This window comes from Natator depressus, chromosome 22 (genome assembly GCF_965152275.1).
Source record: "Natator depressus isolate rNatDep1 chromosome 22, rNatDep2.hap1, whole genome shotgun sequence".
NCBI classification, from domain to species: domain Eukaryota; kingdom Metazoa; phylum Chordata; order Testudines; family Cheloniidae; genus Natator; species Natator depressus.
The window spans coordinates 3707182-3768129 of NC_134255.1; the positions used below are offsets into that span (position 1 = coordinate 3707182).

The 60948-nt window shown below is 51.0% G+C and overlaps 4 protein-coding genes across 5 annotated transcripts; 2 read left to right on the forward strand and 2 right to left on the reverse strand.

Moving 5' to 3' along the window:
* The first annotated feature begins 16160 nt into the window (after positions 1-16160).
* On the forward strand, positions 16161-17804 carry LOC141975857 (urinary protein 1-like). The gene is made up of 3 exons (XM_074936522.1): positions 16161-16212; positions 16589-16708; positions 17656-17804. Exons 1-3 carry the CDS (start codon positions 16161-16163, stop codon positions 17802-17804), a joined length of 321 nt encoding a protein of 106 aa, XP_074792623.1.
* Positions 17805-26759: 8955 nt separating this feature from the next.
* On the forward strand, positions 26760-28918 carry ACRV1 (acrosomal vesicle protein 1). The gene is made up of 3 exons (XM_074936637.1): positions 26760-26811; positions 27184-27303; positions 28764-28918. Exons 1-3 carry the CDS (start codon positions 26760-26762, stop codon positions 28916-28918), a joined length of 327 nt encoding a protein of 108 aa, XP_074792738.1.
* Positions 28919-30609: 1691 nt separating this feature from the next.
* Positions 30610-32879, reverse strand: LOC141975895 (prostate and testis expressed protein 4-like). Its single transcript, XM_074936585.1, has 3 exons — positions 32685-32879; positions 31349-31465; positions 30610-30840 (listed from the first exon to the last, which is right to left on the reverse strand). Exons 1-3 carry the CDS (start codon positions 32734-32736, stop codon positions 30725-30727), a joined length of 285 nt encoding a protein of 94 aa, XP_074792686.1. The 5' UTR covers positions 32737-32879; the 3' UTR covers positions 30610-30724.
* An 8605-nt stretch (positions 32880-41484) lies between these two features.
* Positions 41485-59849, reverse strand: CHEK1 (checkpoint kinase 1). Of its 2 annotated transcripts, XM_074936950.1 has the most exons (13): positions 59836-59849; positions 59636-59715; positions 56833-57056; positions 53888-53952; positions 53726-53795; positions 52582-52770; positions 51135-51239; positions 49889-49984; positions 48721-48829; positions 44911-45088; positions 44563-44694; positions 44237-44338; positions 41485-42692 (listed from the first exon to the last, which is right to left on the reverse strand). In XM_074936950.1, exons 2-13 carry the CDS (start codon positions 59698-59700, stop codon positions 42597-42599), a joined length of 1431 nt encoding a protein of 476 aa, XP_074793051.1. In that variant the 5' UTR covers positions 59701-59715; positions 59836-59849; the 3' UTR covers positions 41485-42596. The 2 variants fall into 2 exon arrangements, with proteins under 2 accessions (XP_074793051.1, XP_074793052.1); XM_074936951.1 differs by lacking the exons at positions 59636-59715; positions 59836-59849 and adding an exon at positions 58489-58505.
* Positions 59850-60948: the final 1099 nt, after the last annotated feature.

A 60948-nucleotide genomic window follows, 5' to 3' on the forward strand; every position in this document is an offset into this window, starting at 1 on the left:
AAAATTAGATTTCTGATCACTCCAGCCTGTTACACCACGTTAACTCTGGTGTAATCCTTTTCACCCCAGGGGAGACATTAGCACAGAACTGGTGTAGCACAGCCAAGAATCAGCCCCGTGGTTGGAAATCTCCTGGGAAACCCTTTCTGGTGAGATCGCTGCTATTTCCTGCTTTGGCTGGGCCTGAGAACAGCCTCTTGCATGAAACCTCCAGCTCCATTCCCTTTCCGACAGCTCGATGGCAATTAGGCACCCTGCCTGAACTCTGATTTTAGTGCCTAATGAATAATAGCTACATTCAGCACAAGGGCACTCTGACCCTCCGCCTCGGGCTCCGAGAGACAGTGGAGAATCTCGCCTGCAGCTGCTCCAGCCTGGTACCCTGGGCGCTGGTGAAGAAAAGCAACAATTCCTGCATTCTTGTGATAACTCGCCTAGTCTCGCATACACTGGTGTCATTTGGAAGAGTCGGCGGAGATCCTGCCTTCTGGGCACTAAGGGGGAAGGCAAAGTCCCACACTGCCCCACGGGCAGCACTGGGAGGCAGGATTCCTCTCTGAACTCCCCACATGCTGCCACACCCATTTATAGGGCAGTGGGTGGGTTAAGGACCCCACTGCACCGGTCCTACTCTGCAGGCTGATGCAATGGGCCTATGGCCCTGCTGCCCCTTCACCGACGTGGGGCAGTGTGCCAGCCCGCAGGGGGTGGGTAGGGAGCCTGGCGTGTGGGGCTTGCTGTGAGCTGTGGGGGTTGCTGGGGGAAGGACCCCTGTGCCCCATTTCAGGGCTAGGCAGTACCAGGGCCACGGAAGCTAATGCAGTGACCCTTGGTTTACACCCATGCGGCGAGAGCAGAATCTATCCCTGGAGCTGCAGAATGCGGTAGGAGCACAAACTCCAGGCCTCCACCAACACCAGGGAAGGACTCAGTGCTGGTCTCATACAGAGGGGAACACTGAGGCACGGCGACCCTAAGGACCAGGCCCGCAGCCCTGCCCCAGGCCTGCAATCCTCGCTCCTGGGAGGATGCACATTGCAGTCCGCAGGGGCTGCTCGCCAAGGGCCCGATCCTGGCACTTTGACTCACAGCGGCTAATCCCACCGAGGTTAAGAGGGACGTGACCCGAGGAGCTGCGCCTCGGCCGGCGCGAGGCGTGCGGGATCGAGTACTGCCGTGACCAAGCCCAGATCACGTTGTGAATCGCGCCTGAGCCTGGCTTAGACATCGTAAATTCCTGGCTCCCAATCCCCTCCTCAGTCCACTAGGCCATTCTGCCTCTGCAAGGCACCCGACGCGGGACCTGGGCGGGTGCTCACTGCTGCGCCATGTGAGGCAGCAGAGTGGGCGCTGGGGCTTCACAAAGTGGGCCCGATTTAAGACCTGGGACGTGCGAGTCAAGGCAAGCACACGGGACGGTCTCTTGCTTTGAGGAACACTTCCCAGCCCAGCCTGGCTCTGCCCTAGGAGAGTCGCCATGTGCGAGGGACGGACCCCGTCGGGAGCTGCCGTGCCAGGCAGGGGTTGGCACAGACCCGACGGCTTTTGAAAGCCTTTCAGAGTTGGCCTTATGGCAGGCGGAAGTGCAGGCAGACAAATATAGGGGATTAGGAGCAGGATGGCTGCTCCATCAGCCCGGAGGAGTCATGAGCAGCATTCCCTCAGCGGCACTGCATGGCACATATCGGTACAGGCCTATGCAGTCAGACACCAGGGCATGGCTCGAGAGCCGGCTGGGGAAGGCCATTGGCAAGAGAGACATGGAGCTGGTAGGAAGCTGAGCATGGAGACAGTCTGGCCAGTGTCTGGTGCCCAGACCCTCTTCTGTCATCAGGATGATGGACACTGGCTACTTCCCCACCCTCTGGGCCCAACAGAGCCCTGCTGGAAAGAGGCCAGCGTTGGCTGGAAGAGAGTGGGAGGATGGAGGAGATAAAGGGGCCCAAGAAGAATACACTGACAGCTAGAGATAGAGCAGAGATCAGCCTGCCATCGCTCTCCCCCCTCACGGCTGCTCCCCGCCTGACCTCCGCGATTTAGATCAAAGTGGGGAATCCAACCCCTCACCGCGCGCGGGGGCCCCGCTGACGGACAAATGAGGCTCAATAACCCTGAGTGATGAAATGTGATGCAGGCCTTGGGGCTGGGGGAGGAATTCCCCCCCACCGCTGAGGCGAGCGGGGAGAGCCCCACTCAGAGGAGAGAGCTCCTGAGCCGCCCCGGTGGGGACAATTCACTCCCTTCCGCGGGCTTGCACCATTCCCATGCCTCATTCCCTCAGCTCGGCCCCGGAGCTGCCACCATGGCAGAGACGCTTCCTCCATGCCAGAGCGAGGCGTTTCCTAGGATTCCCAAAGCTTGGGCCTGTTATCTGCAAGGGCCAGGAGGGCACCAGCAACTTCCCCCACAGTAGTCCCACGCTGCAGGGCTAGCCCCCCCCCCCCCCCCCGCAGGGGTAGGGAAAGGAGAGGAGGCAGGGCCCCTTGAAGGGGTGCAGCAGTGGGCGTGTAGTGCCTTGGGGAGTGTGGCCCACTCTGCCTATCACCAGAGGATGCTATCCCAGCCCGGGAGCTTTAGCCCAAGCTATAGGAGCTCGTGCTACGAGCTGTGGAGGGCTGCAGTCCAACCCACAGTCTGGCAGCCGTCCCAGGCACGGCCCTACTGGGGTGGTGCAGCGCCCCACCATCCCCAGCCCGAGAGCCATCACACAGCCCCAGCGGGTCAATATGCTGCCCTGGGGCGAGTGGGGACCTTCCGTTCTTGTTAGGGGTGCAGCAGATTCCAAAGTTCAGGGCTGCTGCCATTTGAGGTTCTGGTTCAAACCCATCTCTGCTGATCAGGGGCCACCTCCTGAAGCCAGTAGCTAGCACCCTGCCTGGGTTCAAGCACACTTCAGCAGACTATCAGAGATTGCCTTGGGAGCCTTCCCTGGGAAAGCACTGAGCCAGGGGGCAGGATTCGCCCTGTGGGGCTACCTGCTTCTGAGCAGAGAGGCCCTGAGCTGACCTGACACCTGCGCGCACCCCACACAGAGAGCCCCCAAGAGAATTCCTGAGCGTCCACGCTCAATTCGCCACCTCCCCAAAGCCACCCCCCACGGCTGAAATATTCGCAAATTGGGGGAGTCGGAGGCGAGAATTTCTGAGCTGTCCAAGTCCCGGGTACCCTAAACGAAAACAGGTGGACTGAGACTACTTTCCCCTTTGATCCAAGCGTCTCCATGAATTAAACCCCCAGGCACAAGGTGGGGAACTTTTATTAGCCCCATTTTACAGATTGGGAAGCAGAGTCCCCGGGCCTTGCCTGAGGTCACACAGCCAGTCAGAGGCAGGACTAGAATCCAGGGCTCTAGGGCTCACGTTCTCCGCTCTCGCCCACAGGCCTTCGTGGAGCGACCACGCCCGCTTGCACAGGAGGGGAAACAAAGGTTCTCCTGCCTCCCTGGGTGTTTGGAGTGACACTGCTCTGCTGTTTACACAGCACCTTTCAGCCCAATGATTTAGTTGGGGATTGGTCCTGCTTTGAGCAGGGAGTTGGACTACATGACCTCCTGAGCTCCCTTCCAACCCTGTGATTCTATGATCCCGCCTCTGAATACGTGTCGCATCGTCCCCTTGGTGGGGCAGGTCAGGGAATGGCCCAGTCCCTGCAGCTCCCAGGCCAAGCCACGGCTGGGCCTCTCCACAGAGTCCAGTTTCTTCCAGCCCCGCCCCGGTGGACACCACTGACCCCGTGGCAGAAGAGCCCACATGTTGCCATCCACTGGGATTGTGCTTAGGGAGTCAGTGCTGCTCGTGGCAGCCGGATCCTTCAAACCCACTTGCTGCTTTTGGGCGGGGAACCGGGCTCCACCCAGAGCAGCTGGTCCCTGCCCTCAACCATCCCTGGGCCCTGCCAAGCAGCTCCAGTCTGTGCTGGGCTGTAGCCACATTTCTCTTCTGCAGGGCCTTTCAAAGTCCATTTCCCTGGGAGGGGAGCATGTCTAACTGAGCGGTCTCTCTGTCTGCCTCACTGAAGGGGGCTACTGTCACTAGACGAGGGCACATCCAGTGCAGAATGGGGCTGATGAGCGGAGCATCAAATCATGGTGCCCAGCAAGGAAGATTAAATATTGCAACCCAGCAGCAGGACAGGAAGCAAAGAGGAACTCGGTATCCAGCAGAGGGAATTCAGGGAGAGAGGACACAGTCCCCAAGTATCCCATTCCCCTGCAGGCAATCATACCACTGGATCTGCCAGATACATGAACAGGGGGCAGCCCTGTCTCTCACCCATTGCAAACGTGGCCTTGTTTAGAAATGTCTCTGCAGGACACCAGCCACGATGGGGAATCTCGCAAGGCGCTGAGGCACATTGACTCAGGTCCTTCGACAAGGGGAGTTTTGCCAGTTATTTCCATAGCGTAGGATCGGGCTTCAAGTCCACGAGAGGCTCAGCACCCCCGCAGGATCGGGCTACGCACAAAGGTTGCTTTCACATTCCCTGGCAGCGGCTGGGGTTTGGAGCAGCAGTAAACAAACTCAGTCTTCACTGGGCTCAGCGCTGATTTAATAGCAAACAGACCAGGGAGCACTGAACCATGGATCCACCTTGGATGCTGTCCGGCAAGCTGGCTGCCAGTTCACTCTTTGCAGTGCCAGGGAGCTGAGCTCGGCTCTAAGCATGCAAACCCAGATCCGGTTTCCCAGGTCACCAGCACACAAATATTTCCATTCCCTGCACCATGGAGTCGAAGCGACGGGCGAGTGAGTGGGGCGTGACCCCATGTCAAATGGCCAAGTCGGAGCATTTCCAGAGTAGGAGGAGGGGGTTAGTGGGAAGAGGGAATGGGGGCGGGGGGGGGGAGGATTCGAGTTTCCAAACATTGCCGTTCCCATGGCAAGTCTTCATGGCAACACCCTCATTCTTTGCAGAATTAAAGACCCTCTGGTGGGGAATCTTTATAGAAAAGCATCAAAACTGGGGGGCGGGGAGCGGTGCAAACCCCTAGGAGGGGTAGGTGCAAAGAGGGAAGCTCTAAAGTGTGCCGGCCTCCTGCATGGTTCAGCGTCTTCCAGCTGGTTCCACATTTCACTGGTGGTGAAGAGCACGAATAGACAGGAAAGTTTACCAGCAGAGAAACCCATCTCAGCACTTCTAATAGCAGGGATTAGGCAGGTACAGGTACAGGCTGTAGCCCTTCAAAAGCAGAGGGAGGGAGCGTGCCTACATCAGGGAACCACTGTAGCTGGGACTCCGGTCTCCTGAGCTAATTCCCAACTCGCTGCATGCCCTGGGGCCCAGCAGACTGTCACCATACATAGGCTCTACATCAGGGGTGGGCAAACTACGGCCTGGGGGCCACATCCGGCCCTCCAGATATTTCAATCCGGCCCTTGAGCTCTCGCCAGGGAGCAGGGTCCAGGGCTTGCCCTGCTCCGTGCAGCTCCCGAAGCAGCAGCATGTCCCCCCACCAGCTCCTACGTGTAGAGGCAGCCAGGGGGCTCTGCACGCTGCCCCCACCCCAAGCGCTGCCCCCGCAGCTCCCATTAGCCGGAGCCCACACCGCCAGCTGGAGCCCAAACCCCAATTTCGTGAGCATTCATGGCCCACCATACAATTTCCATACCCAGATGTGGCCCTCAGGCCAAAATGTTTGCCCACCCCTGCTCTGCATGCTGAACCTAGGCATGCAGTATTTTCGCCTAGTGGTCAGAGCATAGAACTGGCAGTCAGGACTCCTGGGTTCTATGCCAGGCTGCACTGTGGGTGACTCCACCTTGGAGAGATATTGCAAAGGATTGCGGTATCCTGAGTTCATTTTTCCCTTTTACAGGTTGTATTCCAACACACTCTTATTTTAAGAAAAAAGACACTTTGGATGTGGAGTTAGATCTGGGTCCCCTGGCACAGAGCTAAATAGGTGCTCGTTAAGAAGGTCTATTATTTGGGTTAAACCCAAGAGCTAAGGGGAAAGAAGAGCCGAGGTAGGATGCATGTGTAATAACCCTAAAGAGCACGAGCCCTTACAGCTTGAGCCAGACATGTGAGGATACCAGCCCTAGGGAGCAGCCAAATGCACTCTGATGGGAGGGTTACATAAGCAGGGTGGGACACTGGAAGGCGGATTTGCTGCAGTTAGGGTTGCCAACCCTCCCAGTTTCACCGGGAGTCTCCCAGAACTGGGCTCTATCTCCCGGAGGCTACTCAAGCCAATCCAGATTTTAGGCCGCTAAAAGTCCGGTGGCGCAGCAGGGCTAAGGCAGACTCCCTACCTGTCCTGCCCCCGTGCTGCTCCTGAAGCGGCTGGCCCGTTCCTGCAGCCCCTGGGTGGGGGGGAGCGCACAGGGGGTCTCCACGCGCTGCCCCCGCCCCAAGCGCCGACTCCGTAGCTCCCATTGGCCGGGAACTGTGGCCAAAGGAGCTGCAAGGGCGGTGCCTGCAGGCAGTGGCAATGCGTAGAGCCCTCTGCCCCCCAGGGGTGTGCTGGCCGCTTCTGGGAGTGGCGCAGGGCCAGGGCAGCCTGGGAGCCTGCCTTAGCCCCACTGTGCCACTGCCCGGGAGCCGCCCAAGGTAAGCGCCACCTGGCCAGAGCCCTCACCCCTCACACACCCCAACCCTCTGCCCCATCCCCGAGCCCCCTCTCGGACCCAAACTCCCTCCCAGAGCTCACACCCTACACCCACTCCTGCACCCCAACCCCCTGCCCCAGACTCAGCCCAGAGCCCCCTCCCACACTCTGGACCTCTCGGCCCCAGCCCAGAGCCTGTACTCCCCCCCTCCTGCACCCCAACCCCCTGCCCCAGCCCGGTGAAAGTGAGTGAGGGTGGGGGAGAGCGAGTGACGGGGGTGGGGAATGGAGTGAGTGGGGCAGGGCAAGGGTGTTTGGGTTTGTGTTGTGTGATTAGGCAGTTGGGAACCCTCGCTGCAGTTAGCCAGTGCAGATTTCTGAGAAGCTGGGAGGAGATGTGTGAGGTGTTCGGGGATCACCCAGCGTTTAGGGATCTCCACCTTGCTGGGTGTCTGGTCCCAATTAGCTGGGCTGTGCAGCGTAACAGCCAGAGCTTCACAGTGCCCCACCCAAATTCTCTGCCTGGGAAGCTCAGCCCTTAAAGGCAGATCCCCCAATACCACGATAAGGGGGGCCGATGGCTACAGCAGTCTGGAGGCGGTGGGGAGCAGGCGGCTCCTCTGCGGAGAGGCTGCCGTGTCCCGCTCCTACGCAGCTGCAGGCTCTCCCCACGACAAGGGCCCGGGGACCCTTTAACAACAGCACAATGAATCTTGCACTAAGCCAGTCCCGGCCCCTCCTGGGCTGGAGCCAGCCTCTCCCAGGGCCACTCGCTGGCCCGAGTGCGAGTTTACGAGCTGCTGGCTCAGCACAGCTGCCCCCACTAGCCCCCTGCGCTCTCCGGCCTGGCACGTTTGGGCTTGGAAACGGGGCCATTACCGGGCAGGTGGCTCAGCCACAGCGCTAAATTAAATACCTCGGTTAGCTTTATAGGGTGGATTTTCCTCCCTGGTTCTTAGGGCCTGCTTGGAGTTCATGAAAAGCATCCTTTAAAATAACCCCAAATGGGTAATTGGGGAGCTGCCAGGAACGTGCTCCCTCGGATCTCATGAGCTGGACGTTCAGAACAGCCCCTGGTTTTCCATTTGGTGCCGCGCTGCCTCTGTCTGGGTAGCACTCAGGGTCTGCCTAGGGCACGCGCTTCCCAGCCAAGGCCATGGGGAGGGGACGTGCCAGGGTGCTAGCAGTAGGGTGAGATGTCCCAATTTTATAGGGACAGTCCCAATATTTGGGGCTTTGTCTTATCTAGGTGCCTATTGCCCCCCATCCCGTCCTGATTTTTCACACTTGCTCTCTGGTCACCCCACTAGTGAGTTCTTAAGGCTGCTGAATATGGACAGATCCTGTGGTTCCTGCTGGCTTCCAGACTAACACAGCCTGTTCTAATGTCATCTCACACGACATCTTCCCCGGTCCTGGAACAGAGATCCCGTAGCGCCACGCAGTTCATCTCCAGTATTCACGGGTTCCAAGACCAGAAGGGACCCTTGTGATCATCTAGTCTGACCTCCTGGATAGTAAAGGCCCAAGAACTGCCCCCAAACAGCACCGAGAACAGAGCTTTTAGAAAAACATGGAACCTTGATTTAAAAATTGTTGGTGATGGAGAATTCACCACAACATTTGGTAAATTGTTCCAATGGTTAATTACTCTCACCATGAGAAATTTACACCTCATTTCCAGCCTGAATTTGTCTAGCTTCAGCTTCCACCCACTGGATTGTGCTATGCCTTTTGCTGCTAGATTGAAGAGCCCCTTGGGTACTTACAGACTGCAATCAAGTCACCCCTTAACCTTCTCTTTCTTAAGCTACACTGATTGAGTTCTTTGAGTCTATCACTACAAGGGAGGTGCTCGTCTTTTAATCATGCTCATGGCTCTTCTCTGAACCTCTCCAGTTTATCAACATCCTTCTTGAATTGTGGGCACAGGATTCCAGCAGGGGTTGCATCAGTGCTCCAGTCCTGCCCATCCTTTCTCTCTAGAGCCTGCTACTCCAGAAGTTTATCCTCCCAGAATGCCAAGCGAGGTGGGCTGGCACTCTCCATCCAGACTGCCATAGAAGAGGGAAAGGCCTCCACAGCATTATCTTTTAAACCTTTGTTTGAAAATTCTCTCACAATCGTGGGCCTCACTCCTGCAGTCAGACCTGTGCGGGTGCCAAACGCCACTAGCTCCAGATAGGGGCTGGGGGCTAGCCATGTGGGTTTGATTGCAAGAGTGGGGCCCTTAGTGACTTGAAGAAATATCCCCCAAAGAAACAGGAGGGTCTTGCCCCTGGTTCCCACCCCCCGATTTACCCTACTTGTGTAGTTTGCCTCAAAATGGCCATAGTCCATAGACAACAGGATTGAAGATGGGCCACATCTCCCCGTTAGTGGGAAATCCTCATCCCCATGTCTCTCTCAATGGGAGCTTTGATGGGACTCGGCACTAGATGACTGGGTGCTTCCAAGGTCAAGCTTGGATCAAGTCCGCCATCTGCTGGTGAGAAAGAGCCAGCTCCTTGCTGGAAAGGTTCCCTGCTAATAGACTCCTGTATCATTCCCGAGGCCTGAAACTGGGTAATGACTAAAACCCATATGAAAGCTCTAAAAATAATATTTAGGATTTATTTAGTGACCACAGTCCTGCCCCCGGGCCATAACATCGCATTCAGCTGGGTTCCCCTTTCGCAAGAGATAATGAAAACCTCACTGGTATTCTCTCCAGTAAGAAATCTTCCAAAAAGCTTCCAGCAGTGGATCGCCCGGCACTTTGAAGTCTAAAGCAGCAGAGAGAAGAAATAAACTTCAGTCTAGAACATTAAGGGACGTTGGGGTTGTGGAATGAAAACAGTTTGACTGGAGACAGCTGAGCACGGTGATGTGCTGCATAAGTCTTGGGAGATCGGCCCGTCATTCCACTCATCAAGAGAGGACTGTCCCTTGGAAAGGACTTGCTTTCCAATTTGATCCCAGGCCTGATCTTGTGTTATTGTGGCTTCCGTTTACCTGGGGAGCAATCTCGAGAACATGCAGAGTGGGGTGCAAGGCAGGCAGCTTCGTGAACAGAACCACGAGTCGCCTAAAACTGGAGCTTTCAAATGGATTTTTAAAAACACAGATGGCTTAAAACTCAGATCTCTCTTTATGCTCCCATTAGGGATTCTGGACAGAGATCCCTCCCCCTCCGTCACACATCAAATTCTCACCTCATTTGTGCAATCACTTTCCCATGGTCCCAGTGCAAAGTCTTCTCAGACCATCTCCCCGTAGCCAGTGCAAGATTGTCCCCTACAGTCTATGGCATGCTTTGGCCTGTCTAGATTTAAATAGTCCCAGTAGCACTGGTCAAACTATTCATTAGGAATAAGGCTCCATGTTTGTCACAGAGGTCATGGAAGTTACAGATTCCATGACTTTCCGTGACCTCCGTGACTTCTGCAGCGGCTGGTGCGCCTGGCCCAGGGGCCACCTGAGCAGCTCCCCTTCGCCCTCCAGAAGCAGGAGTTTGGGTGTGGGGGGGGCTCAGGGCTGGGGTGCGGAGTAGTGCTTACCTGGTGGGGGGGGCTCCCCAGAAGGGTGACAGGAACTCCCCTCCCTCAGCTCCTAGCTCCACGTGCTGCCTCAGCCCTCAGGCACCGCCCCCGCGGAGCTCATTGGCCATGGTAACTGCTGGCAGAGTTTGCCTGAAACACCCCTCTCTGTTAGCAGCTGCTGATGCTGCTGAATAGCAGAATCCACTTAACCCTGACTCCCTGTAGCAGGTATCCCACTTCAAAGGGAGGGACTCTCTGAGGAGAGAGGACCTAGGGTGTTGGCTGAGCAGGCCTAAGGGAGGAGCCCTAAGAGTAGCTCAACCTGGGGAGAAAGTTTGAGCTGCTCTTGATTGTTTTGGTTGCTAATAAAGCCGAAGCTCAGGAAGGGGGTTGGATTTTATATCCCATGCGGGTGTTTTTGTGGAACAGGTTGGGAGAGGCACCTGCTTACATAGCAATTAAGAATGTTGCCTTTTAACTCCATAAGCATTTGCATATTGATACTGATCTCTTTGAATGTGTTTGCTACTCCTAAGTATTTGCCGCTTATAGCTGAGCTGAATAATTTTCAGGCTGCAAGCTGCTCGGACACTGTTCACTTCTGGGACACTGTATGGAATAAGAGGAACACTTTGAAGTGTCACTGATACCAATACTATAAAATTGCAATGAATCTGACCAGATATGCTGTGTAAGGTACCTGCGGAAACATTATAAGTTGCCAAGTAGGATAATCTTGTTTATATGTTTGTATCACCTTTGTATTGTGATTTAGAGATATGTAGGGTTTATCTGTATTTCCAAACTTGTGCTGTGTTTCTGGGTGACACCCCCACACAGATTGGCATCAGCACCGCCTAGCCTGTTCGATGGCCCATCAATGGTCATCAGCAGTACAATGAACCCATGGGAGGGAGCCAGCGGATACACCTTATGAGTCAGCAAGGCATGGGGCATGCCTGTGGGCAGAGAACTCCAAGGCTTTTCCATGCCATGTGCTGTGAAGCTTGTGTTTGGGACACAGGAAGTACGAGCCACATGGCAGAAGACTATAAAAGGCAGCCGCAACTTCTCCATTTTGTATTCATTCCTGCTTCTTACCTCTGGAGCGACTTCTCTACAAACGAAGCTCTGAATAAAGGACTGAATGACCCATCCAAGCTGCGGATGTGTTCCAGAGGGACTTTCAAGCCAGCAGCTCACCAGTACTGCTTAGAACCTGATATATGGACTTTGAAGTCTCTGTATGTATCTGATTGCTTTACCACTTAATAACTCTTCTTGGTTTTTATTCTTTATAATAAACTTTAGTATTAGACACTAAAGGATTGACTGGCATTGTGGTATTTTGGGTAAGATCCAAGCCTATACTGATCTGGTAATGTGGCTGACCCTCTGGGGTCAGAAGAACATTTTGTACATGTAAACAGAGTTTTTAAATAACTTCTCACTGTACTGGACCTAGATGCTGATTGGGAGCCAGAGACCTGGAATGCAATAAAGTGAGCTGGGTGATTTCTTTTTTCAGCTTCTTGATAACCAGCGTGGGGGATCAGAAGCACAGCTTATGACTGGTTGGTAAATTTAACTTCAGTGTTAACCACCAGTTTTGGGAGTATCTGCTCTCCTTTTTGCAGACTGTCCTGACCTTGGCATTTTCAGTGAGGGCCCCCAGGTACCCCAGGCCACAACTTCCACTTCTCCCTAGTCATTGTTCTCACTGGGTGACTGGTCAACTAAGTCACATGGTCTTGTTTCTGATCTCTGATTGGATGAGCAAAATCTTTTCAACTGGAGAACAAATAGTTATAATGCTCTTTCTGCTATGAATTTTCAACGAAAGCATCAAGAGTGTCAAAATCTGCAACGTTTTCAGGATTCACCAACACTTTCACAGAGGCCCAGGAGTTGCCTGGGTACACGTCAGAACATGGTCTCACCGATCAGAGGCCCTGCTTTTACTTGTGAAGCTGGTTTTCTTTAGCTCTTTGAGCAACTCTCGACCCAAGCAATAGGCTTCGACCATTTCCCTTAGAAAACAACACCACTGCGTGGTAGATCCTCCAGGCAGGAAGACAGAATTTTCAGGGGATTGCACGGAGATCAGGTCTGTGGAATGATTATTAAATGCCACAAACTATCAGCCTCTTTTGAACGCTCCCTAGGGCTTGTATTTGCAAAAGCCAAGGCAGGAGAAGACTTGAAGCCGGTATGAACCATGTGGTCAATACATGGCCCATCTTCTGACGGGCTCCCTTTACTCCTACTGCTATGCTACGAGGCAGCCAGAGTGTAATATTGGGTTGCTCAGGGAGAGAGTACACCAAATCCCTAAGGTGCAGTAGCGTGCCCACTGTACCTGAAGGCACCTCAGCTGTACCTGGGGATGCATGCCCTCCTGGCCCCGGTAACCACTCAGACACTTGGCTAAGGGAAAGGTTTTCCCTGCAGCTGGCAGGAAAGGGGAAGGCGGGGTACAAATACGCTGGGTACAGAGGTGTAGACAGTCACAGTTCAACGTGAGCGATGGTGGTTCCTGTTAAGGCCCCTGGGGCAGTCCCATTGAGTGCCAGGGGTGCCCTCTCCAGTCCAGTCTCTATTCCAACAAATAGGAGCTTGTAGGTTCCCAGGCCAGGTTGAGTCAGTGTCTCTCGCTGGGGTTCCCCTGCACTGGTGCCCAGCCCAGCCATTACTGCTCCCCATAAGCCCAACACAGACCTGCACCCAGCTGTAATGACTGGCAGTCCCCGCCTGTTCCACATGAAGCTCTGTGCACAGTTCCTGACCTTCCACTCTGCATCCGTTTTCTCTGCAGCTCCTGGCTCGCCATGCTGCCACAACTTCCCAACAGAGCCCAGTGGGTCCCTGCCTGGTCCAGGACCTTTCCCCCTACCTGGCCGTGAGGAAGGGGATGCACCACGGGGAGGAGGCTGATGGGAGTTTTAGTCCCCTACTTAGCAAATCCATCACAAGAGTCAGAGCGTAGGCTCCCGAGCAGATCACAAGGCTCCAACGTGAACCTGCCAAATTGCCTCTAAGGGACAGACATCGTCTAAGCATTATGAACCCTGAAACCTGCCAATGGGACCGAGCCCTTCGCACACGGAGCAAAGAGCCACAACCCCCAACCTCTGCCCAGCCCACGCTCAGCTCGGCTCTCCTCCCTGCCCCAGGAGACAGAACACGGCGCTCTGGACCCACCCACCAGAGCCCGTCGCGCCCAGCTGGAAGCGACACAGCGGGGGGATGTGCTGGGAGCGTGGGTGACGGCTGGTAGAAGTAGGTTCAGCCCTGCGGCAGGGACAGCACCCGATCAGACGGAGCCGATTTCTTCGGAGCTAGAGACTGCAGCTTGGCACGTGCAAATCATGTCGAAGCATCAAAGCTCTGAAGCGCTGAGTGGAGCCAACAGCGGGAAATGAATCTGCCTGATCCTGTCTGTGTTGCCGAAGCGCCAGACCCACCCACACGAACCTTTGAAATCCCTTGGTGTGTGCACAGCACATCACCAGCTGGGCCTGGCCCCCATGCAGCGTCCCTCCCCCCGCCAGCACAGACAGCCTGCAGACCACGCTAACGCGAACTCTCAGTGCCAACCTCGGCAACGTTCCCAGGAGCACGTGCCCGGGTTAGGGGTGGGAATGGTGAAAGGTACACGGAGGAAGCTTAACACCAGCCTCCCAGACCAGGACAACGAGCACTGGAATCCACTCACCCACATCTGTCGTTACGCGCTGCAGAGGGAACGTGGGTGCCTGTTCCAGCCAGGCCAGCACCACGCTACATGGAGTCTGCAGCGCCACACAAGTGCGGGTGACAGCGTCAGTTCTCTGCATGCTGCTCATGCAGGCATCTCTGCCTAGAGACCCTTCCTGCTTATACCAGCTTAGCTTTCTAGGTTTAATGAGAGCCTGCTACGGACTCACTGTTCGAGGGCCCCCCGTGAGCTGGGGTTGTGTGTTCAGTACAGGAGTTCTGGATCCCCACTGATGACTTGGTAATCTATGGTACATGGCCTCTGTTTATTGCACCCACAAACCAGAGGTGCCTGGAGCCAGACTCTCAGAAACCAGAGCTGCCAACTTTTGTGTGGCTCTGTCACGGATCCACGGAGCTGTGCTATGCCCCAGCCTTTAACCAGTCCCTTCAGCATGCCAGACCCCCAAGGGGTCCACTCTTCCTCAACAGTCGGCCACATGGCTTCAACCCCTCCAAGACCGAGCCTCTGGGCTCGAGCCCGCCTGCTTCTCACTCTGAGCTCTGCCCAACAAGTCCAATGGAGGTAGACGCCTGGTCAGCCTCTGTAGGGATCAGTGCACCTCAGCAAGTATTTCAGTCTTTTCCAAACACAGTAGGTTTATTCGTCAACAGGAAATCCTTAGGCTAGCACAGACAGCCCATACTGGCCAACGCCAGGGCTCCACCCAGCCAAGGTGCCTGACAGCCAATGAGAACGCAGCTTTGGTCTGCTGCATTAGAAGCCTGGATTCATAGACTATCAGGGTTGGAAGGGACCTCAGGAGGTCATCTAGTCCCACCCCCTGCTCAAAGCAAGACCAGGACCAACACCAACTAATTGCGGGGAGGGATAGCTCAGTGGTTTGAGCATTGGCTTGTTAAACCCAGGGTTGAGAGTTCAATCCTTGCGGGGGCCATTTAGGGATCTGGGGCAAAAATTGGGGATTGCTCCTGCTTTGAGCAGGGGGTTGGACTAGATGACCTCCTGAGGTCCCTTCCAACCCTGAGATTCTATGATTAAATCATCCCAGCCAGGGCTTTGTCAAGCTGGGCCTTTCTAAGGATGGAATTCCTGTCCTAGCTTTGCATCGAATGACCTCGTGCAGCTTCTCCATTACATACGCTATCAAATGAGGGAAACCATAGTTTATTCTGCTAGTTCAGAAGGCTGAGCAGGGCACTACCCGAGGACGTGAAAGAGCTGGGTTTTATTCTCTGGTCTGCCACAGATGTCCTGTGTGCACCTGGGTGTTCATTTAGGCTCTCTGTGACTCAGTTCCCTACCCCACAAAATGGGGCTAAGAGCTCTGTGTTAGTTCACAGGGGGACACTCAGGATAAATACATTAAAACCTGTCAGGCACTCAGACACTACAGGAATGGAGCCAGGTAGGTGTGATTTCTAGATGAGGTCGGGGACGGGGCAGAGAAACATTAAGAGCACTCAGGGGACTTGCTGGGACTCGCACTCATGGCCCGGTAGTGTGAAGCACAGCGCACAAGCCTTAGCACTACAGAGCCCGGTGCAAAGACTGCGCAAATCCCTATTCTATTTCCCATGAGCCCCACGGCGCACCTGCCAAATGCCAGAGCGTCACATGAGAAACGGACTGTGGCTGGTCTGGGGGGCATGTGCGCCCAGAGGAGAGCTACCCAGGGAAGGAGCATCATGAAGGTCAGGATCTGCTCTTACAGCCATGTTTTGTGAATACCATCTGGGCAGGGTCATCCTGGCATCTTCCTTTCAGAAGGCCCATTGTGCCATCGAGTTCAGGGGTCCCCTCTCTGGTTCTTCTCTGTTTCCATCTGTAATGTTAGGGGCTGCAATTTCTTGCCTCCTAACTCCCATAGAAGTCCCTTTGGTACAGGGCATGGCTCTGTGCTTTTGGGTGAGCAATGGGGCTGGTGAAGCCAAACACTCATGGATGCAGACATGTGAGAGCCTGTGAGCATGCAGTTTTGGGAACACGTTTATTAGCTGCACAGAATCATACACACACAAAGCGAACCAACAGGCCAGCTGAGAGCTCCACAATGACACAGGAACAGGTCTCGTCCCTCTTTCCCAGCAGCCATGGCATTTTGCCACTTCCCTCCCACTTGTGCCTTTGGGGGAGGCAGGGCTGGGGAGTCACCTGCCAGAGCCACTCACCTGGGCAGGGAATGTTCTGCTCTGGGCTGCAGAGTGACCATTAGATTGTAATTAGTAATTCCCCCAGCCTCTGGCGGTATAAATCCATCTCTGTCCTCCCTGGGAGCCAGTGCACCAGGTTTGCAGCCCTGGCTCAGCTCCTCACTCACCTGACACGACCACACAGCTCCTCCCTTGGGTTGGCAGAGAGAAAACTAAAGATGAACAAGATCCTGGCTCTGGGTTTGCCAGCCCTGCTCTGCTTAGCTACGGGTAAGTCCCAAAACAAAACCCAAAGAGGGGAGATTTCCACCCGTGATGGGGCAGAGCCTCAGCTGGTGCCAGTCCAATCAGCTGAGGTCTGGCCTGTGTTCTTTAGCGAGGGCAATTCAATTACAACGAAGTATCTACCTAAAGGGCAGCCCGTGCTCTGGCGGAGGGACAGAGCCGCCCCTGAAAAGCCAGGCTGGCCCAGCGGTGACCTGCCCACAGAGGGATGAAATGAACCGGAGCAGGACAACAATGGGGGTTGGATGGTTCCAGGAGACTGGGAACGCACCTGTGCACTGAGTGTGGCCAGTCCATGGCTGTGTCCAGTCACTGCTCCGGCTGCTCGTTGCCTACTCTCCGTTTTCTCGCCTCTTCACAGCTGATCCTCTCCAGTGCAACGGCTGTTTCAAGCTGTTACAGGATGGCACCTGTAAGATAAGCCAATACACCTGCACGGCAGCTCCGGGCGAATCCTGCTTCACCCGCAAAATCACTTCTGGTGAGTGAGTGACTGAGGGTACATCGAGCCTGGGGCTGGAGGGGATAGGGGGACCAGACAGCAAGCATGAAAAATCGGGACAGGGGGTGGGGGGGTAATAGGAGCCTATATAAGAGAAAGCCCCGAATATCAGGACTGTCCCTATAAAATCAGGACATCTGGTCATCCTAGGAGGGGAAATGTCCAGCTCAAGGAGATACACCCATAGCTCTGCTCCAGCTAGCACACGGACAGCAGACGCGTAGCCGGAGCGAGCGGCGGGAGGGGCCAGCTGCCCCAGTCCGATCCTGCCCACGGCGCCAGACACGAGTGCAGACAGTCCCTGCGTTTCTGTGCAGCCCAGTGAGCAAAAGATGCCCCATCTCTGGGGCGGTTAGCCCCAGGAGGGGAGAAGTGATCGCCTTACCCTCGAGTGACCTCTTGTGGCCATGCCGGCTATGGCACTGGGGAACGGTGTTCATCCTTTAGGGTACGTCTGCCCTACGAGTGGGTCGGGGGCGGGAAGTCACGGGGCGGGGGAGAGGTCCCCACGCTAGCTCTGACTGAGCGCGCACAGTGAGACGTGAGGGGCTAGGCCCCACCAAGTCTACATGGCTAGCGTCTTGGATGGGCGCTTACTCAGGGGGGCTGGCCTCTCCCGCTGCTCGCCCCGCTGTGGCTACCCGGTATGCTCGCTGGTTCGGCGCTCGGGGAATGTTCCCCCAGGCTGGAAGTTCCACCCTTAGTCCATGAAGGTGACGGGACACTGGGGCAGAGGAGAGGGGTGGGGGAGTCCTCTAAGGACAGAGAAGGGTCCTGAGCCGCGGGAAGGGGGTGACAGAGGAGCCCCGGCTCCTGAGAGTCAACAGATGGGAGGGCAGCTCACTTGGTGGATTCCCCTGACCCTGGGAAGAGGGGTCTGTCCCTGGCACCCAGCCCTGGGGGCTCAGGTCTCTTTCCCTCTTTAGAGAGCCAGATCCTGCGGGTGGAGCGGGGCTGCACTGCAATCTGCGACGACCTAGTGTTCAACTACTACGACTACAAGGAGACCACCCAGTGCTGCACGGACAGACCCTTCTGCAATGTCCACAACCCCTGGCTCCAAAGCCCCAAGTAGGATTAAGGGGAGGGCGGGGTTCTGGGGCGGCAAGAAAGCTACATTCACCCTTCGCCCCAGGCCTGGCTCTGGGTTATTCCCCAACTCTCCTCTCCTCATTTAAAACCCGGCAGGACCCAAGACCGTCCCCTGGCATCACCCTCTATTACACACTCCTGCCATCAATTAACTATAATTAAATTAGGGAATGAGCTCTGCCCACTGGCCCTGCCCTGCTTCCCCCCGGCCCCTCCCCTGCCTGGCTGCCCTCCTCCCATCTTGCTGCCCCAGGCTCAGCACCCAAACTCTCTTGTGCTTTGCTGTTGTTCTGTAGTTAAAGGTGACACACTCCCCCGCAGCTGACATTTCAGAGCCTCCGCTGCTGACCCATGAGAGTATTGAGGGGCAGGGCTGGATTTAGGGGCGAGTGTCCCAGGGGACCGCCTGCGGTGCCAGGCTTTGGGGTCACCAGGCTCGGGGGGCTGTTTGTATGGTTGGCGACAAAAGGGAAAGTCGAATGTTTGAAGTGACATGTTTCAGGTATTCCTGAGGAGATTCACTTTGCATTAGCCTCCTAGAACAGTGGTTCTCAACCTATTGTGGGCCGTATCCTTGTTATGCGGGCTGCATCCAACACTACCTGTACGGCTCGGAGGATGTCACATGGGCCGCAGCTCTGTGCTGATCGGACCGCAAGCAGCCTGGGGGACGCAGGTTGATAACCACTGTCCTAGAATTTTCTGGACCTTTGTAGAATCTCATGGAACTTTGCAGACTTCCTGAAAACGACAGTCTCCTCGACCCTCCTAGAACGTGGTCAGCCACGCCCTCGCGGGTATATAAGGGGAGGGGCATTGCCAGTCAGTGAGATATAAGAACAAACTGAAGCAAAGCAAGAGCCCATCTTGCTTTGTTGTGTAATTCATAGAATCATAGAATATCAGAGTTGGAAGGGACCTCAGGAGGTCATCTAGTCCAACCCCCTGCTCAAAGCAGGACCGATCCCCGACTAAATCATCCCAGCCAGGGCTTTGTCAAGCCTGACCTTAAAAACGTCAAAGGAAGGCGATTCCACCACCTCCCTAGGTAACCTATTCCAGTGCTTCACCACCCTCCTAGTGAAAAAGTTTTTCCTAATATCCAACCTAAACTTCCCCCACAGCAACCTGAGACCATTACTCCTCGTTCTGTCATCTACTACCACTGAGAACAGTCTAGATCCATCCTCTTTGGAACCCCCTTTCAGCCACTTTCAATTGTGAAAGCATATTTGTGTTTTAAGACTTGAGTGTAAGTAGCGACTAATAAAGGACATATTTAACGAGACGCCAGAGATATCTATCAAACCCCTATCTATGCAACAGAATAAAAGAAATACGGTTATTTCTTTTGCCATGCTTAACATGTAACGTTTGATGACTTTCTAAGACTGCGGAACACAGACTTTCGCTCTTCCCAATACTGTCTGTTTTCCCCCCTAGAAAATAAAAGATGCCCCCAAAGAAGCCTTCAGGAGCTCAGTACAGGAAGCGAAAGGCTCAGTTACAATCTAGTTTACAGCAAGGGGCAAATCTGAACTAAAGGACTAGGGTTACAGCCTTAGGATGTTAACACTATTTAATACTGGACCACCCAGTGTTGGTGCACAGTTCCATTTCTTGATGTCAGTACATTTCAGTTATTCTTAAAATTAAAAAGTTTCTGTACTCTTAGAGCAAACTAATTTTTTTTTTATTTGCTTATATAGGACGTGAATAAATACATAACCTAGGGTGCAAATTTATCGTCTTCTATGCCAGGGATAAATCATGCATCAAAGTCATGAAATGGGCTATAAATGCAATAAAAAATAAGGGATTCAAAAATTTAACAAAGGGAGGGGAGCGCTGAAGAGGTTCTTCGCCTTGGGTGCCATTTACTCTAGGGCCCTGTTAAGGGAGGCCCCTCTCCCCAGACATCGCCCTATGCAGGCTGGGCAGTTTTCCAGCTTTGGAGGCTACAGTGCAGAGGGGGCACCGAGCCTGCCAATCAGTGGAACCCACTCAATTCCCACTCCGTCCTCCATGCGTCCCTGTACACTGGCCCCAGCACCATCCTAAGCCTGGTGTCTGCTTAGCACAGACACCTGACAACTGTAGACAAGCCTTAAGACGGATACCCAATCCAAGTGAGACACACAGAAAGACAGACAGAGCATGCTGCCAGCAGGACAGCCGCCTTCTCGCCGCCAGAGGAGAGGGATAGCTGGGTTGACGGGAACTTACAAATGATTGCAAAGAGACATGGTGAGCGAGGGACTCTGGTGGTGACAGACAAGCTTTCAAGCTACACAGAGTTCTTCGGGTCTGGGAAAGGTACACAGAACATCCCAGCTAAATACAAGGTGGAACAGATTGTTTAGCATAAGTAAAAAGAAAAGGAGGACTTGTGGCACCTTAGAGATTAACAAACTTGTTAGAGCATAAGCTTTCATGAGCTACAGCTCACTTCATCGGATGCATCCGATGAAGTGAGCTGTAGCTCACAAAAGCTTATGCTCTAATAAATTTGTTCGTCTCTAAGGTGCCACAAGTCCTCCTTTTCTTTTTACAGATACAGACTAACACGGCTGCTCCTCTGAAACTTAGCATAAGTAGTTAACATATTCTAAGGGACCATTGATGGTGAAGATACCCATTAACGCCCCCGCAGTCACAAGATAAAAGATGGAGTTAGTGGATTACAGATTGTTGTAGTAAGTCTTATAAACAGGTGTATCACTGGACAAATGCACCATGAAACCAATGATCTACCTGAGACACATCGTGATATTTTCATCCTCTGGACAGGTGACCTAAACTTTCTCATATATTTCCACTACACCTTCAACCACCACCACCACCACCATTAAACTCTCTCTAGAGCACTCCTGCACCAGTATCAGCTTCCTGGATTCTATTGTTCAAGCGGATGTGGTGTCCTACAGACACAACTATGTAGAAGAAACCCACAGATCACCACACATACTTTCACAGATCCACTAATCACCCCAAACACACCAAGAAATCTGATCTACCGCCAGGCACTCAGAAACCACAGAATATGGTAGAAAGGAGGAGAAAGTCCAGGATACACACTAAAAACTGCCTTTGCCGAACAAGGACCCCCCCAAAGCAGTACATCAGGGACTCCCGGGGGAATTCTGTGCCACTGCACAGTCTCACTGTGTCTCCTGCAGATTTCTTTGCTTCCCCGCAGAAAAATGACTTTCTGACAGGGAAGGAAAGAGAAGGTGCAAGAGCAGTCACGCACCACTCCCTACCTGCGCTGGTGCGTCTTTTCAGGCACTGGGAGCAGCGAGCAGAGAGGTAAATCACTGCAGGGCTGGGGACACCCCAGCCAGTGGCTCCTACCCTGAGCCAGGATCCTGGCTGGGCTGGAGGCAGGAGACAACAGGACTTCCTCTTCCCCTGCAAGTGGTGGCTGGGGCGGTGTCAGACCCACACCCAGAAACCTCCCCCAGCTGCAGGAAGCTCAGCAGCCTCCCCTGCTTCCTCCCCACATCACTCTTCAGCTGTGGTGGGAGGGGTCACTGTACCAGGCACTGTACAGACAGAGCTGTGGGGAGTGTGTCTTGCTCCCCCATCCACCCAACCCCCATGCATCCGGACCTCCCATACCCAGACACCCCTGCCAAGCCGGTACATCCAGAACCCCCCTACCCCTCCATACCCAAACCCCACCCCACTGAACCTCAACCTCTGCATCTGGAGAACCCCTGCACCCAGACCCCTTCGTGCAGCCAGTGGCCTGTGCTCCCCACTGCCATGCTGGACCCACTGCATTTATTTATTGACAAATAAAACTTACAGAATTTTTTATTTTTTTTGGTGCAGAATGCCCTCAGGAGTAATCAGTGGAGCCACCCAAATACTCCGAGAGAACTTGTTTCAATACTTTCAATTACTCGCCTCTTTCATCAACAGAAGTTGGTCCAATAAAAGATCTTACCTCACCCACCTTGTCGATTTAATATGGTTGGTAAAAAAAAGGGGGGATGTAGCCCAAAGACCCAGCCTAAGGGTGGTTGGACCCAGATGTTATGCCCAGATGGGAAGCCAGGCCTGTTACCTGAAGGGTGCATTCAAGAGGGACAAAAAGGGGTCTACGGTGCAGTTTGCCTGGTAACCATAACGCACGTGATCCAGATTGCTCTGCACCAGCCATCTGGCCTCTTCATTGCTTACCACTCCTCCAGCTTTTGGATCATCTGCAAACTTCATCAGGAATGATTTCATATTTTCTTCCAGGACACTGATAAAAGTGTGACATAGTGTAGTAGGGCCAAGGACCAGAACCTGCAGGACCTCACCAAAACCACACCCATTCGACGAGGATTCCCCATTTACAACTTACATTTAGAGACCTAGCATTTAGCCAGTTTTTAACCCATGTAATATGTGCCCTGTTGATTTTGTACTGTGGTTGCTTCTTAATCAAAATGCCACTTGGCAGCAAGTGAAATGCCTTACTAAAGTCTATTGCATCAACACTATTGCTTTCATAAATCCACTCTAACATCAAAAAAGGTCAAGATCTATTTTCCATAAATCCATGTTGATGGTCATTGAATTCTTTCTGCATCAAGTCCCATATCACCCATTCCATTATTCTGCCTATTTGTTTCTGACCCTGTACATTACACTCAGGTTTACTTTCAAGCTTTTCTCCGCAACCACAAGGGCTATAAACTCGCCTTTCATTTTTTGATTTTTGGTTTTTAAAAAAAAGCGAGATTCCCCTGTAATCGTTCAACTCCAGCAAATGAGAAACGACAAGCTAGAATCACATTTCATTATAAGCTGTCGGGTCCTTACTAGCCATTGCTCATCCCCAATCTCTGAATTGAGAGCTAGCTTCAGCATTAACCAGCTCCCACTCTGACCTGCCGTTCATTCCCTGGGAGAAACAAAGGAGTCGACCAGTCAATCCTTTAACCCTCCACTCACCAGGCAAAGCTGGAACTATGGGTCCACTGCTAGCCCCTCGTGTCAAGGGATGGGTCCAGTAGAAACAGCAGTACCTTCTGCATCACCCCCACTTGCAGCAGCTAAGCATTCCTTGGCGCATGCAGCCCCATCCTGCCTGGCCTGCAAGAGCTAACAGCACGAGGTGGTACGGCCATAGACCGCACATCACTCAGCTGGATCCTTCAGGAGTACAGTGGAGGATGCCCTTGCCAGCAGTAGGTTCCAGCCTTGCTTTGGGGTGCAGACCCCTCCTACTGCTGTTATCCATACAAACGCTCAGCTCTATCAGCAACAGTCCCCTTCATCAGCGACAGATGGAGCCAGAGTCTAAGGCACTCGGCCACAGTCTCTCTACGGTGCAAGCTCAGAGCTCCGGTTCCAGGTCTCTGCTACGGTCCTGGCGCTGGCCGTACTGCTACTTCTCTGCTGGGTCTCGGCTGCCCCTGGGTCTGGCCCCCGAGTTGAGTTCAGGCTGTTCTGCGCCCTGCTCTCTCTCACAGCCACAGCAGCATACAACCCTCTGCTGCCCCTTTCCTCCCCCCCAACCCCCATGTGAAATACAAAGGGCGCCACTCATCCGCCCCATTCAACCCCTCGGAAACCAGCCAGGAGCTTCCTTCCCTCCAGGCTCTGGCTGATCCTCATTTGCAGCCCAGTGTTGGCTCTGGGGCTGTTTCCCAGCCCTGAGCTGGCTCTCCGCCTCCTGCAGCAGGAGAGTGGGCCACAAGCAACTGGGGCAGGAGTTCATCGATTCCAAGGCCAGAAGGGACCACTGTGATCGTCCAGTCTGACCTCCTGGAGAACAGGCCAGAGATCTGCCCCGAAATAATGCCTAGAGCAGAGCTTCCAGAAACATTTCCAGTCTGGATTCAAAACTTGTTAGTTATGAAGAATTTACCCTGAGCCTTGGTAAATTCTTTCAGCAGTTAATTCCTCTCACCATTAAAAATGTACACCTTATTTCCAGTCTGAATTTGTCTAGCTTCAGCTCCCAGCCACTGGATTGTATTATACCTCTCCCTGCTAGACTGAAGAGCCCGTTGTTAAACAACTGTTCCCCATGTAGACACTTATCGACTGTACTTAAGTCACCCCTTAAGCTTCTCTTTGGTAAGCTAAATTGACTCAAGGAGCTCAGTCAATCACTATAAGGCATGTTTCCTTTGATCATTCTCATGGCTCTTCGCTGAACCCTCGCCAATTCATCAACATCCCTCTTGAGTAGTGGGCACCAGAATTGGATGCAGGATTCCAGCAGTGGTGCACCAGTGCCAATTACAGAGGTAGAATAACCTCTACTCCCACTCAAGAGTCTCCTGTTTATGCATCCCAGGATTGCATTAGCTCTTTTGGCCACAGCATCACACTGGGAGCTCATGTTGAGCTGATTATCTATGTAGGCTATTCGGACTAGGGCTCACACCCACCAGCCCATCCCTGGCCTTGGAGCCCAGGGGTGGATCCATTGTGCAGAGCTCCCCAGTCCTCAAGGGTGGCTGGCTGCTCGTGGGCACTGGCAGCCACCCTTGCGCTCTCCCCCATTCCATCATCAGGTGCCAACTGGAGCTTGCAATGGCCAGACCCTTCTTCTCCATCTTTAGCTGCACACTGCACTCTGGCCAACTCATTTCTCCACAGGGTTATCCTGGCATCCTCCGTTTAGGAGACCCCTTGGGGCATGGAGTTAGGATTCCCCTATCTGGTTCTTCTCTGCTTCCATCGGTAATGTTTATGTGCTGCAACTTCTTTCCTCCTAACCCCCAAAAGGAGGATGCCAGGATAACCCTGTGGAGAGATGAGTTGGCTGGAGGGTGGATGATCAGGGGTCTGGGGCACATGACTTACAAGGAGAGGCCGAGGGAACTGGGCTTGTTTACTCTGCAGAAGAGAACAGTTGAGGGGGGATTTGATACCTGAAGGGGGGTTCCAAAGAGGATGGAGCTAAGCTGTTCTCAGTGGTGGCAAATGACAGAACAAGGAGTAATGGTCTCAAGTTGCAGTGGGGGAGGTCTAGATTGGATATTAGGAAACACTATTTCACTAGGATGGTGGTGAAGCACTGGAATGGGTTACCTAGGGAGGTGGTGGAACCTCCATCCTTAGAGGTTTTTAAGGCCCATCTTGACAAAGCCCTGGCTGGGATGATTTGGTGGGTGTTGGTCCTGCTTTGAGCAGGGGGTTGGACTAGATGACCTCCTGAGGTCTCTTCCAACCCTAATCTTCTATAAAGGTCTCTCTTCTATTGGCCATGGCTCTGTGCGTGCGGATGGCTGGACGGGCAGGCGGCACGTTTGGGAATATAGTTATTTGCTTCACAGAATTGCATCTGTTGATCATTGACCCTGACCTGATCTTGGTTTTGAGTAAAACACAATCTATTTGTTAAGTATGCATATAGGAATAACAATGAAGGTTATTATTGCAACTGTAAGAGCCACTAGAAGAACCAAAACGCACGTATTAAAAATGGGCTTCGGTTTAAGCACTAAGGGCTTAGAGTGAGGCCTAATTGGAATAAGTATTATGTGCTTAAGCGAAGGTTATGAAGTTTAGCAATATGCATCTTGTGATAGGTCAGCAATGCATTTTGTGATATATGCGTAAACCCCAAACAAGCAGATGGGTACTTCTGCAATGAGTTAACAATGGAGCTATCTGCACTGACATATCAAAACGATGGGGACACTGATTGATGCAAGTGCTTGCATCGGCGGTTGGAAGTTTAACTGCGGTACTACCAGGCTGAAACCTTACCAAAGATGGACCCAGACATGAGAGGGTAAAATAGGAAAATGTGATTATCCAGCCTGCTGTTGGGGCACCAGGGGATGACATGAGACAGCCTGTCAGGATCCCAACAAGGGCAGTCAGGGCCAAAGGTCAGAGCAGGGGCAAACCTGAGGTTGGAAGTAGCAGAGGAGCTCACAGCCAGGGTCAGTCCAAGTCAGGAGGCAGAATCCAAATCGAACCGAGGTCAAAGCCTGAACTTCAGGAGCAAAGAGCAGGAACCATCATGGCAGCTACAGGACCGCCCCTTGGGTTTCTATAGAGTAGACAGCCAATCAGGAGCCTTGAGGCTGCTGTCTGTCAAATGCTTGAGGTGGAACTTTCCATTGATCTGCGTCCATAGCAGATCATGGGAAGTAGAGAGCAAACTGGTCACAGTGACTCCTGGGAGGCAGGCTGGAGCTGCTACCTACCTATTAGCTCTATGGACCTGGGTTCTGGGGCCTTATACAATGGCTGGAAAGCCTGGCCCTGTGCCCTTCTCCTAGGGTGAGCTCCACTTACACTTTGTTTCCAATGGTCCATGAGGTTATACACAATGAATACACAAGGTCCACACAATGAAATACTGTAAGTTTGAACAAAGCAGGAACCACCTTACTTATGTACATTGATTTTTCTATTACTTCAGGTATATTTGTCTGTACCATCTCAAGCTCATAAAGTTTCTGTGTCCTTCACCAATTGCATCTTCTCACTTACCTGTAAGCAGCTGCCTGGAAAAGAACTGGTTATTTGTGACAAGTGCATGCTTCACCCCAGTACATACTTTTATCATTGTAATAACTGATCTGATTTTTTTTCTTAATAAAATAGAACCCAACAGGCCAACCGACAGCTCCACAGTGACACAGGAACAGGTCTCACCCCTCATTCCCAGCTGCCGTGGCATTTTGCCACTTCTCCTCCCACTTGCACCTTTGGCAAAATGTCCTGTGGGGGAGGCAGGGCTGGGGAGTCGCCTGCCAGAGCCACTCACCTGGGCAGGGAATGTTCTGCTCTGGGCTGCACAGTGACCATTAGATTGTAATTAGTAATTACCCCAGTCCCCGGGGGTATAAATCCATCTCTGTCCTCCCCCGGGAGCCAGTGCACCAGGTTTGCAGCCCTGGCTCAGCTCCTCACTCTCCTGACACGACCACACAGCTCCTCCCTTGGGTTGGCAGAGAGAAAACTAAAGATGAACAAGATCCTGGCTCTGGGTTTGCTAGCCCTGCTCTGCTTAGCTACGGGTAAGTCCTGAAACAAAACCCAACGAGGAGAGATTTCCACCCATGATGGGGCAGAGCCTCAGCTGGTGCCAGTCCAATCAGCTGAGGTCTGGCCTATGTTCTTTAGCGAGGGCATTTCAATTACAACCAAGTATCCTACCTAAAGGGCAGCCCGTGCTCTGGCGGAGGGACAGAGCTGCCCCTGAAAAGCCAGGCTGGCCCAGCGGTGACCTGCCCACGGAGGGTTGAAATGAACCAGAGCAGGACATCAATATGCGGGAGGGGAATGGCTGGTTCCTTGCGGCTGGGAAGCTGTTTTGGTGTCTGCGTCCAGTCACCAGTCTGGGTCTGGCTGCTTGTTTCCTACTCTCCCTTCTCCCTCCTCTCCCACAGCTGCAGCTCTCCAGTGCAACAGCTGTTTCATGCTGCTACAGGACGGCAGCTGTATGCTTGGCAAACACACCTGCACAGCGGCTCGGGGGGAATCCTGCTTTACCCGGAAAATCACTATAGGTGAGTCTGGGCAGCCAAGGGCCCCTCGAAATGCCATTTAGGAGCTGCCGGGGTGTTAGGGCAGAACACCTTACTCTAGACCAGAGGTGGGCAAACTACGGCCTGCAGGCCACATCTGGCCCACGGGACCGTCCTGCCCGGCCCCTGAGCTGCCGGCTGGGGAGTCTAGTTCCCATCCCCTCCCCTGCGATGCCCCCTCCCCTGCAGCCACGCCACCCCGCGGGCAGTGCGGCTTGCACCCGCCCACCTCCCAGGCTTTCCACTAAGCCTGTCCTGCTGCTCTGAGCGTCCTGGTAAGGGGGCGGGGGGAGGGGGAGGTTGGATGGGGGGCAGTCAGGGGACAGGGGGCGGTTGGATGGGGTGGAGGTTCAGGGGGCGGTCAGGAGACAGGGAGCAGGGGGTTGGATGGGGGTGGGGTCCTGGGGGGGCACTCCCAGGACCCCTGTCCTGGGAGGGGCGGTCAGGGGACAAGGAGTGGGGGAGGGAGGGATGTGTCGGGGGTCCCGGGGGTCCTGTCAGGGGCAGGGGTGTGGATAGGGGTCGGGGCAGTCAGGGGACAGGGAGCAGGGGGGGTTGGATAGGGGGTGGGGTCCTGGGGGGGGCGGTTAGGGGCAGGGGTCCGAGAAGGGGGCTGTCAGGGGACAAGGAGCAGGGGGGGGTTGGATGGGTTGGGGGTCCTGAGGGGGGCAGTCAGGGGGCGGGAAGTGCGAGGGGGCAGATAGGGGGCAGGGGCCAGGCTGTTTGGAGAGGCCCAGCCTTCCCTACCTGGGCCTCCATACTGTTTCGCACCCCCAATGTGGCCCTCGGGCCAAAAAGTTTGCCAACCCCTGCTCTAGAGTGACCCCTTGTGGCCAAGCTGGCCGCGGTACTGAGGAGGGAAGCTGGGGAGGGCCTCACAGCCCTGCTACGGAGCAGCTACACGGCTGTTTTTAGGGCCACAGTGCAAGCCCCGCGAGCCCGAGTCTGTCGACCTGGCTCTGAGATGTCCTGCTGCTCGCTCGGTGGCCACCACATTCGTCCCTAAATCAAGGCCGGTGAGTCCGGGGACGGCCAGAGCTAGGGGTGGCCCAGCTCGTGTGGCGAACACGAGCCGGGAGGCTGGGGCATCAGGGGTGACCGCACAGCTAGCTGCTGGCGGATGCACCCAGAGGCCCGGGTGGGCTCGTATGCCCAGTGCTGCCGTGGTTGCCCTGCTGTGTCACCGGAGCTAGCTCTGGCCTGTCTACAGGGCTTCGGTCACGGCTCTGACTGCCGTGTAGACAGACCCTGTGCCGCTGGGGCGGGCAGGGGTGGGTGTCCTCTGAGGACAGAGAGAGGGGCCAGCAAGTGTCCTCCCCGGGAGCAGTGCGAAGGAAGTGGCAAGGGGAGACAGAGGAGCCCTGGACAGAGGGGTGGCCTGCTCAGCTGGCAGGAGGAGCCTGTCCCTGGCACCTGGCTCTGGACTCTCTTTCCCTCTGCAGCGGGCTTTATCAGGCGTGTGGAGCGGGGCTGCACGTCCATCTGCGAGGATATGGAGATCACTGACGACTACTACAAGGGGACCACCCAGTGCTGCACAGACGAGGACTTCTGCAACATCCACAACCCCTTCCCCAAATTCTCCGATTATGCCTAGCGGGAGGCTGGCGGTCCGGCCTGGCAGGAACGCCATGGTCTCCCTTCACCCCACCCCCCCGACTCTAGGTTAGTCTCTCACGCCCCTCGCCGCGTGTAAAACCCAGCAGGACCCAAGACCATCCCCTGGTGTCATCCTCAATTCCCCGCTCCTGTCGGCTACAAACGATATTTAAATTAGGAACTGAGCTCTACCCTCCGGCCCCGCCCCACTCCCCCTGGCCACGTCCCGCTTCCCCCCGGCCCCTCCCCTTGCCTGGCTGCCCTCCTCCCATCTTGCTGCCCCAGGCCCAGCACCCGAACTCTGGAGCTTTGCTGCTGTTCCATAGTTAAAGGTGCCCGAATCGGGGCGACACACCCTCCCCCACAGCTGTCACTTCAGAGTCGCCGCTGCCCCGTGAGACTATTAAGGGGAAGCCCCCCCCATTTCCCAGACATCGCTCTGTGCAGGGTGGGCAGTTTGCCAGCTCAGGAGGCTACAGTGCAGAGGGGACACCTAACCTGCCAACCACTGGGATCCCCTCAATTCTCCCTCCGTGCTTCCCTGTACACTGGGCCCCAGTGACGCCCTGAGCCTGGTGTCTGCTCAGCGCAGACCCCTGAGACAGAGCAAACACAGCACAACCCACAGGTCTCTGCTCCAGACGGGCTGTAAGAGGGTCGCTACCAGGTTCTCCCCCAGGCAACAGGCTGGCAGAGCCACGCCTGGGACAGGAACCCGGACAACGGGGCGCGCAGGGATTTCCTCCTCTGCAGCGTGCCCAGCTCCCTGCCTGGCTGATCCCCCAGAGCCCCCCCGCCCTCGGAAATGAGTCCTGCCCGTCTCCCTGCCGTGCTCCAACCCCCACTGTGCCTGGGGCAGTCCCTGGTCTCTGAGTGATCCTGGAATGGGGTCACTCTCTACTGATCACATCCCGCCATTCCTTTCAGCCCCACACACTCGGTGGCGGTGTAACGGTTACGGCTGTCTCTGAAACACCGCCTCCCCGCTGTGCCCAGGGACAGGTGTGATCCTGGCTTGCTGTATTTGCAGCTGAGATTTCGCTGATGAAATGACTGCACTTATCTCCCTCTTTGTGGTATTTTGCTCTTTTGTTTCCTTGCGCAATAAACCCTCTGATTCTCATGGAGCTCTCAGGGCCTTCGTTTCTTCATACACGGTCAGGGGACACTGTATTTTCAGACCCACATTTGGGACAGTAGCTTCTATCACCACCCCTACGTGTCCAAAGATGGCAGAGGTTCTGCTAGGACATCTCCCTCTGGTGGGTAAAGCAGAGTGCCTGGCCCTGGGGCATTACAACCAAGTTCTTCCCATTGGGAGGGCGGGTCTAAGTGTAACCCTTAGGCCCCAGTGTTGGCAGCAAAAGGGCTGGGTTCAATGTTCTCAGGGTGCCTTCCTTAGCTGACAGGGCACTGGGAGCCTTCCCCACTGGCAAACTGCCCACCCTGTTCAGAGCACTGCCAGGGGAGAGGGGCCCCTGAATGCTCTTGGGGGGGAGGGGGGCTCTGAATGACAGCTGGGCGGGGGGAGGGGGGGCGCATGGGTCACCTTAACCCACGGCACCACAGCAAACCCAATAGCCAAGGGAGTCATAGTGGGCCAGCGAGACACAGGCAGGGGGTGAGCAGGCAGGAGAGGGGACAGGAGAGGGCAGGCATGAGCCAAAGCAGGTCTTGGATTCTGGTGGGTTTTTAATCAGACTGGAGAGAAACCAGGAGGGACGGGGGGAGGGGAGAACTTGGACTTCCTCCAGAAGTGCAGCTGCTCCCAAGTGAGTGGGAAGTGAGGCGGCGTCCACGGCCCCTAGGCGTTGCAGAAGTCTTTGGTGCAGCAGTGGAAGATGTGCCAGTTGTATGGGCCTACGACGTAGTCCTGGCAATTGCTAACGCAGCCCATCTTTGCAAAGACGAAGTTGTTCCCTGGAGAGAGAGAGAGAGAGAGAGCGCGCCTGGGCGACAGGGACAGACGCCTCCTCCCTGGGACTGTGCCAGAGGAATCCAGCATCTGGTCCAGCCCCATAGCCAGAGCATCACCAGCTGAGATGCCTTTCCCTTTGTTGATGCCCAGGAACCAGGGCTCCGTTGTCATGCCCTGCCATTCTTTTCCCATTGCTCCAGGGGAAGACACCTGCCGGTCCCTCCCTCTGCCCTCAGGGGATTCCCGCACCCCTACCCCGCATCCTCCTGCTCTTCCCTACGGCCTCATGTCACAGCCACCTTTCTGAACTAAGGGCTGAACATAGCTCCCTTTGGAGTTCCCCAGTGCTCCTGCCAGTCTGGGAACCAGGGCTCGCTCTAGACTCAGCAGAGACCATCCTAGTTCTCACCCTGCCAGGGGCAGCACCGTGAGCCCCAGAGATGGGGCATCTCGTGGTGACTGAAAACAGCAGGAATGAGAGCGGGGTGCATGCGTGCCACATGCACCTACCTAACGAGTGTGTGTGGACGAAGCAGGATTCCTCCGGATCCGCCTTGCACGATTTCCATCCTGTGCACATCTTGTTCGGCTGCAGTCTGACACACATGTGGCATAGGAGGGCTCCCGCTGTGTGACAGGAGAGAGAAGAGAATGACAACTCGCCAGGCACAGAGGGCCACTGGAGATGGGCGGGGAAACAGAGTCACCCATCTGATCAGGAGCGTGGCTGGGTGACAGGGATCGCTCACTTCCCTCGGTCATAAGAAAGGCTGAGTGTGGATCGGCCTAGGGAGCTGGCCCAGCCAAGCCCATGAAATAGAATCTTGTCAGGATACACACACTAGCTCTGCCTCGGAAACTGACTAAACAGAGGTCCCCAATATGCTAACAAAGTAAACCGGGGAGTGAGTGAGTGTGTGTGTGGGTGGGTGGGGGGGGGGGGGAAGATGGGAAAAATACCTTTCTCTCTGGTCCTTTCAGTTACAATGAGCTTTTATTCTCTTAGTTAAAAATATTTCAGAAACTGTGATTTCTATGTGGAGAGTGAATCAACTCAATCTGAAGGCCCATTCCAGTTTTTCTGTACTGCTTATGAAAGAGTCAGTGAGTATTTTAAAGAGCCTGGGGAAAAAACACCGTGCAGCATGTCAGCAGCCAGTCAGATCTCTCTATTCCACTATCCCTGTGGCAGCATAGAACTTTTCCTGCCCCTGTAATTTTATTAAGAATTTAAAATAATGTGAAAATCACAAAGTGACCCGCGGAAGCGATTGGCACTGGCTGCCTCTCACCATTTTGCAACACACGTCGTCCAGTTCTTTGTCTTGGAGAAAAGGGACTGGCAATGTTCCCTGCACAGGTCACCTCAAAATCCCCCTCGCTAGTTACACAAAGAGGCTAGATCTCTCTCTACCAACTGCCTGGATCCAGCCCAACTGGACTTTGCGACTGCCAGAGACGCTTCTAACAAGCTCATGGCCCTGCTGTATTTGGGCAAATTTGGGAAGCATGTCGCTGGTTTGCACAACTCAACAGCCCTGTCTCAGTCTTGTGAACCCATCCATTTCCCTGAATTGACTTCAGAACACGCTGATGTTATCTGTCCCTTCGCAGGGCCCTCCCTAGGCCAGCCTGGCTTTGCCAAGGCGTCTGTCCCTAATGCAGAGCACAGCCTGCTCTTACGCTACAGTGTGTGAATCCCTCTCCCTAACCAACAAAGGCCAGCTCCTCTGCTGGTGTACATCATCCTAGCTAGCTCCACTGACGTCGAAGGGCCAGCTCCCCGATGGAGCCGAGGATCTGGCCCCTTTGGGAGCGAATAGGTCGGTTTTGTTTGGGGACTTACCCGTTGAGAAGTACAGCAGGGCTGTGAAAATAGGAACCAGCATCTTGCTCATCCTTCGTTTTCTCTCCTTCAGGCGGAGTGGAAAGCAGCACGGTGTGCTGGGCGAGTGAGAGCCCAGGCAGTGGTGCAGGGCAGTGGGCGGAGTACGGCACAACTCAAACACCAGCCGGATTTATATCACCCCCCGTGGGGCCGGGCAGCAGCCAGTCAGGGCCCATCCTGTGGGAAACACCCATGAGTTTCTGTTGATTAATAGTCATATCCCCAGATCGGATCGGATGGTCAGCCCAGGAGCAGAGCGATTCCTGCTCAGGTGACCAGCCCTGGGCAGGCAGCTGCCCACCCTCCCCAAAGGCTGGGGTTGGACTGCGCTGGTGCCCGTCGCCCAGGGCTCCCATAGGGTCCCGCCCAATGCCCACAGAACATAAATGGTCCTTTTTAAGCATTAAACTTCTTGCCCCATTATTGTGAATAAAACCTTCCAACCGGGCCCGATGCACAGCTGGCTGCTGAGTCTGCCTGGCTGAGACACACACCCACCCCCGGGGAGAGGGGAGCCAGCTGCAGTAGAGTTGGCCACAGCAGACTGACACCCCCTTGAAACTCTCCCTGCTGGGACGTGGAGGGCAGCAGAGCTAGTGGCTCCAACAGAGAACGCCCTGGCCACGGGCAGAGAGTCCCACCAGCTGTTATGGAGAAAGAGGCAGCATGTGTCCCCAATTACCAGCAGGGCAACTGGGAGCTGGGATGGGGGATCAGGATTATGGTGGCATGGTGGGCGTGGGCGAGCAGGACAGGAAGCTCACAAACAAACCTGCAGCCCCCAGTGGCCGTGGGAGGGGAGAGCTGCAGCACCCCCCTCAGCTCATGCGCTGGGAAAGGTGCAAACTCCTCCAACCGCTGCGTGTGCCCCCTCATGCCCAGGGAACAGAACCCCTGGGGATCTGCCCACCGGAGCCTGACCGCTGCAAAGGACAGAGAGGGAACATGCTGGGAACGTGGGTGGCAGATTTCCATCAGTATTTTTAGCCCAGCAGCGGGGGCAGTGCAGGATCAGAGGGATCCAATTCGCTTCGGGACAGAGTCTGCGGCTCGGCCCGTCCCAGGGTCACTCTAAGCCCAGCACAGCGGGATGCCCCCTTTATGGAGTCATTTGGACCATCTCAGCCACACGCTATTTAGTGTTGTCACCCTGGCTGCTGGAGGCCAATGCCCAGGCCCCAGAGGGACCTCACTGGCGTTAGCCAAGGCGTCCAACTCAAGCAATGACATTCCACCTCCTGAAACACCCCCTCCCCTGGCAGTTTCAACTGGACAGGGGATCCATCATCCAGTCCTGTCCTAAACCTGGGCTGGGCCCGAGAGGTGGCTGCATAGTCCAGCCTTCGGGGAAGGGGCTGGTAGCCCCACCTGTTATTACGGTTGCCCAAGACATCTCATTATAGGGCCCTGTTTTCAGTTGCTGGTACCTTTGCCAAACTTTAGCTAGTTAGACTGACATTTTCCATGACCGGTGTCTGCCTCTGGCTGAATTTTCTTGGGAAGTTTCAGCCAAAAGGGTCCAGCTGTTCCTGAGAACAAGGCGAGAGGAAGTTAGACATAAAGGTAGCTCTGGAACAGGCTTCCAAGGGAGGCTGTGGAATCCCCATCATTGGAAGTTTTTAAGAACAGGTTAGACAAACACCTGTCAGGGATGGTTCAGGCTCACTTGGTCCTGCCTCAGCGCTGGGGGCTGGACTTGGTGACCTCTCAAGGTTCCTGTCAGCCCTACACTTCTGTGATTCTATGTGGGGCTAAGAGGTTTCCCTGAGACTGACTGTAAAACACAGGGGCTAGGGGATTGATTGCTTGCAGCTACCTGTGTGCACCAGCATCAGCAGGCAAGACAAGCAGGGGTGAGCATGGCCCTGACAGGAAGCTGAGAGACGGGGCTTCTGTTTGGGCACAGTGCCGGCTGGAAATGCAGACTCGGGTTTCTGGGCAAAGAAACTGCCTGCTGTTTGGTTCTGCTTTGTTTAGGGAAATAGGACTTTGTGGCCAGTCTTTTGACTAAACAGGATTGCACCAAAGAAATACCTGACTCACTCATCAGCCTCTCCTCCTAATGGAAATGACCCACAGAGCCCCAGATACTGGCTAACTACTTGGACCAAAAGGGGTAACAGGTTTGCGTTCGCACAGGCTGCAGCATGCAGTGCATCCCCATCTGTGCTGGCAGGGGGAGGGGCGCTGCATGGGGGCCAGGGTCTATTAGTCTGTGATGTGCTGGGTGCACTGAGATTTTAAAGGCACTTCCTTAGCACAAGACACATGGGTGAGTTTAGCAAGGTAGCGACACAGACAGCACCCGTCAAATTTGTTTCCCCTTTGGCCCCATTTAGGACATTGGTGCGTTGATGCTTCGGCATGATTTGCGCGTACAGCACCTGACACAAAGTGGGCTCCTCAGTGTTCTGGGTTCAGAGTGACCTTGGGATGTGCCAAGCCAGTCTCTGTCCCCAAACAAATCAGCTCCATCTGATCCGGTGCTGTCCCCTCCACAGGGCTAAACATACTCCCACCAGCTGTCATCCATGCTCCCAGCACAACCCCCCACTGCATCACTTCCAGCCAGGCTCGACGGGCTCAGGTGAGTGGATCCAGAGCATAGTGTTCTGCTCCCCGAGCTGAGCGTGGGCTGGCCAGATGTTTGGGGGAGAGGGAGAAAGGGTGTTTTGCCTCCCCACTCTGTGTGAGGGGGGCTCTGTCCCATTTGCATGTTTCGGGGTTCATAGTACTTAGACCATCCCACCTCATTAGAGGAGAGTCATCAGGAACTAGTCAATGCCTCCTCCAGAGAGAGACAGCTACCAAACCCTTTAAAAAAGGCAAGTGCTTGACCAGTTCTCACCACCCAAACCCCAACCCAGTAGATCTTTCCAACGGCTGCCCTGTCTCCAACCTCCTATAACAACTGAGAAGGTCATAACCACGCTGGCCCAACAACATGGGGCTGCCTCCCAGCAGGGTTTATACCAGGGCACAGCAGAGACGGCTCCAGTGGCACTAAAAGCCGACATCCTCGTGGCCGTGGACACAGGTCAGCTCTCTATGCCCCTGTTGCTGGACCTCTCCGCAGCCTTTGACACAGTGCACCATAAAGTCCTGCTACCTGCTGACCCAGATCCCAGCAGTAGCTGCTCCAGTGGCTCCAATCAGCCTTCTGCAGCAGAACTCAGAAGGGCGGTGGGTAACGGCACCTCTCCAAAGGCCCCGCTGTGGGTCTCACAGGGATCCCTCCTATCCCTGCTTGTCTTCAATGGCTGGGAGAGAGCATGAGAGGCCATGAGCTTAGCTGCCAGTGTGGCACTCAACCCTGTCTCTCCTTCTCAGCTCATGCACCCACAGCTACTGCTAACCTATCAGGATGCTACTGGAAAACAGCTCCTGGGTGAACCGCAGCTGAACCCCATTTCATCCCCTCCCCCGCCCTTTCCCTCTGAACTGTCCTAATCCTGCAAACTTCTGCAGGGATGTGGGCCCTCGTGTTCCTGCAGTGTCGTACCCAAGTCGGGGGGGGAAGGGCCACACGAGCGGGTCCCATAGAGCCCAATCCTGCCAGATGCTCCATGCACTACTAAAAAAAAGAACAGGAGGACTTGTGGCACCTTATAGGCCAACCCATTTATTTGAGCATAAGCTTTCGTGAGCTACAGCTCACTTCATCGGACGGGAATGCATCGGACGAAGTGAGCTGTAGCTCACGAAAGCTTATGCTCAAATAAATGGGTTGGCCTCTAAGGTGCCACAAGTCCTCCTGTTCTTTTTGCGGATACAGACTAACACGGCTGCTACTCCGAAACTGCCCTACTGGTAGCATTCCCTGACAAGGCTGGCACTGAAAGTCTCGTTCTTTTCCATAACACTCCTCCCCCTCCCGAGGGGCCTCCGCAAAGGGACACCGTGTGTCCCTGTCACACACGGCCATGGCCAGTAATGGGAACTTGCTGTACACACACTGCTCTGATGTGTGTAATAAACAGCCTTAAAATAAACCAACTTCACCTCAATGGGCCAGATGCTGAACCCTGGGACACCGGGTCAATGGGGAAGGACTCTGGGCTCACACAGGTGTACCTGAGCTCAGGATCTGGCCCACCGAGTAACTCGGGATCGGATCCCACGTTATCTCCTCTCCCTCAGTTACACCAGCCCTCCCATCATACCCTTCCCCCGGCCAGCACCACTGCAGGGCCGTTCAGCCAGTTTGCCTCCTCCATCCCTCTGGCCTTCAGCCAAATTTAGTCTGATTAGCACAGAGGTAGGCAACCTGCAGCACACCAGCGGATTTTCAGTGGCACTCACGCTGCCCAGGTCCTGGCCACGGGTCCGGGGGACTCTGCATTGTAATTTAATTTTAAATGAAGCTTCTTAAACATTTTTAAAAACCTTATTTACTTTACATACAACGATAGTTTAGTTATATATTAAAGACTTATAGAAAGAGACCTTCTAAAAACGTTAAAATTAGAGTGAATAAATGAAGACTTGGCACACCATTTCTGAAAGGTTGCTGATCCCTGAATTAGCATGTTTATGGAGCAGCAGCCGCTCATCTGGGCAGGGAGCATCTTGCCCCTGGTCTGCCATACGACAAGAGTCCAACGAGTAAGAACCCGGGGGTGCATGTTGGTTCCTCCCAGGACTCGCCTTTGCCCTGGGGATATAAATTCAGTTCTGCCCTGCCCAGCAGCCACTGAGCAAGGTTTGCAGTCTCAGGTTCCCCACTCACCCCACATGACTGCGGCTTTACGGAGACGAAGCTAAAGATGAACAAGCTCTTGGCTCCTCTGCCCTGCTCTGCTGTGTCCCAGGTGAGTCCCTGAAACAAAACGGGGGCGCTGGAGAGATAAGTGCCCGGGCTGCAGTGGCAGAATTCCTGGGGGGCCCAGGGAATAGGAGTAACTAGGTGAAATTATCTGGCCTGTGCTATACAGGAGGTCTGACTAGATGATCTATGGTCCCTTCTGGTTTTGTAATCTAGCCTCGATGAACCGGATCTTTTCAAGGTCTGCGAGCAGCAGATCACAGCACCAACACCCCCACTGTGCTAGTCCATTCCATGCAGCATATCCAAGCTGCCTGTGGAGAGCCACTGGAGACATGGAGCACAGCTAACAAAGCGGTCCAGCGGTGATTGTCCTCGTGTCACGTGCACAGGGTATTGCATGAACAGTTACTGCATTTCACTGCTAGATGGTGACTAACAGCGTTTGTCTCCTGTGTAACCAAACCCTGTCAGAAGCTGGCAACTGGCTTCCTCTGGGCACTGGAGAGACTGCTTAGCAGTCGCGGGGAGAACAGTCCCCACTTGTCTTTGTGTTACCTGCCTCTGTCCTTAGAGATTGGGAACCAACTATTGCCCAGCTTTGCCTCCTGTGTAATACCCTCTAATACGTTTGCTTCCCCCTAGTGGAGGGACATTGGCATGTGCTACTGCCAGCCCAGGGAATTTACCTTTATCACGAGCAGACTCTTTTGCCTGGCTTGCTTCTCCACAGGCCTCTTCTTTGGCTCCATCTGCGGGTGGTCTTTGTCATCACATGACACACTCTCCATGGCAGGTGCATGGGGAATTCTGTGGCCTTCTCTGCTAACTGCTTCCTGTCTGGCTCTGCGTGGGTTTTTCCTCCTTTTTCCTGCAGCTGAAGCCCTTCGATGTATTGTTTGCCAAAACAAGATTCCCATCTTTGGCTGCATCAAAGGACAGGGCATTTGCCACCCTCTGCCAGGGCTGCCCTGCAAACTCAGAGTCTATACCAGTCTGTACCAAAATGGGCACTCCCCACGGGGTGGTTTATATCAGCTCAGGCTGCCTCTCTCTCAGTTGGGCCCCAAATGAGACAGGGACAGGGAGAAAAGGCATGCTGTACCCTTAGTGACCCCTTGTGGCCAAGAAATGCGATGAGTCTCGCCTTCTGGCTGGGTGTCCAGGCAAGGGCTGTCGGAGCTACCTACACAGCATTCTATTTAACCCCCGCTTGCAGAGCTGTAGAGGGAGGAGCTTGAAGTAACAGTAATGGGCTGTGAAAAAGCTACTTCCCTCTCTCCAAGGAGGGTTTGCACTGGCAAACAAGGGGAGCTGCCCGGGCAGAGGACACAGACTAGTACTGGCCACTTCTTTAGCGCCTCCCCCAACCAAGGAGCTCAAACGGTGAAATCAACGAATGGAAGCCACAACATGCCGGTGCAGTAGGTGAGACTATATGGGGCACATCACCCAATTCTGAAAGGCAGTCACCTTGGGGAACGCGGCAGCTGTTTAACCAGGGACAGCACTTTAGGGCAGGAAATAAAGAAGAATCCTGTAGCCCAGTGAAACGACATTAGGAACAGTCCACCCAAAGGTTGTGTGTGGCTGGGACACCAGCATTTACTCCCCTCTTCCTATCAGAGGGAACCTGGGAGCTTCAGTGAGCACCTGGGAGCGCAGCACATCTAAATCCTGACGTGACCTACTTTGGGGGTTCAGCATGGATCCCAGCATTAAGTAGCTGGCTTAGCTTTTTGTCCCCATCTCCGGTGGGTACCCAAACACTGAGCTCACAAAGTAGGACTGAAGAATGTTGGTTGGTTGCTGTGCTATTGTTGGAAGTGGTCCTTTGGAGAAGACTTTAAATCAAGCTCTAGTCTGCCCCGGCAGAAGTTCGGCATTTCCCCCAGCACTGAGTTATGTGGATAACCCCATGAGTCCTGATCTGTCATGATCCATATGTGTCCGCACAGTAGAGTGGGGCAGCAAGACCAGTTCTTTACCTCCATGTTCTTTCAAGGGTCAGCACTCATCTCTTTCTTGGCCCATGTGTCTTGTTAGCCTAAATGTTAGTCTAGCCTTGTGAGCAGAGAGAGGAAATGAGTGCATAAACTATTTCTAGTTAAACACTCCACCTTTGCCACTGAGTTGAACTGAGCAGGCACTTGTGAGAATCTTGGAAGGAGCCTCATTCCTGGGTGCATTGTCCTGATGTGTTTTTCCTCCCTACACAGCAGGCATCCAGTTTTCTTCACAGGCAGATTGTGCTATGCAAGGCGACAGATGCAACATCATGGAGCCAACGAAGTCTGGCCACCACCAAATTTCCTGCTGCAACACTGATTTCTGCAACAATTAGAACTACCAACAGCACCAATGTGGATCTCCACCTCGTGGAATTGCGGGGCCTGCATCCTCCATGCTATAGGGATCCCAAGCCCTTCTCTCATCCCCCATCTCAGGCTTCAAGATGCCTCCACAATCCAAGACCACCACCTAGGACCTCGCTGCCTTTATGGTGCTAATTTGACATTTCCAAAACGATCCTAACTCTGAAAACTCTTGCCACACATGGCACTAACAGGCTTGCTGCCAGACTCAGCCACAATCGAGGTCCTCACAGCTGGGAGCTCATATACCTCTGCCTTACTCAGCAGAGATCCCAGTTAGCTGCATTCACACCCACACCCCTGCCTCGCTGATTATCCCATTTCACCATTCCTTCAGGCAAAAGATAGTAATGTGGGCTAGTGGAGAGAGCACAGGCTAGGAACTCTGGAGTTCCAGTTCCAGCTCAACTAGCTGTATTCTAGGGCAGGTCCCTTCACCTTTGCATGTCTTACGCCTTCTTTATGCTAGGAGATTTGCACTAGTTTGCCCAAATCAATTTAAAATCTATTTAAAACTAATGCAACTTTTAACATCCATATATTTAAACCAGTGAAACTGTCACTTAAATCACTTTAACTTGCATCAGTAATTACTGAGGAAAGCTAAAAAGATGCAAGTTAAACTGGTTTAAGTGCATCTACATTAGGGGCTTGCACCAGCTTACCTACACCAATTTAGGTCTTGAATCGATTTAGCTGATAAGGAATCAACTTCAGTTGGTTGGTAAAAGCACTCAAAACTGAAATAAGAGCGCCTATGCAAGGGAGACTGACATTCAAGCAATCTTCACATATCCAGAGCCAGCAGCTGGTGCAACATTTCAGTGGTCTCTGAAATATTGCTGGTGTACTGAGCATGTATCCGTTCGCCTATGATATTGTGCTGCTGAACTGAGAACTTTGCTTCGTTTGGATTTCTCTACTTTGTTTCCTGGTCTATAAACCTCATTATTACTAAATTGAAATCTCAGCAGTTCTGATTTGTATCAGGGGTTCCCCTTGCATAAGCCAGGCAGCCTTCTGATCTCTCCTAAGCATTTTCATGCCAAAAAATCCTACAACACTCTTGGCCAGATATAGTCTATTAATTTAAACCACAGTCCCAGTTTGACCTCTGTTTTGGGAAGCTACATCAGATGGCCCGGGGGCCTGTATCAGGAATATGTAAACCTTTTCTTTCAAGTTTATGGCTAAAGCTAGGAAAGAAGAGGTCACAATACAAAACGTGTTGCTAAACCACTGCTTGAAAACTGGCAGTGTCATACCTGACTTCAGTCATTATAGGAGTGAGCTTTGAACTGCTCCTATACTGCCAGGCCTGCTGGAGAAGCAAGTCTGACTGATTGAAGGACTCAGAGGCATAGCAGGAAGCTGAATGCTGAGCCAAAACTGGAACCCCCTCCCTGCCCAATGTGGAAGCCATGAAAAGACTCCCTACCTTCCTACTGAAATAGAACAGAAAGGGGGCACTCCTAGATGCTGGGAGGTGATGTTGTGGGAATGAGACACCGGCTTGTCTGGATCCTTTGCTTTGTTAATAAGTTGAGATCCCTAGAAGGGGCAAACTTTTCTGAAATGAAATTCTGTTCGGAACACCCTGGGGCAGCCATTTGCTTTCTTTCAAATTGAGATTATACTTTATTTTGTAAAATTTACAAAAGTTTACACAGATCGTGTTTATCTTCCCATCATTGTACATTTGACTGTGACTGGTCAGAAGCAAGTCATCCTTGTTAATACAAATAAACTATGTACCATTAAAAGAAATAACTGTCCAACTAAGTCTGAATTTTAGGTACCAAGAAAGGGGTAAGAGAAAGGGGCATTTCTTATTTCCATGGGGCCCTGCTACCCTCCAGCAAATTCCCAATATAAGCTGTTGTATATAACAGGTTTGACTTTACCTTCCAATGTAGGGAAAACTGCAAAACACTGAACAAGGGGAAAAGATAGTTAAAAACAAGATAAATGGTACATAAAATGTTAATACAGTATCTATTCTGCTGCAGACCTCTTCGCCTGCAATGTGTAAAACTACAGGTGAACACACTAGAACTAGTGCTTTGGACCCAACCCCTTTACTTAATAAAAGGAAAGGCCAAAAAGATATAATAAATTTAACAAAATTACATGACTAAGACCCACATTGTCTCTAAGCCTCTGCACCCATGTCATCAAATTTTAAATGAAAGGGTAACAGACAAGTTATAGTTCAAACAGATTTAAAATCAGAAGATACAGCAATGCAGTAAGGGGGCTGAAACAATTTTTTATTAGGTATAGGCTCTTCCCCCCCCACCAACCCTAAGTCTGCATCAGTCAGTGGCTGCAACAACCTTGGGGTAGGGGGCATATGCTCCGTAAATCAGTGGAACAGTCAGGTTGGCTCCCACAGAAGCACAAAGCATCCCAATGACAGGGTTTTCTGACTGAGCAGAAGAAAAAAAAACCTCATGCCAGTAGCTAGCAATAGGAAGGCATGCCACCAGCTAACTTACTACAGTCAGGAACACTTTCATGATCACTATCCCAAATTCATCTGGACATGTATTTACTAAGTCTGTCCTCTGAGGAAATGTCCTGGTGTCAAGACAGATCCCTAAACAAATGGGTTTCCATCGCAAGTGACTCTCAGATACTGGCACCCACAAGTATTTGTTGATGCGGAATAAAAAAAATTAGATCAGTGTAGCAGCATCCAATTCACTCCACCTCCCAACGGCAGCTGGATCATGTGGCAGGAAGCCATACTTTCTGGGTGCTGACAATATCATTCAGTTTCCCCTTAATCTTCAGGAAGTGCCTCTTGAACTCCAACCCATCACCCTAGGTAATAAAAACAAAACTATTTTGGGGACTGCATGCATGTGCAAATAGACAGACAAGAAAGGAATGGGAACGCTGTAACGCCTGCCTATCTGAGGGACACTGGGACCTATTCTAGAGATTTTATTTTTTCCTTTACAAGTTTTGTGTTCATTGTTTATAATTAGTTCTCAAGAAACGCTGCCACCTCCTCTATCGTTATACGCATGGTATTACTTTTATAACCTTTTACAAAAGTGTCTCTTCCATTTGCCCCTTTGAGACAGTAGTTGTGGATTTTCTCCACTTAGGGTGCAGCAGAAATTCCCCTGAACCCACGTTTAAGTCTTAAAAATATTTTAAATTTTATTTATCTTTCAAGAAGGGAAATATATGACATGGCAAGAAGAGTCCCCACCTCTACTATTATGCTCTTAACAGCTTGGCCCGATCATGACCTAATCCATTTCAGAGACTTATTTTTCATGCACACATTTATTATAGACTCTCCCTCCAAATACATTGACAAGTGTTTTCTATAGAAACAAAACTATCAGGGATCTTTAACACAGCAAGCAAATCAACCTATTACTGTTAATTGTCACTGGCAGAGGCAGAAGCTGGAGTTCTCTGTCTCACCTGCAGCAGACTATTCTGCACCATCTGCCTAGATATGAAGAGCACCTTTAATATTAGGTTAGGCCCCTGTTTCACAGAATCACAGATGTGTAGAACTGGAACTACCTCAAGAGGTCATCTAGTCCAGTCCCCTGCACTCAAGACAGAATGCTTAACCTTTTCCCAGAAAGCTATTATGATCCATCACATTCAGATCTCTCTTAGCTTGATACTGTGGGCCAAATTTATGGCAACCCCTGCATACTACGCTAGGGACAAGACACAGGGAATCCCATGCACACCAACAGCCATAATACAGTTGCAGTGTTGGCAGACAGTCGAGCTAGTGGCTGCCGAACTCCAAGAGAGGCTGTCTGAGTGTGGGCATGCTTTCTTCCCCACTACAGTAGGTATCGGCAGAGCTGAATGGGGAGATAGAATAAGGCTAACTACACCTTTAAGGGCTTGATCCTGCTTCCACTGGAGTTCATAACTCTATTTCCCCACTGATTTCCACGAAAGCAGGATCAGGCTAGCCCAGCGTGCTCCCCCAGTGCCTAGAAGTCATTATGCTTTAGATAATTACAATTTCTTCTCCCATAGTATTTGGGCACTCCAGGAGCTTGCTCTCTCACTAGCTCTCCACACTTATTAACTGGAAGGAGGGATTTCCAGACAGTGAGAGTTAATAGCTTTTGCACTGCATGGGGCATTCAGTACCACAGCCCTTGTTTCAGGCACCAGCGAAAAAGTAATGTTTCCAGCTCCCATTTTGTAGGTTCTCTCTTCAGTTAGACACAATATGCCCATGCAAAAACCCCTTCTCCCCAGGCTTGTCATCTTATCCCACTTGCACATGTAGCTTTATCATATGGAAGCTGGTCCAGTTTGCTTCTAACACCCACCCCTCTCTCTAATGCTAAAGTCTGCTGGCTTATTTTGCATACCTTAGACAGGCGGAAATCCACCAAAATCTTGTCCTCCATTTCTACCAGGTTCACCTTGAAAATCAGTTTATTATTCCTTCTGTCAGTAGTTGATATGGTGACCTTGAAGGCAAATGGGAGAACATTTTTATGAGAAGGGCAGATTTCACATGCTCCTAGCACTATATTCACAGTATAGTAGAAACTACACTAAGGGAGTCTGACTAGAGATCTCATTTACAGGTCTTGTGTTGGTTCAGAAAATGCTACATCTGACTAAAAGATATTTTTATAGATTTGCCAAATGGAATCAGAAGCATTAATTTGTTTAATTCCATGGACTGTACCTGGTTTGTGCAGCTTTTCTTCCAGACATAGCCCATCTTCTCACAAACCTCCTTCAAACTATTATAGGAGCGGTCAGCATCCAGCTTTGTAAAGAAACGGGTCATCCTCTTCACCAAGCGTTGCCATGGGTTCTGCAGATTAGAGATGTGGATTCCACAGATAACCAACTACTTTTCGGGGCTGAACGTTTGGATACCGCCTCCCCCCCACCCAATTTACTTGGCTTTAAAATTAGAATAATGTATCTGAATTGGTGCAAACTGCATCTTTACAGTTTAGCAGCCAAAGAACAAATTGCCAAGCTGCTGTGAACAAAGATGAATGAATATAGCATTTCCAAATATTACCTGTGATGAGCCAGGGGTGCCAAGTAACTGACTGTTAACTAGCATGTGCTCAGGGCATGCTGGCTGGGAGAAGCTGATCCCTTGCACTAGTTTGTTGATATTGGTTGGACTGCTGTCCCACAAGGAAATGCCAGTGCGAGGTTCTGGCTGAGAAGTGGAGTAGCTCACTTTTTCCTCACTGAAACATGAAAACACAATTAGTTATGTTAATAATAAAGTGCATCATAGTAATGTTACATTTCTCTGCTGACTTTTACAGACTACACCAGGGGTTCCCAAACTTTTTGCCTGAGTGACCACAATTTTGAGACTGTTTTCTGTGACCCCAGACAACCATATAGCAACCAAGGAATCCAAAGAATTTACACATTAAGTATCCCATTTAGTGCTCTCGTGTGATACATGAGCTTGCATGTTGTGACAGCTCCTCAAAGTCTGGTGGCATGGTAGAAATTGCACATCTAATCTCTGACATGACACCAACAGTAGCTCAATATTGCAGAGACTTGATGGACACAAGTGTGCTGAATACAACTTCGCACTAATATGTGCTTGTGAATGGCACCATCAACTTCAAGGCAAGTGTTGAGAGTGCGGGATATTCATTCTGGACAATGAACCACAACTCTGGCAGGTTTCAGAGTAGCAGCCGTGTTAGTCTGTATTCGCAAAAAGAAAAGAAGTACTTGTGGCACCTTAGAGACTAACAAATTTATCTGAGCATAAGCAAAGTTGAGCAAGAAGGTTCCTTGCAAGAATCGACTGCAGGAAATTTTATGACCTGTTTGATTTCAGTTGCTGGCAAATCCATGGCATCAGGCTTGCACTGAAAGGGGTTTTGCACCCAATCATACTTTGTCATGTCCAAGTCAGGGAAAAAGGATGGAAACTATTCCTCCAGCCAACTAAGATGCTCAGCCATCACCTGCACTGGAGGCTGAATAGCTGGCCAGCCAGGAATTTGCAAAGCTTCAGAAAGGATTCATAGTTCGTCTTTTATAGATTATTCTTCCAGAAAACAATTTTCTTCATGAATGAATCCTGTGATTCAATCACTCAGCTGAAGGACGTGGGTGTTCTTTCCTTGCAGATCTGTAATCAGTTCATTCAGATTCCCAAATATGTCTGTGACATAGGCAAGAAGGCACATCTTCCTTTAGCCACAAAGGAAAAAAACAATTCACTTTTCGCAGACCATTACATAGGCGTGCAAATCATGCAACTCATCTCAGTTAACAGAATTGTTCTAGTACTTTTCTTCTCAAGTGCCAACGAGCGTCAGTGTGGACCAACACATCATGATCAGATTTCTTTGCAGTTTTGCAAATAGATGTGCACAGAGAGGCTGGGTCTTGATGTAGATCACAATAGATGAGACCTGCTGCAAAATGTCACCTAGCTCTGGACACAGACCTTTAGATGCCAGCTGCTCTCTGTGAATCATGCAGTGAGTCCACACAGGAGACTGAGCAACTTCCTTTACATTGGTACACAGACCTGCTTTGTGGCCTGTCAGACAACGCTCCATCTGTGCAAAAACTCACCATTGTGATATCACAGTACATTTTGTCTTGCATGTAGCCACGTAGCACATTGAACATTCATTGTGCTGTGTCGTGTCCAAGAGAAAGAACAGAATGTCTTCGAGAACCACAGCCTCCCATGTGTATTTCACAAAAGCCAAGACACGTGCATCACAACCTTCAGTGCTCTCATCAACTTGCAGAGCAAAAGCAGCTGTGTTTTTCAGACGCTCCACTAACACGTTTTCCTTATCTGCTGCTAATGCTTCAATCCTTTGCTTCACTATGTTGTTGGAGAGTGAGATGGCTTTGAGTTTGCCTCAGGCCATGTCTACACTTACAAGCTTACAGCAGCACAGTTGTACTACAGCTGTGTTGCTGTAAGATCGCTCCCGTAGCCACGTTATGCCGACAGGAGGGAACTCTACTGTCGACATAATAAAACTCGATCTATGAGTGGCAGTAGCTATGTTGGTGGGAGAGTGTCTCCTGCCCACACAGCGTTGTGCACACGAGCGCTTACGCCGGCAAAACTTATGTCGTTTAGGGTTGTGTTTTTTTCACACCCCTCAACACCAAAATTTTGCCGACATAAGTGCTAGTGAAGACATGGCCTCAGTTTCCCCACACATTATATTCACCATATTGACTGCAGCTGGCAAAATCAAAGTCTCTCCAATTGTGAGGTTTCTTGGCCTGTGCAGTGCGGTCACTAACTTCAAATGATGACTTTTGAGCTTGGTCAGATATGGACTTGACTCCCCTGAATAGCAATGATTGATGTGAAAGTTCTTTTTTCCAGCACTGGAAAAATGACCTTGGTTTTCCCTGTGTTCTTTGCAAAACGTTTCCAAGCGTTGTTTAGGTTTATTAGGGATCATGCTTCCACTTAATAACACTGTGTGACATAGCAGACATTTAGCCTTTCTTCGTTCTTGACCAAAACACTGGTGAAGCCATAATCAAAGCAAACCTCATCATATTTGCAAGTACATTTCTTGAACTCTTGTTTTTCGTTCATTACTGCATCACTTGACTCACTGCTGGAGGTTGAAGCAGATGCTCTGTAAAAATGAGTCCACTGTGTCTTTTATCACAAATCAGAAAGAGGAAGTCACTGTTAAGCAAATGAGCCCAGGATGGAAGAAAGCCCTGTGTGGTGATAATAGGGCAGCACAGAGACAGGGACTTACAATGAATCTTTACTGAGTGTCAACAGGGTACTCAAAAATGATATGGGCCCTTAAGGTGCTTATAAGCCACTGCAAATTCTCATCTCAGAAGAGGCTAGCACAGGATCCTACTAGCTCATGCAGAGAGGATGTTTTGTTGATAAGGCTGCTGCCCACAGATAAGGATCTTCTAGATTCAAGTCCCTCAGCTGGATGCTTGCACAGCTGGATGGTGCAAATGGCCAAACTGCCATCCGCATGGCCAATGTGTCTGGGCCTGCTCCACAAATGCCGTTTTGATCTACAAAATGGTGGCCTCCACACAACATGACCTCGTACACACCATACTGGCACCGTCTGGATACATCTGTGGTCAGACGGCATAATCTCACAGGCTCTATCTGGCCTGTGGGACCCACGACCCCATCTGCTGATAGCCCACAGTTCGGGAACTGCTGGACTACATACACATATATATTTAAAACAACAGTAATTTGCATTATAGAACTTATATTAAAAGACCCACTTTACAAGGTTTAGTCACCTCCACAGTCTTAATGGGTGTGGACAGATCTGAATATGGAGTATGTTTGCGCTAATTCATGGAACATTCATCGGGTGGAAACTATTAAGGATCCCCCTCCCCATGATGTTTTAATATACTCTAGGAATTTGGGGGAAGTTCTATGTGCTGTGGTATACGGGAGATTAGACAAAAGCCCTTCTGGCGTTTGAATCTATGAATACAGAGTATGGGGAGAAGAGCTGTCAGATTACAACCCTGTTTTCACATAAGAGGGAAATTTGGATAAAATACAACAGGAAGGGTGTAATTCTGAAGCCAGCTTAACTAAGCTATAGGTTTTCAAGTAAAGGCTTTCAGGTAAAGAAGTGTGTGGGGTTAGAAAGTGAGGCTATAATCATCTTTTAAGGTATGGCGGGGAAGGGAACGCTGAATCACATGTAGCAGAGAAGAATGTAATTATGCATATCCCATCTGAATAGCACTGTGGTGTAAAAACAGGCATCTAGAAACAAAAGGTGATATCAGGCTGGAGTCCATTGTGTATTAGACACTGAAAACAACAAAAAACACAAGCATATAGCATTCTGACCTGTGTGCACTTTTCATCGGTGAAAAGTCCATATCAGACCGAATGTGCTTAGAAAAGCCACCTGGTGAGTCTGAAAGGCCCCCTGAGGAGACACGAGCCCGCTTTACACCTAAAAGAAGAAGATATATCACACAATCAGGGGTCAGAAAAGTCATCCTAAGGGTCACCAGGGGTTTAAAGCATTTGGAATTAGGCTGAGCTCCCCCATTAAAAATACATAGCTTTTGCATAGGTTGGTCTTTGAATTGTCACACAGATCACTGTCTTTGTTTATTTTTTCCATTTGTGTTCCAGTATCTGCAATGTTTGAAACTATGATGGCAAACATCACTGAACAGCAATCTCAATAGCTGAATAACTAGCATAGCCACAAGGGTAAAAATCCTTAATACATTATCATTTTCAAAAACATCAGTTAAGGGGCAGAAAAATCCTGCCCCTATAAGAATACCGTGAGAAAAAATGAGAAATTATAACTATTTTTTTCATCCAAAACAGTAACATCTCACTAGAAAATACAGGAACTATAATGCCTTAAGCCTATGCTGGTTGTGCTGATCCTTCTTTCTTTATGGTTATGTCCACAGAGAAAAAAATGCTTTGCAAATTCCCAACATCTCATCCTGAAGACAACTGTTCCCCCACTCTTCATTAAGAGCAGACCCCTTCCATGGGGTGCTGATAGCACTCAGCACCGTCTCCTATGATATTGTGTGACAACCAGTTATAAGAGCATCATGAGACAGAGCTAACACGCCCCACATATGTAAGTCTCCCAGGCCAGATGATGACATTTTAGCACTAATATGAGAAGACCCAAGGTTAATGAGGTAACAAAAATATCACACTTGATATCAAACATACATATGAAAGTCTTAAAACCAATACTCTGCAGTGTACATTTTTGATACTTCACTCACAGAGCAGGGAAGTTGGGAAGGAGACATATATCCAGAGGATGAATTAAGGTAGTCTGCACACTTCAACTGTGAATTTCCAGGATTTAAGTTGTTTGAGTTTCTTGTAAGTTTAACCTTAACTCTGAATTTCTTGCCTTTAGAGTAGTTTCTGCTAACTATAGCGTTCCAAGGATTTTACCCCAACATATGCTCTCAACCTTTACTTAAGCTATTTGTCTATGTTGTACAAAGCACTTAACGGCATTTACCTTTTTTCATAGGTTTGTTGTACCATCTGTCCTTTTTAATGTCTGCAATGGTAACCCTTGCCGTGGGGCTCTCAGTTAGTATTTTGTGGAGCAAAGCTAGAGAGAAACATTACATTCATAGGAAGAAACAACAATGAATTAACTGCCATATATCCTGATTCCTAGATCTCTATATATCATGTTTTCCACAGGTCATTATATTTCAAAATGATACTTCAATTCCATCCCCAAATCCTAGAGTTTATCAATCCTAACCAGATCAAATCAACATTTTGATCACTCATAAATTAACACCAAGTTAAGGTAAACTCATAGCTGGGAGGCCTAAAATAAGACCCAAGTTTTGTATAGATTTGTGACTGTGTACCAAAGTCCACCGTGTTCCACATGGGCTGCAGCCAGTGTACAGAGCCTTTGAAATAAGAAGCTTGCTATAGCTGATCTCAGATCCACCTTCGTGAAGGCTTTCTAGAAGATTTCTATAGGCCTGTTTACTTACAAGAATCATCTTGGACAAGAACAGCGTAGGAGAGTACACCAAACAAATCTAGTACCCTGGGTTTTAGGTCACTCAGCAAAGAAAGAAATATTAGCAACACTTCAGCCCTCAGACTTTCCAGGGTCAGGAAGAAATGTAGTGACCAAAGAGCCCGGGGTGGGGTTAAATTTAATCGGCTCAGACCTACCAAGTGTCCTTAAGCTCATTACTCAAAAATAATAAAACATAGCCCAGTTGTACACATCTTCATCAACAGGACTTCTGCCCGTTCCCTTGGGAAATAATTTCCCGTCTAACAGATCTCAGGCCCCAATTCTTTACTAGCTTGTGAAGTCATTACAGCTGTGCAAAGTAGGTGTGAAATAGTACCAGATCAGAATGACAGATCTTTGCATGTGCTTTGCACAGCTAAGTGACTGCACAAGCAATGAGGAGGCAGGCCCCATATCTTTAGAAGTCTGTCTGAATAGTCTCTTCCTGTTGCCATCGCTGCTATGTCAACCAGATGTCTCCCACCAGTCTTGCTGAACACCCACCCTCCTCCCACCCCCATTTTCAGGTAGCTCCCTAAAGGTGTTTTACAAGTGACAGATCATGTGACATCGTGAGTCCATGGTAGAATCCAGCCTTTAGACAGAATGATTTTTGAACACAGACATGCATAACTCCAGCACTTTATTCCCCTAGACACATCACTGTCCTACTCATATACATAAAAGTCAGCCAGCCATTCCACTGACAACTTACCCAATGGTGCAGAATCAATCTTCTTCCAAGGTGGAAGGTATGTTTTCTTTTCCTTCCAGTCACAGTATTCCTGACAACTGTCGCTAGGCTGGTCCCATGGCAATTCTGCAAGTAAAAAAGCCAGGTACCAAATCATTTTTATGCCTCTGAACACAAGTTTAAGGATTAAAAATTTAGGATGGCTGGGGAAAGAATGAAAGACATGTAAAGAGCACTGCCATGAAACTAAATGGATTTCAATGTGTGGAAAAGGGGAAAAAAATGGTCCATCCTGATTGTGGTTACAAGTTATAGAAGTGCCAGGTTACATCTAAAAGTCATTGCATTGCTCCAAACTAGTTACATATGTAATGACATCATCTGTTCAGAAAATATCCTGACCTCATAAACTGGTGAGTCAGTGGCTCTACAGTGAACAGAGAACCTCTGAGCAACACCAAACCTTGGTAAATTCTTCTCTAACAGCAAGGTTAGTGAGGAGGCACACTTGGCTAACAGCACTAATCCTGTACAACGTGCATTAGCAAAGCATGGCAAGGTTCTGGCTAACGCCTTCAGAAGGATCACTACAACACTGACTGTCTTCTTGCAGTGGTGAGAGGAGCTCCCTGCTCAACATCATGACTGGATATTTCTACATCCCTTGTCAAAAAAGCGGTTTAATAAACTGTATTTGCTTTGAACTATATATAATGATCAGTGGGTCAGGGAAGCATCCAGTGTGGAGAGAGCACCCCGGTATTGGGGCACCCTAGCCCCTGCCCTAAGTGACCACGACAAGGTTGGGAGTCAAGCCCCCCAGAAATCCTGGACCCAGCCTTATCGGGGTTACAAGGACTCTGCCACACAGGAAAATGGAAGGAGAGCCCTTGAGGTCAGGCAGGCCTCTGGGTAAAGGAAGCGGGAATGAGGACTCAGATCCTTTTGCTAGCCCATTTCACCAGGGTAATTTATAAGCCAGAAAAGTTCTCCACAATAGAGGGACCATTCCCTCCCTTACATATACCAGCGGTTCTCAATCTGCAGCCTGCTTGCAGCCCAATCAGCACACAACTGCAGCCCATGTGACATCCTCAGGGCCATACAGGTACTATATATATTGTGTGGATGCAGCTCATATAATACATATATGATAAAAGAGAGCTACATATGCAGCCCACAATGGTAAATACTAAATGCCATATACTAGAGCTGCCACAGAACAAGACGGTCCATGGCAGATGACCCCTGTGAGAATCTATAAAAAAAGCTGACCACAATATGAAAGTTTGAGAAAATATTTAAAATAAACCATTTACTTTCCCCACCAAGACCACCTCCATGATTTGGGATCAACTCTTTAGATCTAGGTAGGTTATGAGCATTTGTACTGCAATTCTAAATCACTGTGAAGCTGCAGTAAATATGCATGTTATAAAATAGTGAGAAGAAATTGACCAACTCCTACCTCCTGCCAACATAGCAGTAAGTACTATCCCACATGACCAAACGTCAACTGGCTCTGCATGGAATTCTTTTCTCTTTAACAGTTCTGGGGCAACATATGGGAGAGTGCCACACATCTTGTTTAACAGTCGCTCACGACCATTGTGTTTAAATACAGTCGCTAAACCAAAGTCAGAGATTTTGAGATTATCTAAGCAAACAAAAGAAAAAAGTCATTAAGTATATTGTGTAACAAGATATTTTCATCTTCTCGGCTAGAAGACTATTATATTACATTAAAGCTAGATAAAACCAGAGATAAGCACATTTACACTCAAAGGTCCCCTTTACATTGCCAGTGCAGCATAAAGGGGCCTTAATAAAAGTGAAAATCAGGCCCCTATGACTTTTCTCTTGTTTCTGATCATAGGCATTTATACAATTGATCTGAAGTTTGAACCTGACTTTGATTCAAGGAGCACATGAGTTTGATTCAAAGAGAGATTCAGGGTACAGAAAAACCTCTAAGACAGTTTGTGATGAGATATTCTCTCCTTAAAGAGCAGTCATGTTAGAAACCATTTAAAAAATACGTTTTTATTACTAACACTGCCTTTGATTATTAAACTGAAAGTTTTAAAAATCTAGATTACTTTTCACCATATCCCGATTATTTAGTGTTTTGGTTTTCCTCTCAGCTTTAACAAAAACACATCAATCCATTTCACTAGTCTGTTTCAGATTCTCATGCACTAGTACCATGCTGTAATATTTTGGTTCTGAACACCATTTTACAAAAGTTCAAATAAAAAGTTTGTTCAGCAGTCATGGAAACATTTGTATTGGTCTTTAAATTTTGTAAGAACAAGCTTTAACAAAACTTAAGTTTTATTCAAGTGTGTTCCTTTAAAGGCCACTGTGCAGAGACTCAGAATAACTTGCTCTAGAATACACTGATTAGTCTATTTACACAGGATAAGGGAATGAATACAAGCCCTGACAGCACAAATCTGCTTACTGCATTTCGTTATTCTTAATGTAGCAGGACGCCACAGAAGCTCTAGGAGTATTTTCAGACTCACTGAGTGATAGTGTTTCTTTTCTCCCCTATATTCTCAATGACCAAGAATTTAAGAGAATATGAAGTCAAAGGTTTTTATACTTACCTCTTTCATCTAGCAGTAGATTCTCAGGCTTAATATCCCTGTGAGTTATTCCTATACTGTGAAGATATACCTAAACAAATAAATAAAAGGCTTTAATACCGTTCTGTTTAATTTAACTGGAAAAAAGGAGCTTGAAATAAATGCATAAAGTACAACACGTACCACGCCAGCCATAAGCTGATGGAAAAACTTCTGTGCATCTGGTTCAGGCATTCCTATATCAGGCTCTGTAAAAAGTAATTCAGAATCTACATACCAAAATACTTTTCTTCCATCATAAACAAACTATGGAACGGAGACTCTACACTATGTTTTTGTAACTATTTTACAAAGTTTCCTGGATACTCTGCACAACACTTATTTTTCACCTGCCTTGAAACAGTAACTACAGGCAATGCAAAAGTGTCATGAAAGGTTATTGAGTTACACTGCAGAGTCTGCATCTATTTAATCTAAACTGAGATGCTACTTTTTTTGTATCTTCCCAAAGCACCATGGGGGAAAATGCTAAAGGTTCTCTTTAAATCTTATACCACCAAAACACTAGGGCCCAGATCCTGCAAGCTGCTCTACACCAACAGACCCCTTGTGCCCATATGTAGTCCCACTGTAGTCTATTTTCCACTTTCTAGGGGCAAATTTGTTGCCTCAAAACTCCAGTCTAGAGCCCTGGGTGGGACTAGCGTAAAGCCCTGCAGCGGGACCACGATCCCGCAGGTCCCACAAGACCCGCTGTCATAATAGCAAGAGTGGTTGGGAGCGAGATTAAGAATAGTTCCAACAGGGCTCTACTCCAGTCCTCTTCAGTAATGCCAACAGCTTCTCCACTTAAAAAGCTAATAAAATGAGGCTAGTTTAATATTAAGATGCACACTGAAAAAAGAACCAGGAGTTTATGATGTTAGAAGAAAGGCTTCTCTACATAAAAACTGAAAATTCCTGTATATTATTGCAGATCGTTACTACTGCACAATATGTACTGTTAAAACTTGTATCAGAACGTTCCTTGCACAGCTCTACTTCAGAAGCAGTTTCACATTCCAATGGTAGAAAAAAAACAGATTAAAGAAAAATGGCAGATATATCTTATGTACCAAACTGCTTTTGTGGTTGGAAATACTGATTGAAACTTCCAAGAGACAGATATCTACTTATGGCCCAAACATTTTGTTTTAAAAAAGCTTCAAAAGGATTTTTGTTGCACAGATTAATCTATTTGATCTGTGCAATCTGAGTCTCCAATACTCCAGCTTTCCTTCTCTACTTGATAAACATTCTCTAAATCACACTTAAAACAGCACATAATCTCTGAAGTTAAATGATTCTGAAATATAATATCTTCCCAATTACATTAAATCCAGAAGACATTGGTTAAAAGATTTATTATCCTTTGCAATAAAAACTGTGTCACATGACTTGTAGGCAAGCGATTTTTACAAAATCAAATGCAAAGAAAAAATTTTAAGGATTTTGTGCCTTTCACTGCTCTGTTATGATGTATAAAGATTACATCAAAATACTCTCTTTTAAAAAGTGTTATCTATATTAGAAATATCCTGGTCTGACTATCCTCATTTTTCTGGAGGACTTTGGCAAGATGAAAGAGCCTGAACACCAGACCAGGGCTTGTAAAGTTTGCCCAACACATGCTAGCCCAAGGTCTAAGCCTACCAGCCACAGTGAACAATAGCTGTGCTGCCACTTCCCCTGCCATTTTAAGGAATAAAACTGTTGTGTACTATGATATTTAATAGCTTTTAAAAATAAAGTAACTCCCTAGATCTTTTGCATTTATTATACCTTCTTGAATTCCTGACTTCATTCCATTTTCTCTCTTTTCCTATAAGACATCTGTTCTTACATTGTCCTCAGGGTAAGTTTCATCTAAGTGCCACAGAATCAAGTCTTCTAGCCACAGCCGTATAAGAAAGCTGGAGGATCCCAGTGTGCAAGGGCACACAAGTGAGAAACCAGTCCCCATTGGCACACTTCCACTTCCCCAACTTCCTTGCTGACATGAGGAGTGGCTGCCAACACTTCTCATGTTTATGATGCTTTTGTGTTCTCCTTAGCAATACCAATATTTGTTACCTACATACTGCTCAGAGTTTTCCCAACCAGCAGCAGAGTGAAACTGACCTTTCTTTTCAGCTTCACAGCTGCACCCTAGGGTATGAATAGCAGCAGTTAAAAATGACAAAACTAGTCAGTTTTTACTCTGCTTCAGCTTGATAAACCTGCAAACAGCAGCAGAGGCAGAAGTGCTCTGGCTACAGACTTTGAAAAATACCACTGCCTCAGTCCCCAAGGCTCATGTTCAGAAAATGAGTTTTGTAGCCATGAGAGGTAGATTTTTATATTTTTTTTTTTTTAAATGAAAGCTTAGAGTCCGCAGAAATTGAAAGCATTGGCCTGGGAAAACTTCCTTCCTTGGATTTCTCAAGCTCCTCACAGCAAGTTATTTTGTTTAAATTAAATTATCCTTACTTGTGAAAAACGATGGCTGTCAATAGTCTTGTAACAGAAGTTCTACCAGGATTATGCTATCAATAGTGAGCATAAAGACAGTCATGAGCAGAAACTCCTGCAGATTTCAATGGTTACCTTCTCAGGGTGCATGCATCTCCCATTAGCACTAAATAGAACTGTACACTGGAAGGGGAATATATTACATATTGATTTTCAATCTGGTAACCACTGGAATGCAAGTCTGTACGCATTAAATTTTCCAGCCCATTTATCGTGTTTGCTCTCAAACCAGTCTTTCCCCCTAACTTTTATTTAACCTATAGCATTAAATATGTAGAATTCCTGAATTGTTAGGACCATGCAAAGTGAAGCAAAGTGGTATAGTGAGCTAAGTAAAGGTTTGAAACGTGGGAACTCTACTTCTAGCCATAGCTTAATCACTGACTCACAATGTGTAGAAGGACAGCCACCCGCAAAGCCAGCCTCTCCTAGACACTTTCCCTCTAAGATCAGTGGCACTGGAAGAGTAGAGTAAGGAATCCCTCCAGTCTTATAAGACAACTATGGTGTTCTAATGAGTCTGTGCAACCACCACTGGAGTTGCCCTCAGACCCTCCCCTGCCCCAAGAATTCTGTACCTATTCGGTCAAAGAGCTCTCCCCCGCTGCAGTACTCGAGGAAGAGGTACTGAATACTGCCTTCTCTACGATGTCCATAGAACTTCACAATGTTCTCATGATTTAACATCTTATTAATGCAGATCTCTTTTTTTATGTTCTCTGGACAGTCCACAGCACGTTTCATGTCAACTATTTTTACTGCAACAGCTTCTTCTGTGCGTCTGTTCACAGCAAGCTGAACTCTGAAGAGAAGGAGGGGAAAAGCAAGGTAACAAGGGATGAAGCAGGTAGTGCACTATGAACCTTGGAATGCACAGCTAGTTTGCATGTTTAACACTATGATCCATATACTCAATGGAAGTTAGGCACCCAATTCCCACTTAAACCAATGGGAGTTAGGCACCTAACATCTTTAAGGACCAGGGCTTGAGACACTATGGTGATGGGTGCTAGAGAGAAATCCCCAATATAGATATGTAGTGGTCTAGCCTGAAGCTTAGGATGCCCCATCCTTTATTTACATAAGAGTTTCACCCTACTCCCTGTTAAAGCATAGGGAGCATGAGCAGCTCTATCGATCAGGTGTTAGTGTGAGGTCTACCCCCAGTCTGAATTTACATACCCCCATCTCGATATGTGTTGTTTAAAAATAGCCTGACAGATGAAAAGTGCCCAAAACCAGGCTCAACAGACCCACATGTCCATGTTCCAAAACAATTAATTACATGCCTGGACACATAGAAGGCTTACAGCTGTTCAAGTTGTAAAAATTCTGATAAGCATTTGAAATTTGTGGTCTCCATAAATTATATGGAGGAAATTCCAGCTCTGGTGTAAATGGATGCAGCTATACGGAGTTCAATAGAGTTGCATTTGCTTACATCTATGAGTTTCACCAAAGTGTCATGCCTGAGCTTTAAAAATATCCACATAAAGCTAGTTTTGAAATTGTCAATGATCACAAAAGTCATAATATTTAAATTAATTCTGACATTTGTTTAAGAAGTTGCAGCATATCCCTAATTATGACTTATATAAAAGGAAGAGAAAACAAGATTAGTAGTGACATAAATTAACTCAGGTTGCATCATAAACGTATTGTATGCCACAGTACATGGTGGATACAACATACAGTACATACATAGAATATAATGGTAATATCAGAATATAATACAGTGTGTCACAAGATGTCTTGGGAGTTAAGTTGAAGGAGAATGTATCCTTACCATCAGAACATGTCCTAACAGAGTAACACCACCACCAAACTGCTACAATATTAAACAGTCAAAGCACTTCACAACCAAAAAAAGGGCAGATTAAGTGACTTGCCCAGAGCTAGAAAGGGGCTCCCAGTCCTTTGGTTAAACCACCTCTCTGTACAGGGAAGCACAAGTTGACATGATGTGATGGACCTGACGTGAAAGACAACTGTGGGTTACCACTGTTGACAGCAAAATAGTTTGGAAAGTCAGTTCTACCTCCAAGACTCCTAACAGGGACAGGACCCTGGACATTACTCGGAAAAGTCCTGAAGACTGGTTGTAATTTCTGGCAGATGCTACCTATAAAGGTCTGCACAACCCTTGCAGCTCAGTCATTTTTTCCCTTCTGACAGTTATATGTTAAATTTGGACATCAAGTTAACGTCAGATAAAAATGTCAACTCTCACTTACGCTGAAACCTGGCACCGCTGTGCCAGCAACACCGGCTTCAGCAAGCATCTGCCTTCCGCAGCCTTGCAGGCCCTTATTGATCAAAAGTGGCCCAGGGGCTAACACAGGGGTGGAGGGGGCAACTATACCCCCCCCCCTCAGATGTACATATCGGAGTGACAAGGGGGGGGCAAGGCGATGTGGGTGATGGGGTGAGACGATGGGGCTGTGGCAATGAGGTGGGGGCGACGAGGGCCAGGCGATGGGGGCCAGGTGATGGGGTTGACGGGGTCAGGCGAGGGGGGCGAAGGTGATGGGGGTCAGGCGAGGGGGGCCGGGCGAGGGGGGCCATGGGGTCAGGCGAGGGGGGCTGAGCGAGGGGGTCGGGCAATAGGGGCCAGGGTGATGGGGGTCAGGCGAGGGGGGCGAGGTGATGGGGGTCAGGCGAGGGGGGCCAGGTGATGGAGGCGGGGCAATGAGGGCAATGGGGGTGAGGTGAGGGGGGTCAGGCAATGAGGGCAATGGGGTGAGGCGATGGGGGCCAGGTGATGGGGGCGGGGCAATAGGGGCAATGGGGTGAGGTGAGGGGGGGGGTCAGGCAATGGGGGCAATGGGGTGAGGCGAGGGGGGTGATGGGGGCGAGGCGATGGGGGCAGGGCAATAGGGGCAATGGGGTGAGGTGAGGGGGGGTCAGGCAATGGGGGCAATGGAGTGACAGGGGCGGGGCAATGAGGGCAATGGGGTGAGGCGATGGGGGTGATGGGGTCATGTGATGGGGGCGAGGCAATGGGGGCCAGGTGATGGAGACGGGGCAATAGGGTGAGGTGAGGGGGGTCAGGCAATGGGGTGAGGTGAGGGGGGTCAGGCAATGGGGGCGATGGGGTGAGGCGATGGGGGTGATGGGGGCAATGGGGGCGGGGTGATGGAGGCGGGGCAATAGGGTGAGGTGAGGGGGGTCAGGCAATGGGGGCGATGGGGCGACGCGATGTCTTTCATTGGACCAACTGCTGCCGGGGCGCGCCCCGCTCTGGGGCAGCTTTTCCGGCCAGGCAGGCTGCCGAGCGGCGGCGGTGCAGGGCCGGCCACGCCCCCGCGGGGCCCTTCGGCCTCCGCCCGCCGGGGGCGAGCCCAGGCTCGCGGCAGGGCGCCCGAGCCCCGCCGTACTCACTCTCCGTAGGCGCCCTCGCCCAGGGTCTGCACCAGGTCCCAGTCCTCCACGAAGGGCACGGCCATGGCGGTCCGCGGGCCCTGCAGCCGGGAGAGAGCGGGGTCAGCGGCCGGGCTGGGCGCGGGGGAGCCGGCCAGGCCCAGGGCTCGGCAGCGGGCCGGGCGGGGGGGACGCGACGCGACCCGGCCCGAGCCGCTCACCTGCTGCCGGCCCCGCGCCTCAGCCGCCGCGACTTTCCCGCCCAGCGCCGCGCCCCGCCCCCCGCGCGCGGCATGGGCCGGGCGCCGGGCAGGGGCGGGGCCCAGGAGCCGCTCGCCCCGCCCCGCCACCGGGATCGGCCCCGCCCCTGCCCGTCACCGCCGGGGTCTCCCCGTCGGCCTGCGAGTGACCCCGGGCCGAGGGCGGAGGTGGGGGCCAGGACTCCTGGGTTCTTTCCCCGCCAGGGGAGCGAGGCCTGGGGGTGGGGGCCAGGACTCCTGGGTTCTTTCCGAGCCAGGGGAGTGTGGCCTGGGGGTGGGGGCCAGGACTCCTGGGTTCTTTCCGAGCCAGGGGAGCGAGGCCTGGGGGTGGGGGCCAGGACTCCTGGGTTCTTTCCCCCCCAGGGGAGCGAGGCCTGGGGGTGGGGGGCAGGACTCCTGGGTTCTTTCCGAGCCAGGGGAGTGTGGCCTGGGGGTGAGGGATGGGGTGGGGGGCAGGACTCCTGGCTTCTTTCCCAGCCAGGGGAGCGACGCCTGGGGGTGGGGGCAGGACTCCTGGCTTCTTTCCTCACTCTGCCTCTAACTCACCTCTCTGCCCCCATCCCCAGGTCCCTGTTTACAAAGTGATGCTGACGCCCATGGCCAGGGGCTGAACTCAGCCGTGTCTGTGAAGCGCCTTGGAGGAGGAGGCTGGAGCTCGGAGCTGCTGGCAGAGAGGCACTGGATCCTGGCAGAGGCTGGGACAGAAAGTGCTTAGGTGGGAAGCAGGAGATGCCTCTGGTGAGCGAGATGGAAGCAGCTTCCTTCAGCCTGTCCGGCCATTGGGAGGCAAAGCACAGAAGCTCTAACCCAGCACATGCTTCAGTGGACACAAGTTAATTTGTGGAAGGGAAAAATGTACCAGGTACTTGCCTGGATACCACTCTAGGGAGAAGCCAGCTCTCCTGAGGGTAAATCTGGTGACCTCCAAACAGAAGCATCCTGTCAACCGAACTGTTGCCATTCTGCTAAATAAATATGCAGAGACCAGGCAGGAGTGCTCACTCCCATGCCTGGCACAGGGCGCAGCATTGCACAGGCTTCCTGTCTGATGGTGCACTCAAGGGGAGGGGAGGG

Excerpts from the sequence above, each read along its gene's own strand:
- ACRV1 (XM_074936637.1), top strand. The coding sequence starts at position 26,760 with ATGAACAAGATCCTGGCTCTGGGTTTGCTAGCCCTGCTCTGCTTAGCT. Across the intron at positions 26,812-27,183 it reads CCTGCTCTGCTTAGCTACGG|CTGCAGCTCTCCAGTGCAAC; the intron begins GTAAGTCCTGAA and ends CCTCTCCCACAG. Across the intron at positions 27,304-28,763 it reads TACCCGGAAAATCACTATAG|CGGGCTTTATCAGGCGTGTG; the intron begins GTGAGTCTGGGC and ends TTCCCTCTGCAG.
- CHEK1 (XM_074936950.1), bottom strand. The coding sequence starts at position 59,700 with ATGGCCGTGCCCTTCGTGGAGGACTGGGACCTGGTGCAGACCCTGGGC. Across the intron at positions 53,796-53,887 it reads ATCAGCTTATGGCTGGCGTG|GTATATCTTCACAGTATAGG; the intron begins GTACGTGTTGTA and ends TTATTTGTTTAG. Across the intron at positions 44,339-44,562 it reads AGAAAAGCTGCACAAACCAG|GTCACCATATCAACTACTGA; the intron begins GTACAGTCCATG and ends TTTGCCTTCAAG.
- LOC141975895 (XM_074936585.1), bottom strand. The coding sequence starts at position 32,736 with ATGAGCAAGATGCTGGTTCCTATTTTCACAGCCCTGCTGTACTTCTCA. Across the intron at positions 31,466-32,684 it reads CCTGCTGTACTTCTCAACGG|CGGGAGCCCTCCTATGCCAC; the intron begins GTAAGTCCCCAA and ends CCTGTCACACAG. Across the intron at positions 30,841-31,348 it reads CGTCCACACACACTCGTTAG|GGAACAACTTCGTCTTTGCA; the intron begins GTAGGTGCATGT and ends CTCTCTCTCCAG.
- LOC141975857 (XM_074936522.1), top strand. The coding sequence starts at position 16,161 with ATGAACAAGATCCTGGCTCTGGGTTTGCCAGCCCTGCTCTGCTTAGCT. Across the intron at positions 16,213-16,588 it reads CCTGCTCTGCTTAGCTACGG|CTGATCCTCTCCAGTGCAAC; the intron begins GTAAGTCCCAAA and ends GCCTCTTCACAG. Across the intron at positions 16,709-17,655 it reads CACCCGCAAAATCACTTCTG|AGAGCCAGATCCTGCGGGTG; the intron begins GTGAGTGAGTGA and ends TTCCCTCTTTAG.